The sequence below is a fragment of the Triticum aestivum genome, chromosome 2A (genome assembly GCF_018294505.1).
Source record: "Triticum aestivum cultivar Chinese Spring chromosome 2A, IWGSC CS RefSeq v2.1, whole genome shotgun sequence".
NCBI classification, from domain to species: Eukaryota; Viridiplantae; Streptophyta; class Magnoliopsida; order Poales; family Poaceae; genus Triticum; species Triticum aestivum.
Window position 1 is genome coordinate 723,310,119 of NC_057797.1, and position 71,201 is coordinate 723,381,319.

The 71,201-nt window shown below is 45.9% G+C and overlaps 4 protein-coding genes and 1 long non-coding RNA gene across 5 annotated transcripts; 4 read left to right on the forward strand and 1 right to left on the reverse strand.

The window, feature by feature from the left end:
• Positions 1 to 15,438: 15,438 nt before the first annotated feature.
• Positions 15,439 to 22,049, reverse strand: LOC123191928 (uncharacterized). Its single transcript, XM_044604466.1, has 9 exons — positions 21,954 to 22,049; positions 21,641 to 21,829; positions 20,919 to 21,524; positions 20,676 to 20,813; positions 17,072 to 19,665; positions 16,403 to 16,571; positions 16,199 to 16,297; positions 15,695 to 15,957; positions 15,439 to 15,607 (listed from the first exon to the last, which is right to left on the reverse strand). The coding sequence occupies exons 1-9, from the start codon at positions 22,047 to 22,049 to the stop codon at positions 15,439 to 15,441; spliced, it is 4,323 nt and encodes a 1,440-aa protein (XP_044460401.1).
• Positions 22,050 to 23,940: 1,891 nt separating this feature from the next.
• Positions 23,941 to 27,297, forward strand: LOC123190585 (organic cation/carnitine transporter 4). The gene is made up of 3 exons (XM_044603254.1): positions 23,941 to 24,522; positions 25,831 to 26,656; positions 26,742 to 27,297. The coding sequence occupies exons 1-3, from the start codon at positions 24,153 to 24,155 to the stop codon at positions 27,091 to 27,093; spliced, it is 1,548 nt and encodes a 515-aa protein (XP_044459189.1). The 5' UTR covers positions 23,941 to 24,152; the 3' UTR covers positions 27,094 to 27,297.
• Positions 27,298 to 29,914: 2,617 nt separating this feature from the next.
• Positions 29,915 to 35,952, forward strand: LOC123186215 (organic cation/carnitine transporter 4). Its single transcript, XM_044598001.1, has 3 exons — positions 29,915 to 30,475; positions 34,445 to 35,267; positions 35,358 to 35,952. Exons 1-3 carry the CDS (start codon positions 30,100 to 30,102, stop codon positions 35,707 to 35,709), a joined length of 1,551 nt encoding a protein of 516 aa, XP_044453936.1. The 5' UTR covers positions 29,915 to 30,099; the 3' UTR covers positions 35,710 to 35,952.
• Positions 35,953 to 37,099: 1,147 nt separating this feature from the next.
• LOC123186216 (uncharacterized) lies at positions 37,100 to 38,177 on the forward strand. Its single transcript, XR_006493567.1, has 2 exons — positions 37,100 to 37,397; positions 37,750 to 38,177. It is a non-coding gene; the product is annotated as an uncharacterized lncRNA (long non-coding RNA).
• A 16,135-nt stretch (positions 38,178 to 54,312) lies between these two features.
• LOC123191929 (uncharacterized) lies at positions 54,313 to 57,118 on the forward strand. Its single transcript, XM_044604467.1, has 3 exons — positions 54,313 to 55,145; positions 55,238 to 56,392; positions 56,488 to 57,118. Exons 2-3 carry the CDS (start codon positions 55,761 to 55,763, stop codon positions 57,116 to 57,118), a joined length of 1,263 nt encoding a protein of 420 aa, XP_044460402.1. The 5' UTR covers positions 54,313 to 55,145; positions 55,238 to 55,760.
• The last annotated feature ends 14,083 nt before the right edge of the window (positions 57,119 to 71,201 follow it).

Sequence of the window (71,201 nt, forward strand, 5' to 3'; positions counted from 1 at the left end):
GTCATGCTAGTTGAGTAGTTGTGAATTTAAGAAATGCTTGTTCTAAAGTTTGTGATTCCTGTAGCATGCACGTATGGTGAACCGTTATGTGATGAAGTCGGAGCATGATTTATTTATTGATTGTCTTCCTTATGAGTGGTGGTCGGGGACGAGCGATGGTTTTTTCCTACCAATCTATTATAACTCCCCGAGAATCGTGCTACAGTAATCTCATGCCTAATGATTTCATGTCATCATTATTAAGTTGCTAAACCTCACTTTGTTTCAACCAAGCTCAATTTCAAATTTAAAATAAAGTCAAATAAATTATTTCCTCAAAAAGTAAAAAAAATGTTGGTGGTGTTGAAAATACTCGCTCAGGAATTATCATATAGAAACCAACATCATTTGACTCACAGATAAAATCTTAGTAAAATAATAAATTGTCCATCATCAATTATTTTGGCCTTCTCAAAATAAACAAATAGATAAGCCTTTCAAAATAATTTGAGAACTTGTGGGTGGTCCCTAAACTTTGTGCTTGAATTATGTGCTAAATTCCGTTCATAACAAAATTCATTTGGTACTAAACTAAAATACAAAACAATGGCAGAAAATACAAAATAGGAAAGAATTAAAGAAAATGGGAAATGGAAATGACACTAAGCACTTAAGCCCACAGCCTTAAAGAGGAGGCCCAGCCCACCCCCTCTCTCCTTCAACCTCCTGCTACAGGAGCAGAGGGAGGTCGTGGAGGCCATCCGCACGCCATGGTCGTGCATTGGGTGCCATGCCGGCCATCCATCCCCTCCTCGACGCCCTACAAGTCGCTGCAAACCCCCTCGTCCGAACCCTAGCATTCTTTCCCTCTCCACCTCGCGCCGCTTTCATCTTCCACATGCATGGCCGAACCACAGCCGCCAAGCTGATCGTCGTTGTCGTGGCCACCGGCCTCCCCTCTCCGTGTTAGTAAGACCAGAAGAACTACCACATCGCGCTGGTTGTCTCCACCCCTTGGGTTCATCGCCTCGCTGCCCCAACTCGTCGCCATCATCCCGTCTTCGTCGTCGGTGCCCGGAGCTACTCGTCGGCGATTCGCTGCGACCAAGCCGTCCCCAGCCTCGCCGTCCCCTATCCGCCATCGTAGTGAGCCCTTGCACCTTTCCCCTTTATACTCGCCGTCTCTTTCGTCCTCTAGGGCGTAGCTCCGCCATGACCGCAAGGTCCCTGTCTCCGTCCATGTCGTCGTCGTGGGGAGTGCATGACCTGGGCCAAATCGAGCACACAAGGGTGCTCATTGTGGTCCGTAGACGTCACCTAGCTGCTCCGCTTGCTCGGATTCGACTGCAGCACCACGCCCGCGTACATCCGAGCCTGCTCCCTCCTTGCGGCATCGGGCTCCCTTGCCGCACTCTGCGGCCGCCCTGGGTTCGCGCGCCCCCTGCCTGGCCCGCTCACCACCACTACGCACCGCCGCTGCTTGCTGCCGTCGCCCGCGCTGCGCTTGCCCGGGCTCGCCGGCCGCGCCCGGGGCGTGCCCCGCGTCCCCTGCCGACTCGCCGGACGCGCCCTCACCCCCGCCCGCTGGCTCCCTTCTTCGGTCGCTCGGGCGTGCCTCCAGCCGTGGCCGCCGGCGACCATATGCGCCCGCCCGCATATGGCCTCGTTTGCCGCTGTCGCACCACGCCTCCGCCTCAGGCCCCCGCGCTCCCGCCCGCTCGTCGGCCGTCACTCACGCTGGCCGCGCCCGTCGCCGCTCCGACGTGCCTCCATGCGTGCTCGCCGCCTCGGCCATGGCCTTTGCTGGCCGTGTGCGGCTGGCCAGCCGGCCCCTGTTCATTAGTGGGGGGGCTAATCCCCCACTTCTACACTAACCCTACCCCACTGACCCACTTACCCGCGGGCCCCGCACAATTAGTTAAAATAAATGGCCATGTCAGTTTAGTCACTGTGCATGACAAGTAGGACCCCTTGTTAATCCCTTTTAATTAAAACCTACTCCCTCCGTCCCATAATATAAAAACATTTTTAACTTAAAAACGTTCTTACATTATAGGACGGAGGGAGTATTAAGTAATAGTCAAAGACTCATGGCCCCCTGGTCGACGGAGGGAGTATTAAGTAATAGTCAAAGACTCATGGCCCCCTGGTCAGTTTGACCAGTCAACTGGTCCACAGTTGACTACTGACTAAGCAGTCAACTAGGCCCATTGTCAGCCACATATGCACCTCTCTGGGTACACTCTCTATATACCCATAGCATTTTATTCTTTTATTTCGAAATAATATTTATTCCAGAAATTTGAGAAAATTATTTAAAACTTCAATGAATCATATAAAATAAACCATAACTCCGATGAAAAGGTTTTATATATGAAAGTTGCTCAGAACGACGAGACGAATCCGAATATGCTGCCCGTTCGTCCGCCACGCACCCCTAGCATAGAAAACGCGCAACTTTCTCCCTCCGGTTCATTTGTCCGAAAACGCGAAACATCGGGGATACTTTCTCGGTTGTTTCCCCCCTTCACCGGTATCACCTCCTACTGCGTTAGGGAACACATGGCACCGTTACTTGTCATGTCATGCATCAATATGCATATGTTTGCATCGTATTCATTGTTTCTTCCCCCTCTTCTCTCTGGTAGACTACGAGACTGACGCTGCTGCTGGTGCCCCGGTCGACTACGTTGTTGACGACCCCTACTTGCCAGAGCAACCAGGCAAGCCCCCCCCTGATCACCAGATATCGCCTATTTTTCTCTCTACTGCTTGCATTAGAGTAGCGTAGCATGTTACTGCTTTCCGTTAATCCTATCTTGATGCATAGTCTGTCCTTGCTACTACTGTTGATACCTTTACGTGCAATCCTACATGCTTAGTATAGGATGCTAGTATTCCATTTGTGGCCCTACATTCTTGTCCGTCTGCCATGCTAGACTATCGGGCCGTGATCACTCGGGAGGTGATTACGGGTATATACTTATACATAATATATGATACTTGTGGTGACTAAAATCGGGTCGACTCATAGAGTACCCATGAGTGATTCACGGATTAGGTCCGAAAGGATGTTCGTCATGAAGGCCCTCTGAGTGAACCTTTGTGGAGGAGCGACAGGGTAGGTTGAGACCACCTAGGAGAGAGGTGGGCCTGGCCCTGATCTTGGTATTTGATCCGAGTCTGGACACTGGCCTATATGCACTAACCAACTACGCGGGAACAGTTATGGGCACTCGACGTCGTGGTATCAGCCAAAGCCTTCGTGACGTCAGCGACTGAGCGGCGCGCGCCGGATTGGACCGTAAGCCTGCTCTTGTATTAAGGGGGCTAGGTCTGCTTCCGGCCGCCCACGCAACGTGCAAGTGTACAATGGGCGATGGGCCCAGACCCCTGCGCCATAGGATTTAGACTGGCGTGTTGACCTCTCTGTTGTGCCTAGGTAGGGCTGCGACATGTTGATCTTCCGAGGCCGGGCATGACCTAGGAAAGTGTGTCCGGCCAAAGGGGATCGAGCGTGTTGGGAAATATGATGCACCCGTGCAGGGAAGTTTATCTATTCAAATAGCCGTGTCCCTCGGTAAAAGGACGACCCGGAGTTGTACCTTGACATTATGACAACTAGAACCGGATACTTAAGAAAATACACCCTTCCAAGTGCCAGATACAACCCGGTGATCGCTCTCTCATAGGGCGACGGGGGGAGGATTGCCGGGTAGGAATATGCTATGTGATGATACTTGGTGAACTTACCATCTACTCTCTTCTACATGCTGCAAGATGGAGGTTGCCAGAAGCATAGTCTTCGATATGACTAGCTATCCCCCTCTTATTCTGGCATTCTGTAGTTCAGTCCACATATGCTACCCTTTTCCATTTGATACCAATGCAAACATATGTAATGTAGCTCCTTGCTTGCGAGTACTTCGGATGAGTACTCATGGTTGCTTTGCTCCCCCTTTTTCCCCTTTCTATACCCGATTGTTGCGACCAGACGATGGAGTCCAGGAGCCAGACGCCACCGTCGATGACGACTCCTACTACACTGGAGGTGCCTACTACTACGTGCAGGCCGCTGACGACGACCAGGAGTAGATTAGGAGGATCCCAGGCAGGAGACCTGCATCTCTTTCGATCTGTATCCCAGTTTGTGCTAGCGATCTTATGGCAACTTGTTTAAACTTATGTCTGTACTCAGATATTGTTGCTTCCGCTGACTCGTCTATGATCAAGCTCTTGTATTCGAGCCCTCGAGGCCCCTGGCTTGTAATATGATGCTTGTATGACTTATTTTATTTGTAGAGTTGTGTTGTGATATCTTCCCATGAGTCCCTAATCTTGATCATACATGTTTGCGTGTATGATTAGTGTACGGTCAAATCGGGGACGTCACATCTATCCCCCTAGGAGCATGCGCGTAGTACTTTGTTTCGATAACTAATAGATTTTTGCAATAAGTATGTGAGTTTTTTATGACTAATGTTGAGTCCATGGATTATACGCACTCTCACTCTTCCACCATTGCTAGCCTCTCTAATACCGCGCAACTTTCGCCGGTATCATACACCCACCATATACATTCCTCAAAACAGCCACCATACCTACTATTATGGCATTTCTATAGCCATTCCGAGATATATTGCCATGCAACTTACTACCGTTCCGTTTTTTATGACACGCTCCATCATTGCCATATTGCTTTGCATGATCATGTACTTGACATCGTATTTGTGGCAAAGCCACCATTCATAATTCTTTCATACATGTCACTCATGAGCCATTGCACATTCCGGTACACTGCCGGAGGCATTCACATAGAGTCATATTTTGTTCTAGTATCGAGTTGTAATTTTTGAGTTGTAAGTAAATAAAAGTGTGATGATCATCATTATTAGAGCATTGTCCCAAGTGAGGAAAGGATGATGGAGACTATGATCCCCCCACAAGTCGGGATGAGACTCCGGATGAAAAATAAAAAAAGAAAAAAAGAGGCCATAAAAAGAACAGAAAAGGCCAAAATAAAAAATGAGAGAAACAGAGAAAAGGGACAATGTTACTATCCTTTTACCACACTTGTGCTTCAAAGTAGCACCATGATCTTCATGATAGAGAGTCTCCTATGTTGTCACTTTCATATACTAGTGGGAATTTTACATTATAGAACTTGACTTGTATATTCCAATGATGGGCTTCCACAAAATGCCCTAGGTCTTCATGAGCAAGCGAGTTGGATGCACACCCACTTAGTTTCTTTTTTGAGCTTTCATACACTTATAGATCTAGTGCATCTGTTGCATGGCAATCCCTACTCATTCACATTGATATCTATTGATGGGCATCTTCATAGCCCGTTGATACGCCTAGTTGATGTGAGACTATCTTCTCTTTTTTGTCTTCTCCACAACCACCATTCTATTCCACCTATAGTGCTATATCCATGGCTCACGCTCATATATTGCGTGAAGATTGAAAAAGTTTGAGAACATCAAAAGTATGAAACAATTGCTTGGCTTGTCATCGGGGTTGTGCATGATTTAAATATTTTCTATGGTGAAGATAGAGCATAACCAGACTATATGATTTTGTAGGGATAACTTTCTTTGGCCATGTTATTTTGAGAAGACATGATTGCTTTGTTAGTATGCTTGAAGTATTATTATTTTTATGTGAATATTAAAATTTTGTCTTGAATCTTTCGGATCTGAACATTCATGCCACGAGAAAGAAAATTACACTGAGAATTATGCTAGGTAGCATTCCACGTCAAAAATTCTGTTTTTATCATTTACCTACTCGAGGACGAGCAGGAATTAAGCTTTGGGATGCTTGATACGTCTCCAACGCATCTATAATTTTTTATTGTTCCATGCTATTATATTATCTGTTTTGGATGTTTAATGGGCTTTGTTATGCACTTTTATATTATTTTTGGGACTAACCTACTAACCAAAAGCCCAGTGCAAATTGATGTTTTTTGCCTATTTCGGTGTTTCGCAGAAAAGGAATATCAAACGGAATCCAAACGGAATAAAACCTTCGGGAGAGTTATTTTTGGAACAAATGTGATCCAGGAGACTTGGAGTGGACGTCAAGAAAGAAGCGAGGAGGCCACGAGGCAGGAGGGTGCGCCCAGGGGGGTAGGCGCGCCCCCACCCTCGTGGGCCCCTCGCAGCTCCACCGACTTACTTCTTCCTCCTATATATACCCATATGCCCTGAAAACATCCAGGAGCACTACAAAACCCTATTTCCACCGCCGCAACCTTCTGTACCCGTGAGATCCCATCTTGGGGCCTTTTCCGGTGCTCCGCCGGAGGGGGAATCGGTCACGGAGCGCTTCTACATCAACACCATAGCCTCTCCGATGATGTGTGAGTAGTTTACCACAGACCTTCGGGTCCATAGTTATTAGCTAGATGGCTTCTTCTCTCTCTTTGGATCTCAATACAAAGTTCTCCTCGATTCTCTTGGAGATCTATTCGATATAATTCTTTTTGCAGTGTGTTTGTTGAGATCCGATGAATTTTGGGTTTATGATCAAGATTATCTATGAAAAATATTTTATTATTCTTTGAATTCTTATATGCATGATTTAATATCTTTGCATGTCTCTTAGAATTATCAGTTTGGTTTGGCCTACTAGATTGATCTTTCTTGCAATGGGAGAAGTGCTTAGCTTTGGGTTCAATCTTGTGGTGTCCTTTCCCAGTGACAGCAGGGGCAGGAAGGCACATATTGTATTGTTGCAATCAAGGATAAAAATATGGTGTTGATATCATATTGCTTGAGTTTATCCCTCTACATCATGTCATCTTGCCTACTGCGTTACTCTGCTCTTATGAACTTAATACTCTAGATGCATGCTGGATAGCAGTCGATGTGTGGAGCAATAGTAGTAGATGCAGAATCATTTCGGTCTACTTGTCGCGGACGTGATGCCTATATACATGATCATGCCTAGATATTCTCATAACTATGCGCTTTTTTATCAATTGCTCGACAGTAATTTGTTCACCCACCGTAGAATTTGCTATCTTGAGAGAAGCCACTAGTGAAACCTATGACCCCCGGGTCTATTTTCCATCATATTATTTTCCTATCCACTCTCTATTTCTATCATTGTTTATTTTCCAATCTATACAACAAAAATATCAAAAATATTGATCTTATTATCTCTATTAGATCGCACTTTTGTAAGTGACCGTAAAGGGATTGACAACCCCTTTATCGCATTGGTTGCGAGGTTCTTGTTTGTTTGTGCAGGTACGAGGGACTTGCGTGTAATCTGATACCTTGGTTCTCAAAAACTGAGGGAAATACTTACGCTACTTTGCTGCATCACCCTTTCCTTTTCAAGGAAAAACTAACGCATGCTCAAGAGGTAGCAATGGGTAAAAAATGCCTTCATTTTCTTTATATTTTGAGTGTGAGGTAATCATGGAAATTTGTTGGCAAATGTGCAATGGTTGTGATTTCACGACGATTTGTGATTTGGGGAAATTAGCCCTAAATGGCGAACCATTTCTTGATAGTATGATGGGTGATTCTAGGACAAATGATGTCGATCTCGAGGATGCATCATTATCACTTTTTGATCATGCGTTCAGCTAGTATATGAAATTTGATCAATTTGAACCCTCTGACTCATGGAGGAAGGTTGCAATTCGGGGAGCAAACTTCAAGCTCAATGAGGATATTGCTCTTGTCATGGCATGGGAAGATATCTCTCTCGATGAGGTCACTAGGAAAGATCAGACGAGTGCAAAGCATTGAAAGTGCATCGACGAGCGTTTCAAACATCATCTTGGGCACAGAACACATCGTACCCTCAAATCTCTCACAACCGATGAGGCGCAATTCAAGAGATGTGCAATCATTGGTCGGGTTGTTTGGAGCAAGCGAAGCACAATCCTCCTATCGGTGTCACCATTGACTAATACATAAGAAATAATGTTGCCTTTTGATTCCCACATTTGTATTACTTTGAGCATTCTCATCAATTTGAGCATACGTTTGCTTTAGGTTAACATAGCCCTAGAGAGGTACCAACAAACAACTAAGTCAACGGGCCAATTTTTTGGCCTCCAACATTGTTGTAATTTGGTTGGAAGGCCAAGAGAAGTGGAAGATGAGGAATGATGACAACAGACCAAAAACTGGAAAGTGCGACAATTCATCTCCAGATATAGACGAAGGAGAATATAATGTTGGTGATACAGATAAAAGGAAAAAAGATGTATAGAAGTCCCACTCCAGCATGTAGCACGGGTTGGCCCATCTGGACGAAGGGAGGAAAGGAAAAGCTCAAGAGAGAAGAAGAGGTGGAGGTGACAAAAAATAAGATCATGAGTTGATGAGGACAAGAAACGAGTACGTCGAGAAGTGCAAGCAAGAAAATCTAGAGATGAAGGAGAAGAAGAACCAAAAGAAAGGGGCAAGATGAGATGCTCTGTAAGAGAGGAGGCGACGTCATGATGAGATGGCGGCATGTAAGCTCAAAATTCCAAATCGTCGGACGACAACTGAGTGCATAACCGAGGAGAATCGGTTCATCATGTTGGATCCGAACCCAATAGATAATGTGGCACGAGCATTTTGGGACAAGCGTGTGTGGTGTCATGCACTCCATGAATCTCGAAGAAGGGGATAATGCACACGCCAGAGAAAGGAACTGTGCACACGCCTGCAACTTGTGATATGTAAACGTTGTCGGTTAAATGGTTTTGTTCATGCAACTTGTAAAAAACTATGTGCATCTTTACTTGATGTGCTAAACATTTTAAATTCGAAGGGAATCAAAGTGTTTGAATGAACAAACAAATTATGTTACAAAGGCTGGGATACGACAACATTGAGTTTGTGTGCCGCTTGCCGATCTCCAAATGTATATCGAGGGCTCCATATGCGTCGTGACAACTGATGATATGGCAACTCTGGTAGAGTTGCTCTTATGATTGAGTATCCAATGGCTTATCTTGTGATTGAGTTGATCTTATTATTTACATATATTAAGGTAAAAACACAACCATAATTTGGATCCCTGTGCAATCCCCTCCATCAAGAATCCATTCCTGGGAAACGGTTATGTCGCTCCTGCATCCCCTTCATCCTTCATCTTTCAGCTTGGCGATTTTGCTGATGCATCTTGGATCGAGCAGACATGCTTACTTAATATACTACGCACAGTTGTCCTGACGACTGCCATGGCAGCGACCGGCAGCAGGCTGGAGTGCGGGCCGCGTTGCAGCAGATGGCAAATCTGAATCAGAGAGAAGTTAACTGATTCTTCGATCTAGATTAGGTATGGCTTTATTCAGGAATAATGGCTGAACAGAGAAAGCACTAGATGGTGGCATAAATAAAATGGACGCGTCTAGGGAGCAGCCGTGTGCTCCCTAGCGTTTCCTGGCGGCCTGCCCTGATAGGCCCCAAAAAGGTAAGTTTCTGTCCCCCCTCGATCAGAAAGGGGACGTTCCCCCGCGATCACAACCTGCTCCACCACCCCGACTCACGTGATTCTTTTCCATCCTACTTTTCTCCATCCCCACCTCTCCTCCCCTCCTATTCCCTTCCAGCCGTCCCAAAAGAGAGACATCTTCTTCTCCCCCAAGAAAGAGGCAAGGTTCATCCTGCTCAGATCTCAAAAGCTTCAAGCCTGCAATACGGACGGCGTCCATGAAACTGTTGATCTAAACACATCTAGAAGCAGCAGAAGCAGGCAAGTTCAGAGGTAAAAAGCTGTAGATCTGCTCACCTTCCCCAAGCCCCAGCCCTCTCCAGCATCTTCTGTAGAAAAAAATGGAGCTGCTTCCTGATTTTCTCCATCTGTGTTTCGTCCTGTTTTCATATGAACGATTTTTAACCCTGTGTTGATTATTAAATCATCTGCCTGCTTCTGCTGATTGTAAGCATGTGTCAAGTAGAAAAAAAAGGATGAACATCATGGCTGATGGTTGATGGGTTGTAGAAAGTAACTTGCATCGTAACTTGTATGAAGTTAGGCAAAAAAATATTGTCTGCAGCAACTTGCATTGTAAACCTAGGCAAAAAAATCATTGCTTGCATTATCAGCTTGTAAAAAAATGAACAGTAGGCAAGTAATACTGTGAAAAACATGCAACTCATGGCTGATGGAAAAGCAACTTGGAATAAAGAGGTAGGCAAGAAAGCTATTGTGAAGAAGCAAGTGATGTATAAAAGCTAAAATCTACTACAAATGGTTTATCGTTGGTACTTTTATTCACCAGTGACAAAAAAAGTGAGGTTTAATTTACCTTTCCAATAAGGTGTAGGTTGCATGATCCTACAACAGTTGTTGTTGTTGTGATCTTGCAATTGGCGGGGAACAATGCGGGTGGATGCAACATATATTGCTATTTTGATCCTGCAAAAAAGAAATGGCAAAAGAAATTTCCTATAGAACTACTATAAAATGGATGTATCAGTTGCAGCACGAAGAAACAATTCACGACCTCGACAAACAGATTGCTTGGAAAAGCGACTACACAAAGACAGTGATAACCAAAGTTGCTCCCAGTACAAACTTTAAGAGAAAAACAAAGTACTGAACATAAAAAGGGACAAACATATGTTGCCCATGACTGCTGCTATTCTTAAGTTTTTTCTGACACAAAACATGCTGCTGCTCTCTCTGTTTTTTGGTGTGAAATCCATGCTGAAAACACTCCAAAAAAATGTCTATTCTCTGGCATCTAGCTTGCTTCCCCCTTGAGATCCTTGAAAACCATGCATATGTATGAGTTGCCTGCATTTTAAAATGATAAAAGGTTAGTAAAAATTATGATACAATCAAAAAACAGATGCTCAAAAGAAGATGCTGTCTTATCATTCAGTTTGTGATTTTCAGCAACAACAAAAAATGTTCTGTGTTGAAGTCATTCTTACAACAACAAAAAATGCTATCTTATCATTCAGTTGTGATTGCCTGGGTTTAGTTTCTTACTTGCTTGACATCAAACTAACTAGCTTTGGTTTTTCTGGTTTAAATGTTGCACAGGCTGTAAAAAAGATGATTGACCTAAATGAGGAACCAGATGATATGGATATTGGTGATCCAGTGAACTCTACACAACAGGCTGCTCAAAATCCTGAGTTAACCGGTGATTCTCCTACTCCTCATATAGTGCAAAATGCCACAGCTCCTGTGGCAAAAACAGTGGAGACAGATGAGCAAGCACCTGCAGCGCAAGAATCTGAGACTGATGGCCATACCCTTGATGGCACGGATGCCGCGGGTGATACAAGTGTGACTGTTGGTAATGGTTTGACAGGCTTTGGTGCTGAAAATGATGAAGAGGCTTGGTCACAACCGAAGGAGCCTCATGTGGGCATGAGGTTTGACACTTTGGAAGGCGCAAAAGAGCACTACAATGCATATGCCTTGCAGATTGGTTTTTCAATCAAAATGAATACTTCAAGGAAGGCTGTGAAAACTGGAGTGTTGATAAAACAACAGTTTGTTTGCAACAAGTTTCGAAAGCCTGAAGCTGATGACGGAGGGGCAGAAAAAATTCCTGTGCTGGATGATATCGTTGAGCAAACAAAAGATGATGATGAAGACGAGGATATTGTCTTTCTTGATGATGATAATAAAACCAAAAAGAGGAGCAAGAAGCGGAAGAGAGATAAAATAGTGCAAACTGGTTGCAAAGCTAAGATGGTTGTCAAACTGATAGATGGCAGATGGGAAGTGATATATTTTGTTGGCGAGCACAACCATCCACTAGTTGACAAACCAAGTTTGACTAAGTACTTGAGATCGCACCAAGGTATCCCACCAGAAGAAAAGGCATTCCTTACCCACCTACATAACTGCAACTTGACAACAGGTCTATAACCATATTACCCTTCTCTCCGACAATTTTAACTGCCCAGACTTGCCCAAGTATTGTATCCATCTTGCTTGCAGCATGTGTGTGATTTGCCAGACTAAGCACACAAACATGCTTGTTTTTTATGAAAAAAGGTCTGCTACCCATTAAAACTTGCCTTGTTTTTAAGTATTATTTGCCTGCTCTTGATCAGAAAACAAACGCGATGGGTCGTGCCTCTGTTGTCTTGTCTTTGTTGTGAAATGTGGTAGATGGACTTGCCTATAAATTGTCTGTTAGTTGCTCAATGTATATTTACTACCTGCCTACCTGCCTTTTGTGCAAATGCATGTTAGTACAAACCACAGCCCAAAAATAAGTTTGTCTGACTGGTTTTATGAAGCTTGTTCTTCTATTTCTTCTACCTGCCTACCTGCATGTTTGTTGTGTTAGTTGCTTGTACATTAGGATGAAAATGCCTAAAATATCCACCTGAGTTGACTGTTCTTAGTTGTGTTAGTTGGTGAAAGAAATCAAAATTGTTTTTTTGTACTGTTCTTAGGTAACAAGGGTTTGACCACCATTTTGACTTCATTTTGACTCCATTGAATGCAGGGCGCATGATGCACATCATGTCAGACTTCTATGGGACAGAGCTAATTGTGCCTTATGGAACTAAGCACATTACAAACCTGAAGACGGTCTTGAACAAGGATGCTACAAGAGAAGGCGACATGATAGAGACAGTAGCATATTTCAAAGATCAGCAAAGAGAAGATCCAGACTTTTTTTACAAGATAAAGTATGATGAAGAAGACAGAGTGGAGAATATTTTCTGGGTCGATGGTGCAGCAAGGAAGGCATACGTGGAAGCTTATCATGATTGCATCTCCTTTGACACAACATACATGACTAACATGTACAACATGCCCTTTGCGCCGTTTATTGGAATTAATAGACATGGGCAATCATTTATGTTGGGCTGTGGTTTCGTTAGGCAAGAGTTGGCTTCTAGTTTTGATTGGCTATTCGAAACCTTCCTTGAAGCAATGCATGGAGTAGCGCCAACCAACATCATAACCGACCAGGACATTGCAATGGCGCAGTCAATTAAGAAAATCTTCCCTACAAGTGTGCACCGCTGTTGTCGCTGGCATATTATGAAGAAAGCACAAGAGAAGCTTGGGCCATTGTTGGGACGAAACCCTGGCTTGTCTAAAGATTTCAACAATTGTGTTGACTTTAGCTTTACACCACAGGAGTTTGAGGCAGGTTGGTGTGAGCTGATGATGAAGTATGAGGCTATGACTGACTCCCACTTTGAGAATCTATACAAGTACCGAGAAACATGGGTGCCCTGTTACTTCAAGCATCAATTCTTCCCTTTCTTGCAGTCAACACAACGCAGTGAGGGGTTCAACGCTGTCCTTAAGCGTTATGTGAACCCACACAAGTCCATCTTGAACTTCGTGAAGCAATATCAGAAAATCCAAACACACATACTAGTTCGAGAGGGTGCGAAGGATTACAGGACAGGACATTTGCAAAGTGAAATGTGGTCATCTTACCCAATTGAAAAGCAAGCCTACAATTCATACACTAGAGACTTGTACGAGAAATTCCGCGATGAATTTCAGTTGACTACAAGGTACAACGTGCGACCCCACGGTGAACACTTGTATGAGCTTTACCCCAATCAAGAATGGGTTGCTAAGTATGGTTCTAGGAGCTATTTTGTGACTGTTGAAACTAGTGCTGGAGACTACAGATGTGAGTGTTGCAAGTTTCATAGGGATGGGATGCTTTGCTGCCATATATTGAAGGTTTTCAACCATCTTGGGGTTGATGAAATCCCAACGCAGTACATCAAAAGAAGATGGACACCTCTAGCAATCACGGATGCACCGCCTGCTGTTGAGGATAAGCCTGATGAGTTGCCGGAACAATCGAAGAAAGAACTCCGTCATGCAAACTTGATGATGGACTTTGGTGGACTTGCTAAGGTTGCTAGTGCATCGGATGCTGCGACAAATATTGTAAAGAAGCATATGCGTGGAGCGCGTCACGAAATAAAGAATCTCAGCCTGTCAAGGAAAAAGAAAACAGCAGCCCCTCCCAGTGGACCGACTGGTGGGCCACCGCCATCAGCTGGTGGTCCTGTGCCACCAATGACAAATGCTTCAGCGAGTAGTGGCAACGCACCACCACAAGCTGCGCAAGCCCCTGCTAGTGCTAGGCAGCGTCAAACTATTTCTGCCCAACAGCCAAAAAATGCAACATCACTACCTACAAACAGTATGGGGCAGGGTGTGCATCCACACACAGCAGTTGGGGGTGCGCCAGTGCACAAGGGGTCTGCGGTGCCAAGCTCGTTCGCTGCAGGGCAACAGTTAGGATTTGTACCTCAGAGTATGGGATCTGCGCCACAAACCAGGGGGCCTGCACCACAACTGTTGGCGACTCCGACCCTAAACAGTGGGCCTGGCCAAAAACTGAGGGGGGCTCCGCGACAACTGTTCAGACCTGGAACACTAACCATAGAGCCTGAACCAACAACGATGAGGGCTCCCCAAACAACCTACTGGCCTGCACTACCACTTAGGGGGGATGCACCACCATCCATGGTTACTACACGAGCAGACATGAGTCGTCTTACAAATGCTGGCCTTGTAGCATTCCCTACAGATTCTGCAACAATTGCTTGTGCTTCTGGGCTGTATATAACTTCTACTAATGTGCAACAAGCACATGTTGCCCCAGTCTCATCTTCTTTGGCGCAACCTCCTGGTGGACATGCACGCCAACCACTCAACATGGAATCCCTACGTGCAGCTGTTGCAGCAGCGCAAGGTGGTTCTACTACACCTGACACCCGAGTTCCTAGAGACCCCCCAAAATCGACTACAAAAGGGAGAACGAAGTCGAAAAGGTTGCAATCAGCACTCGAGCTACATCCGAAGAGGAAGAACAAGTGCAGTTACTGTGGGTCTTACAACCACAACAGTGCACTGTGCCCCACAAGATTGGCGTGATGAACACCACAGGAATGCGGGAACACAGATGGAGTTTCGATTATGAAAGACAAAAAAATGAGCAATTACTAGATGCCCGATGATATGTTTACCCTCATTTGAATTACTGTCTTTCATGCAAAAAAGACAACTTGCTTTTTAAGCCTGTAAGGTTCAAAAGTGCTCTGGATAACTATATTAGTACAATGGATTGCGTGATTATTATGTTTAGATTGCCTGGTACTACAGTTAAACAGATTGGTGTTAAATATGGGTGTTCCATGACTACATTTCACCATGGAAAAAAGTAGGCAAATTCTGTTTTGGTGTTATTGCAAGTTACAGAATGGTTTCAGGCAACTCCTTGATTGTTCAAAAAATATGGGTGTTCCATGACTACATTTCACCATTGAAAGGTAGGCAAATTCTGTTTGGTGTTGTTGCAAGTTACAGAATGGTTTCAGGCAACTCCTTGAATGTTCAAAAAATTACATATGACTTCTGGAAAAAGGGCGATGATGAAAATATTATTCATGTAAAAATAATGCTGGCAAACTTCAGTTTGTACGCGAGCAAAAAGAAAAAGTCAGTAAAAAACATGAATGGAAAATAACTGACCTAAGCTAACTTCAATACAGCTTCCCATGGAGCCTTGTTGCGTTCGGTGTTAACCCACGTGTTTGTCAACTGCTTCCTGATATTTTGAACATCCTCTGCTGTAAATCTTGGAACGTTCCTTCCTTCCCACCCATTTGCAATTGAGAGAGCAAAAATGCCGCAGTCATATCTATAGAGAATGTTTCAGGTCAGCTATGAAACAAGTATGAATTTGTTAGGAATTTGTTTTGCAGTTTGTCTGGGAATTGATGCTTACTTGTTAGTTTGTTTTGGCACATCAATGTTTCTTAGTGTGAAGTCATCTAATGAGATGTGAGACTTCGGATAGTGCTCTTCCCACAGAGCCCGAAAACTAGCAACCATAGTCCTTGCGCAGACATCTAGAGTCTTGTCCTGAAGTGTCCTCCATGAATCAAGCACCTCGAACCTTCGATCCCTTATATTCACGTTGAAGACCCAATAATGGTTGCCTGAAACCTTCTTTGACTTGTCGATATTCTCTAACACAATAAACATTATCTGTGGGAAAAAGTGCAGAAAACAAAAGCTGAGGGTAAGAACATAGTCTGTAGGCAACTTGAAGAGATATGGAAAGCATGTAAAAGTTTTCTCATGCTATGAGGAAAAGCTAATTGTGATTCTGCACTCTGGCAACTTTCATGCATGTCCTGAAAACTAGTACTCTGCTATTCACATGCGGGTGGAAAAAAAGGAATGGGAGAAGAGTACTATAGTGGAAATTCGAGAAACATGGACTTACCATGTCTTTCCGGTCCAGGTGATTTGATTTCTTGAATCGGGAAATAATCTCTTGGCTGTTGATATCATTGGAGAGGAAAGTCATCTGCAGCATCCTTGTCTATAACACAAAAAGGGACAAGGTGGTTAGAAATGACCAAGTAGGAACCAAGTACAAAAAAATGCAGAACCTGAAGTAATAATGACTCCTAGTCCTTTTTCTTACCGAGAACCTCAGGGGCATGACAACCTTCTTGGAGTCTGCAGGCAAATTCATCATTATGGACAGTATGCCAATTTCCATTACATGTGTCAAGACATATCCTTCTTTTTTCATAGAGTTTGCAAGCTCCCTCACCGACACATCATATCCATTGTAGTCAATTACCTTCGGGCTGCAATAAAAAACGAGAAACCGAAAAAGGACAACCATGAGAAAAAAGTAACCAAGTTGCCTGCTGCTGTACTTTTGATTGCCTAGAAATAGATCCTGTTTTGCCTAAGGAACATAAACTTGGGGTTGTAACAATTTGCAATGAATTCTTTCTACCTAAAAGTGCATGTCTAGTTAGCACCCAAGTTGCCTGCTGCTGTACTTTTGATTGCCTATAAATAGATCCTGTTTTGCCTAAGGAACATAAACTTGGGGTTGTGACAATTTGCAATGAATTCTTTCTACCTAAAAAGTGCATGTCTAGTTAGCATATATAAGGCATGGGAAAAATGTGTTAATGCCTGAAAGTGCATTCTGGTTAGCATGTATTCTTCATGGGGTGATTTTTTGCCTGCTTGTTTTACTTCTGTTTGCCTATGAATTCAGCCTGAATTGCCTGAATGGTGCATTTTAATTGCCTAGAAAAAACATGTAAAAAATGCCTCATAAAAAATTTCATACCTAGTATCTACATCTGGTGATTCTTCTTCATTCAATCTCCCGTGCAGAATAACCGATGCATACAGCCTGCTTACTTCAGGTTTGCATATGTACACTTTCCTCTCATTATAGTCCAAGAATGGTGACCTCTTGCAAGGAGGTGGCTTGATAATCCTTCTCTCAAATTGTTGTGGGACCATCTTTCCTGAGCTGCTGCTGCTATAAATATTACTGCCTGATCCCACTACTACTTGGTTGTGGGTAACTTTTTCAGGTGTCTGGTAAATGTTCCCAACTATGCCTTCAAGATCCACAACATGATCGTCATCAATTATTTCAATGAGTGGCTCCTTGGGTACTTGATACTGCAGGGACTCATGCTCACACTTCATAGCCTGTTCTTCTGCATGTGCATACCCTTCATCTATGCCTTCGAGATTACCAACTTTTTCATCTTCAATAATTTCAATGACTGGCTCCTTGGTTACTTGGCACTGCGATGACTCATGGTCAGCCAATGCATTTTCTCTGGCATCTCGATCTGCTCCATCATCTACATGTGCTGTAGGAAAATCGTATTTGAAAATATCAAAACTTGGAGCTGGGCAGTATTCACTAACAAAGACATTTGAGCTTTCACTTCTGCTATGCTGAAACTGTTGTCCATCCATCTCTGCTGGAATATGAATTGCTGACTTGCTTTGCAGATCGTTGGTAGATGGGGGAACGCACCTTGCCAAGAGCTCACTGACATCTAGCACATTTATTTCCAGTGGACTGACCGCCTTGTTAGCATAACTAAATTTGATATCCTTCAGCTGCGGATGGGGAGGTGATTGGGCAACTGTAGGAATAAAAGCAGGCAACTTGCCCTGAACTTTTAGCAACTTTGCTTCCGAACTTGGTTTAATGTTGCCGCCGATGACATCTTCCATCCCTCCAACCCCTGTGATTGACACTGGAGGTATGTTCTCCTGACCTGCATATAATGGTACAGCCTGTTGTGATGCTTTGTAATGAAACAATTTGCCCCTCTGGATGTCATTGGCTGATTGCATCCCATTCCCTAGAACAAGATTTTGTGCTTGACCATTTAGACTGCTTAGTGGTTGCCTCCCACTACGGTTTGTACTAGGGACTGCTCTGCTTACTTGCAATGATGCATCCTGTTTCATTTGAGTTGCTCCTCCTGCTGTGGGTTGAATTGATGCATGTGCAATACTTGCCTGAAAATCAGATGAACTTGCTTCCTCCCTAGGATGACTTGCTAGAATTTGTGAGGCACTTGGTTCTTGTTTTGAAACAGTCCCTGGTGAAACTGCAACATTTGTATCTTTGCCACTGGTGAGATCTGCATGTCGTGCTGTTGAGCTTGATGCTGTATTGGTTTCAAGCTGGTTCTTGTGAGTGCTAGAACTTGCCTCTTTTGCATGATGTAATGCCTGATGTTGCAACTGAAAAGGCCCAGATTTCTTCATGGCTGACTTTGTTTCCTTTCCACCTTGCAGTTCTTGAACATTTTGGGCACGCATAGCTCGCAGTTCCTCCACTGTCTCTGTCAACACCGTTGGCTCTGATACGAAACTCACACTCTTTTTCTTCTTTGGTGTTGGAAGTGGTGGTACACCAACTTCCTTGGGTTCATGTGGAGCCCCTATCTCCCTCATGATTTTCTTGCGAATCCACTTGGGGCAGACATCCTCAAGATTGAATGCCATCCCCAGTTCCATTTCTTCTTTTCTCAATAGCTCTTGGAACATTTTGCTCGCTAGCACTGCAATAGGCTGCTCGTCGAGATCCAACATTTCTTTCACTTCAAACATGCGGATGCGTGGCATTTTGCAGTAACTTTCCTCGTCCATCATAACAACATCTCTCACAGAGATGCTAACTGCCTCGTCAAGCCCCTTTGGCTTCATATCCTTTTTCTCTTCGAGTAAATATTGAAGTGTGGATTGCTCGTCATCAGTCTCTGTTTCCTCACCTGCAGAATCCTCGTTCCCTCCATTGTTTCCGCCATTGCCACTGTTGCCACCAGAATTGTTGTCATCCTGGTCTTCCTCATCACCCTGCATATCATCGTCCCCCGTGTCTTTGTCATTGTCGTTGTCATTGTCTTCGCTTTCTTCATCATCATCGTCTTCCTTTTCTTCATCCTCATCTTTTTTTTCTTCCTCCTCCTCTTCGTCCTCCTTATCCTCCTTGCTTTCATCCATTACTGCTCCCCTCTCCTGAAAAGTTGCTTCTCCCTCCTCGTTGTCGTTGCATCCAGCTTTTTGAACTACAAAGTCGTCACCATCATCATTGCTTGAGTGGCCGTCGTTGTCACTTTCATCACCCCCTCTGTCCCAGTCACTTTCGTCACTGCCACTTGCATCTTCCTCACTGTCAGTTTTGAACGAGTCTTCTTCACTCGATAAGCTTTCTCTCACAGCTGGAGCTTGTTTGGATCTCCTAGTAGGTTCTTGCCTCCTCTTTTCCACATGAACAGCCTCTGATCTGCTTGTCCCCTCTTGCGCATCATCTATCCCCCCAATACCAGAAACAAGCTTCCCAACTGCATGTGAAATAGTTGAACACATTTCGTGCACCATACGTGTCAGCTTCTTTTGTTTCTGCAAACAACAGGAAAGTAGAAAAAATGGATGAACATGATAAGTCTTGACAATATGTTGGTTTGAGATTAAAAATGGAAAAACTAGTGAGCATAACAGGCACTTGATAACTTACATTTTGTCATATGACTCAGGTAATCTTGCTGCTACAAATTTTGTGACGTGGTCCATGCTACCAAACAAGCTATCATCCGCACACCGTGAGAACTCAGTCTTCAGCTGCTCGTTGGGTTGGCAAAAAAAACAATAAAGGATGGGATAAAAGGAATTAGTGAATTCTGGCACTGGCTTGACAACAGAAAAAAAAGAAACCGTAAAATGCTCGTGAGAGTGCTTTGATTTAACTGCCATTTTTAGTTAGAAAACTAGCCTATCATGTTGCCAAGTTTACAGAAAAACAAATGCATGCTTTAACCCAAGTCAAGCACTGTGGCATCATTTTTGCCTAAATTTCCTTATCATGTGTGGATGGGGTTTCTAGCATGTAGAATCGCTTAGTTTTTCAGTATATAACTTAGCAGGACTATATCAATTATAGGAAACCATCAAGTTGCCATAAAAAACTATGAGCTTGCTAATGTTTAGTGTGCAACTTGCTATGGTGAAATTATTGGATTTGCCTATTTTTTCTTAAAAAATTTAGACATCAGCTGCTATAACTGCCCCAGCAAAAATCCTACCTGTTGCAGGCAGTTGCAAACAAGGGTAAACAAAATGAGTAGAAAACTACAAAGTTGGTTCATGAAGTACTTTTGAACTTGCTACTGTCCAATATACAAATTGCTACGGGCAATGTGTTGGACTTGCCTACTTGTTGACAAAATCTTATACATCAGCTACAAAATAGTGACAAGATAACAAAAAAATGACCACAAAAAACTTTGTACTTGTTTGGACCTTATAATTCAATTGCCTCCTCTATGAGAAGCTAGATTTGCCTAACCTTATGCCTTTTAAAGCAAATAAAATTCAATTACTGAATACAGATGTGATGACAAAAAATAGCTTACCCGCAGTTTCCCATATTCCCCGGGAGCTTTCCTGTCCTTCTTGATAACTCTTGCCATCAAATCTGAATTCCAAACTGAAACCCTTGGTACCAAGCTGGGAATTGGTTCATCAACATCCAAAGAGTCTAGATACAGCAACTGAGTTCCGGATAAGAAAAACATAAAGTTTGAGTTATGATATGATTTTTAAGAAAACATAGAGCACATAGGAAACATACAGATTCAAAAGGTAGGTGGACTTACTACGAGGTGGAAAACACAGCAACAAACGGCCTTCTTGGCACGACCTGATTTGAATGCTAGCTTTAGTTGATCAACCACAAACTGGCATATGTTGGTTTCAGTTATTCCATTTACATCCATGACCGCAGGGAAGCTTTTTGGTGAAATGCTTAAACTTGTAGATGGTGCAAGGAAGCAAGAGAAGACAAGAGACAACCATGCGCGTAGGAAGTCGTCATCGTGAGCTCCTGCCATATCTTTGATCATCTTGCACCATGCTGTGAGAGATGGTGAATTCTTTGAAGTGATATTGTAAATCCTGAACATTGCCTTTGTGATCTCAGGGCGGTTTTCGTAACAGACTTTTCTCCCCCTATTTGGCAAACCCCATATCCTCCGAACACTCGCAGCATCTACTGGAATCTTCCCCCTCTCTGGAATAACTATCTGTGACATCTCTGGATCATAATGCTTCATTATCCATTGACTAAGATCGCCAGGCATGCTGTTCGCTGCAAGGTCCAGCAGGCCTCCAAACTCTTTTCCAATAATAACACCTTTTTGATTAGAAACCAACTCTTTATTCAATTTGAACAGCCTTGCAGGCGATGCCCTATTCCTACGACCCTATGGGAAAATAGTTTGAAAAACAGAAGAAACAAAAATCAACAAAAATGGAATATGCAAAGCAATTTAGACACCACTACTAGGCAATTGTTTCAATAAGGTGAAGCAGAAAATACCTCGTTTCCTCCGGTTTTCTGCCGCTTTGGATTTGGTGGCTTATCCACACCACCGCTTTTGTCACTCACATTTTCAGCATCTCCGGGAAGACTCTCATTGCTCACAATATCATCAGGGCGCTTCCCTCGGCAGATAATTGCCTTACTCCTCTGGTGCTTGTACCCAACTAACGGTTCACTGCTTTGAGCCTGAGAAATGAAGATAAACACATAAATAACAATCCATAACATGAAGTTATGAAAAAATAAACCAAGAATGAAGATAAGGAAAAAGGTAGAATGTTTCGAAAATGATTTAATGAATTCTGCACACCTCCATCCTACGGGCTTCAGTTGCATGAGATGCGCCATCAACAGAATCCAATGCAGGGGGGGCATCCTGTATGCCTTTTTTGCTTGCCCCCGACATGTTTTCGTGCTGCACGTAAAAAAGAACATCATCACACATGAAAAAAAGGAGTAAAAAACTGCAAATTTCCTAGTGTTCAGCCTAGTCATGTAAACACAGAATGACACACATAAATGCATGATCACATTAAAAAACAAAACTAAAAAACTGATGCAAAAGTGTCAGGCAAACTCATACAGAAAGAAAACATGACATGCTGGCAAAACGGGTAGTCATATAAGGCAACTAGAACTAAAACTAAAGCTGAATTTATTTCTGTTTTGCTATATAAAGTTGGACTAAAGTGTAAAGAAAAACTGAAGCACATCAGACACACTGTTTTTTCAGATCAAGCAACTTGCACCAATGTCGTTTAAAAATTGACACCAATAAACTAGTTCCCTCTATTCTACATCTACCCATGGCCTTATCGCGGGTTGCTTGATCTGAAAGTATTGTTCACACATATAAGAGATAGGAACATATGGACAGACAACATACTACAATGACCCTAATTCAGGTTTTGATACCAACATACAGGTTTTTTCCTGATGCCCAAATACTTCATTGAGCAACTTCTGGCAACATATTGAGCAAGTCATTCACCGCAGTGAAGCAAAAAACGAACAAAAAACTACAGAACTTCTGTATGGGCAACTTCAGGAAACATATTGAGCAAGTCGCTCGCAAAACTAGAGCAACTTGACAAAAAAAAGGGGACAAACTACAGAGTTTCAGTGTGGGCAACTTTTGCACCATACTGAGCAATTCGCTCTCAACACTATGGCAACAGTACAGCAACACTACAGAAAATGTGAACAAAAACTAAACTACCTCTGTGATAAGCATCCCAAACAACACTTCACCTTCAACCCAGCATCCCAAAAAACATCCGACAAACTGGCTTCAAACCACCTACATCCAACCAGTAGTGGAATCACCTTGCCAAACAATCCCAAACGTCCACTATCTACTCGTCAACTATCTACTCGTCAATTTCGAGACAAGGGCAACAAGCGCAAACGAAAAACGAGGCCAGATCTCCTTACCAAACGATTGCGAAGCAGGGAGATGGTCGTCCTATACGCGACCCTGACCTCTGCGCGAACGGCACGGCGCTCGCAGCGGCCGTTCCTCCCCTGTCGACGACTTGTACTCCGACGACCGTGAGCGGCGCCGCAGCACAGCCTACTTCTCCTCTTCCGGGAACAGGGAACGCAACAGAAGCACCTGGTGCCCGTGCGCCGCTGGCTACCTCCCCCTTGCCGGTAAACTCAGCCCGCACCTGGAGGCCGCACGCGCCGCTGGCTATCGTCCCCCTCGCCAGGAACCGCCGCCCGCACCTGGTCGCCGCGCGCCGCTGGCTACCTCTCCTTCGCCGTGAATGGCCGCCCGCAACTGGCCGTCACGCGGCGCTGGCTACCTCCCCTTCACCGTGAATAGCTCCACCCCGGCGGGACGAACGGTGGCGGATTTGGGGCAGGGGCAGGAGAGATTGCGGGATTTGGGGCGGAGTGGGTGAACAGTTTCGAAAATGAGGGGAGACGGACGCGAGAGGAGAGGAAGTGGTGGGACCCGGAACCGACGCTCCCACCCAACGGGCGACGGGCCGACCAAGTGAAACGCGCGAGCGAGGAAAAACAGACAGCGGCGCACCTGGTGGGCGTGATCGCGATCGGACGGCGCAGAGACGTGTGCGCTCGAGTGCGCTAACGAGCACAGCTGCACTTTTTAGGATTTAGGAAACAAAATTGGTTAGATTTCCCCATATACTTCGGGTCTCGTGCCAAAACGCCACTGCTGTCGTGATGCCTACACCTTGTTTATTTAGACTCTACTTACAGCGAGTCAAATCTGTGCAGTTAGCATAACGAACTCAGTAACTCAGTCGCCGATACGGAGTAGATCACCTGGAATATTTCGCTTTTTATTTGGTCCGCGAGATACACGCGATGACCCAGACCGCGCCACAGTTGAATCCTGTGTAGGGCAGTTGCCTCGCTCCGCCTACGCGGCTACAAGTAGCACGCGCCCTAGCTGCTAGCTGACGACGAGCGCAAAGGGAAGTAAACCAGAGTGAGTACTGCCAACACCACGCTCGCTCCGCGACGTACGCGGGCGGCCATGTCGACCACGGAGGCGCTCCTCCCCGCCTCCGGCAGCGGCGGCGGCGAGCGCCTGAGCATCGACGACGCGCTGGCGCTGCACGCGGGGGAGTTCGGGCGGTGGCAGCTATGGCACTTCCTGCTGGTGACGGCGGCGTGGGCGCTGGAGGCGATGCACACCATGGTGATGATCTTCGCCGACCGCGAGCCGGCCATGTGGTGCCCCGCGGGGGACGGGCGGTGCGGCGACCGCTGCGCCGGCGCCGCGGCCGGGTGGGAGTGGGAGCACGGGAGCGGCTCGTCGACGGTGGCCGAGTGGGGCCTCGTCTGCGGCGAGCGCTACAAGGTCGGCCTCGTCCAGGCCGTCTTCTTCGCCGGCTGCATGATCGGTGAGTACGTCACTCCTCTGCCTGCTCCCATCGGTTAAGCTTTGAATGGTTCCGCCGCTTCGATGGTTCGTCAATGCTATCTTAGCCGTCCTGATGGCGATCCGTGATTGTTCTCTAGCCGCTTACTAGTGCATCACAAGCGTTGTACACCTCTTGTGGTTGTGGACGCTAAGCCATATGCATCTGACTTGATATCTTGTTGGACTCTCTCGGCATATTTTTCTGCTGAACTGCAGCGGAATCTGTCAGCCCGTAACGTAGTATAAGCAGGTAATGTTGAATTTACTGTCACCAGCAGTGTTGCTTTTTTTTAGATTAACAAGTTGGTGTTCACAATTGCTGCAGAATTAACTACTCATAGTCTGCTCAGTGGCTTATACATGAACACCCATTATTAGAGGAAAACCCAGGAAAGTTCCGTAGGTAGCTGACGGTGACTGCGATCAGGTGTACGCCTCAAAAAGACAAAAACTGCTGACGATCGACATCTGCTTCATTAGAGCAACTCTAGCAGATAACCTCTGAATTTACGGTAACAGATAGCAATTCTAGCAAAACAAACACCGAATATATCCCGTAAAATTAATTTACAGTAGCAGATAGCAATTCTAGCAAAACACACACCGGATATATCCCGTAAAATAGCAGGTCCCACAAAAAAATTGCAGGTCACCGCATATTATCACCCACATATCCTATACCTGCAGTTTTCGAGCCAATTTTAAGGTGAGCCGTAAAATAGTCCACGCCGGAGCAGGCGGCAAGAACGTCGCCAAAGCGAGCGGAGGAGCTCGGCAGCGGCGCCAGACCGTCCCTGGAGCGTTGCTGGAGCAGCGGCCACTGGAGCCTCGCCGGAGGGTCACCGGAGCAAGCGGAGGAGCGTCGCCGGAGCAAGCAGAGGGATCTTTTTTGGCAGTACAGTTTGCCGGTATCTGTTCTGGCAGATTCAATTTCATACGGCAAAGACAAGTTTATGGTGACCCGTAAGCTGATTTTACAGTATCGCGTACAGACGATCTTCCAGAGTTGCTCTTAAGTTAGGCGACATAGGAGTGGCTGACATTTGGGTCTATATGTTAGTTCGCCCACATGTTAGCACTGCTTAGTCACCTAAGTTAAGTTAGAGGATCCCAGTCCCTCTATCTACATGGGCCCTGACTCTTCTTCACTAGGATTTCACCTAATTAGGATATTGCTAGACTAAGTTATCAACTGGATTACAACACAAAACCTGGTTCAATCCAACAGTTTTTTTTTATGTTGGCGTTGTTTCATGTAGTTGTTCATTATACTATTTGCTTGTTGCAGGCGCCGGCGTTTTTGGTCATCTGTCAGACTCTTTTATGGGTCGGAAGGGGACCCTACACGTGGTGTGCTTCCTCAATGCCATCTTCGGCCTCCTCACCGCTCTCTCCCCGAATTATTGGGTCTACATGGCATTGCGCCTTCTCACAGGATTTAGCGCTGGAAGCGTTTGCCTTTGTGCCTTCGTCCTCGCCACGGAGCCGATAGGCCCATCCTATCGTGGGGTCACCGGCATGTCGACTTGCTACTTCTTCTCCGGAGGCATCGCAGCCCTTGCCGGCATAGCCGCAATGTGCCAGTCATCCTGGCGCTTGCTCTACGTCGTCACTTCCATGCCATCACTTGTCTTCGCGCTCGCCGTCATGCCGTTCGTATCTGAGTCCCCGCGTTGGTACCTCGTGCGGCGGCGCACCGACGACGCGATGCGGATTCTACGAAACATTGCATCTAGTAATGGCAGAAGCATCCCGGATGGTGTCACGCTCAAGCTCGATGATGAAGATGACCTAAACAAGAAGGTCGAGGAGTCGTCGTCGACGATCTTGGATGTGTTCCGATCGCGGGCAACGCGGGGCAGGCTCGTGCTCTCGGTGATCATCAGCTTCCTTTGCTCCGCAGTGTACTTTGGGCTGAGCCTCAACGTGGTCAACCTAAAGCTTAACCTTTACATCAGCGTGGTTGCTAACTGTCTCGCTGAGATGCCCGGGTTCCTGCTTACTACAGTGCTCCTCCAACGTTTTGGCCGCAAACCACTCGCTATTGGCTCGATGATTCTCAGCGGCATTTTCTGCACATCTGCCAGTCTTATTGCCGGTGTCGGTGCCTTGAGGTAATTGAACCCTTCTTGATTTTGCATGTGCATGACAGACAGGGTGAGGTTTGCTTTAACCGCACACAATTGCGTGTCGTTGTAGGGTGGTGAGGATGGCATGCGGGATGGTAGGAATCTTTGGAATGGCAGCGACATACAGCCTGTTGGTCCTATACACTGGAGAGTTGTTCCCAACAGCAGTACGTACCGCGGCGATGGGATGTACAGCACAGGCGTCGCAGATGGGCGCCATACTGGCGCCCTTGGTGGTGGTGCTTGGGGAGCAAGTGCCATTCGCGGTGTTCGGCGTGTTTGGCATCATTGGTGGGCTGCTTGTGATCTGCCTCCCAGAGACTATGAACAAGCCCTTGTACGACACCATGTTCGGGCTGGAGAAAGGGGAGAGGGCACCTACAAGTGAAGAAGAAGTTATATCGGGGAACTCCAAAATTTGACTAGTGTTTGTAATTATCGTGACTGAAAGATGTTACCACGGAAATGTTGCACACAAGAGCGATTGGCACATGCTTGAACGAACTGTTATTTGGCGTTGTGCTAATGCACAGCTTACTTTTTAGGAATTCAGTTGATTGTTTCTACATGTAGTATGTTTCTAGTTTTGTGTGTCTGTGTATGCTATTCTTTTGGGTCTTCTTTTATAGTGCTAACAACCTCCTGTACTAGTTAATTTGTTTGTTGGAAAAAAAACACTCCCTCCGTCAATTAAAACAACCTCATGTAGTCATGTGTAACGTACCCTCTCGTTTAGGGTTTCTCTCCTCTAGCAGCGACTCCATCACTGTTGTGAGTTTACCGGCCGCCGAACCTAGCCACCGGTGCAGTCTCTCGTGATTGCTGCTGGCCGGGCTATGGAGAGGCAGATCTGATCTGTAACCAAGATGGCGGCGCTGGAAGGATTGTCGTATTCGGGGGGCTAGAGCGAGAAGAAACTCGAAGAGATGTTGCAGCACTTGGACCTGCAGTGTGACGAAATGGACGATGTCATCGTGGGGGAGAGGAGGAAATGAAGAAATTCGAGGCAGATGCAAGATGGCCTGTGATTGGCAGGTTGAACACGAGTCGTCCCTTTAGTTCATCAGCGATGTTCGAGACATTCAAATCGATCTGGGGGTTGGCTCATGTTCCAAAGTATAGGCAGGCAGGAGACAATCTGTTTGTCTTGCAGATGTTTTGTCTCGGTGTCTGGAAGAAGGTCCTCCATGGCGGCCCCAGGTTGTTCCGAGGTATGGGATTATTTGTGGAGGACTATGATGGAAAAACGGACCCTAATTCGGTGGTGTTCGATGGCCTGTACGTTTGGGCTCAGATTCATGGGATCCCGGATATGTAACGTGATGCGGGTAATAGTGGATCAGCTTGCTCGTCGCATCGGCCGTATCAAAGAGGTTCAGTTGCCGCCAAGGTTATTCTATGAAGGCGACTATGTAAGGGTTCGGGCACGCGTTCGTGTGGCTAAAGCTCTTACCAGACTCACACCGCTGAATGTCACAGGTGAAGGACGTCGTGTGCTCCCAGTGAAGTATGAAAAAATTCCCTGCTTCTAACAGGTATGCGGACTCATGGGCCACAATCAACATATGGAGGACTTTTCATGATTTATCCTTTGTCCTGAAGCCAAACAATAACTATCTAGTAGGTTTGATACTTCAACTTCCCCATCATTACTTGACTTAAAAAGCAACAGGCTGTCATCAGAAAAAAGAAGATGGTTCACAGCCGAAGTTGTAGGAGCCACCTTAATACCATCCAGTGATGACGAAGAACTGGATTTCAGGAGGCACGAAAGGCTCTCTGCTGCAATTAAGAAAATATATGGAGATATTAGATCTCCCTGTCGAATACCTCTGCTTGGCACGAACTGATCAAGTCCCTCTCCATTAAAAAGAACTGAGAAGGAAACTGATTGGACCATACCCATGACAATGTGCACCCATGATGGAGCAAAGCCCAACTTAAACATCATAGCTTCAAGGTAATTCCATTCGAGCTTATCAAATGCCCTTCATCATATCAAGTTTTAGCGCACAATAGTTGTTCGCCTTTGCCTTGCTGCGTTCCATAAAGTGAAGACACTCATATGCACTAACGATATTATCCGTGATGAGCCTATCAGGAACGAACGCCGATTGCTCCTCCGATATGATGTCCGACAAAATTTGTTTCAACCTATTTGCCACAACTTTGGATGCTATCTTGTATAGTATGTTGCATAAACTGGTAGGTCTAAATTGTGTTAGTAGAGATGAGTTCGTTACCTTTGGGATCAAGACCAACACTGTATCGTTGATGCATTCTGGACTTTCTTCTCCTCTCACAATACTCAGCACTGCCTTTGTCACATCGGCCCCATATATGTCCCGATGCCTTTGGTAAAAATGTGTTGGGAAGCCGTCTAGACCCGGGGATTCGGTCGGGAACATTTGGAAAAGAGCGGTCTTGACTTCTTCACATGTGTATGAAGCACACAACAGATTGTTCATCTCAGGCGTAACCTTGCTGGGTACGCTGTTAAGCACCGCATTCATATTGCTTACCCCCTCGGACGTATAGAGGTTTTTATAAAATTCATGCACCATATAGGCTCGGCTGGCAAGCCTCCCTAGTATCCAGTGCGGGGTCGATTCCCACCACTGCAATTTTGTTTGTAGCCTGCGAATTGGTACAGCCCGTTTGCACTTGCCTTTAGCGAAAGCTTGAGCCAAGGCCCAAGCGGGCTAGCCAAGCGAGAATATATATCGGGAGAATCGCACACACTCACGCCCGAGGATCGGTAGTCGGGACAGACGAAGAAAACTAGTCCCACGGCGGACGAAAACATGCCTGGGTCCCACCGCAAAAAAAAAAGAAACAATCCTCCTTTTAAAATTAGATATAGAAGAAGATTAACAAAATACAGTGTTCGATACTATATTTAAAATCAAAGATTAATGTAATAGTACTTCAAAACAAGACAAAACTTTTCATTCCGATGGAAAAAAGAAAAAAAATCATACCCTAAAAATATAGCATGAATCTTAAATCACCAGTGTCATGGATCCATGCAAGGGATATACTCCCTCTGTTCTCAAATATAAGTAGATTCCACTAAGAACTACATATGAAGCAAAATGAATGAATCTACACTTTAAAATGTGACGGTATATATTCATATGTAGTCCGCATTGAAATCTTAAAAAAGATTTAGGCCTCCTTAGTTAGATTTAGGACCGGAGGGAGTAGAATGTCGTCATTCCTGAGGGGTGCTACTTTGTTTTGGTTTGCTGCGGGTCTTGGCCGGGTCCAGCGACTCTGTTTGATAAACAGAGGTGCCTCGCTACAAGCCTACAAGCAGCACACGATCAAGCTCATTGCCCCAACTAGTACACGCACGCACACACCACGAGCGCCAAAGGCAACTGCATAGCTACCACTCTCGCTCAGCGCGCAACGTACGGGCGGCCATGTCCACCACCGAGGCGCTCCTCGCCGCCTCTGGCAGCGGCGGCGGCGGCAGCAACCGCGTGAGCATCGACGACGCGCTGGCGCTGCACGCGGGGGAGTTCGGGCGGTGGCAGCTGCGGCACTTCGTGCTGGTGACGGCGGCGTGGATGCTGGAGGCGATGCACACCATGGTGATGATCTTCGCGGACCGCGAGCCGGCCATGTGGTGCCCTGCGGGGGACGGGCGGTGCGGCGACCGGTGCGCCGGCGCCGCGGCCGGGTGGGAGTGGGAGCAGGGGAGCGGCTCGTCGACGGTGGCCGAGTGGGGCCTCGTCTGCGGCGACCGGTACAAGGTCGGCCTCGTCCAGGCCGTCTACTTCGCCGGCTGCATGATGGGTACGTCCAATCATTCCGGCATAGCTTAGACTGTCTCTAGTGGTGGCGCATTCCGGCATAAAAAAAGGAACCGATGCGATTTGCTAATTCTCTTTTCGCTGGTCCCTGTCCTACACAAGACTTTTCCGCTTCAGACAAAGAACTACTACTCATCTAAACGATCATATATTTCTTTAAGGAGGGAGTAAATTTTTTCAGTCCATTCTAGAGCATGTACAATTGTATCTTATGCTATACTTCCTTCATTTTAAAATATAAGGTGTATTTTTTTAGTTAGAGATTTTTTTAAAGTTTGATCAAGTTTATACATTTATATCTACATATATAATATTAAACAAATAAATATGGAGTGATGGTACTATTTGGTGTTGTAGCTATTGAAATTTTGCTCTACAAATGGGTCAAACGTAGAGAAGTTTTCCTTTTAACAGAAATTAATGCACCTTATACTTTGAAGGTTGTTGCGTTTCCAAGTTCGGAGACGGGTACCTATGAAAATGAAAAGCATGATTATCGCAAAAAAAAAGTGAAGGACATGAGCTCTTATATTTTTCGACAAAGGGTGAATTTATTGGCTCAAAGTGAAGTATTAAGAGAATACAAACACAATGAGCACATCCGGCCTCTGCATAGTTAGGATACACACAACCAACACCAACACACGGACACAAGAATATGCCAACAAATAGCAAAGTCATATAAGACCAAAGCTACATGTAGGGCGAGGAAATAAAACTAAAGCGATCAAATCCATAATCGGCGAACTACATCAATGACCATATCCGCACCAACCATCTTATTACACCAAACGAACGACAAGGTTCTTCAACAGCAACACCTTCAAAAAGGGAGCGACACTCGTCAGCCGCCGTCACCGGATACAACCACTCAAGGTCAGAATCTAAATTTTCACCCTGAAGAACCAGTCCGAGCATATCTGAGCAATGCCTTCAATAAAGTAACGACATAAAAACATCGTTATTGCTAAGTATAACCAACTCGGGTCACCTAGAATTTCACCTCAAAGCTCGAGACCGGGTGCGGAGTAGCACCACCATCAAGTCACTCAAGTGTTGTCCCCACCACTTTTCCACGAGCCCAGCAGCTACATGCAATGTGTGACCGCTGCCGCTACACCATCATCCCTCTGCACCAAGCCGATATTCATAGTTTGCATCTCATCATAATGTCAACCACCAGATCTTAAGGGAAAACCCTCATGAAAACCTTTTGGTGGCCACCGTGATCCACATCGAGGCCGCTGCCAGGCAAGATGGCCCAATCGTAAGCGGAGCCCAACAGGTAGCAGCGCATCAGATCTGGGCGTAACACCCACACCAGCGACGGCCGCTGCATCAAGCACGGAGTTGTACGAGCTGGAAGGATAAAGGCCACGGACGGCTGTCATAGGATCCTGTCGGGATGACCCTATTGCCGGCCTGCCAGCCACCAGCAGCCATGGAAGCACCGCTGAAAGCCGTCTTCGTCGCCGTCGATGAGAACTCAGCGTGTACGTGCTAGGCTCAACCAAGCACATAGGCACCTTGACTAGCGACGCATGAACGTCTGGCCGACTGAAAATCTGGCTTTCACTAGTGACCATGGGATGGATTTAATCTCTTTGGGTCCTCGTGACCTAGGGAAGAATAGCCACAAGAAAGGACCGGCCGTCGCCGTCAGCCGCACTAGCTTTGCCGGCGGCGTCCTCCAGGGACGGCCAGAGGGGAAGGCAGGAGGAGAGGTAGGTTAGGCGGGCTAGACCTTTTAGAGAAGACTAAAATACATACTACACGATGAAGTATCTTCAGGTTTGTGGGATGAATAATTTTAAACTAAAAATACTCCCTCCCTCCATAAACTAATATAAGAGCATTTAGAACACTAAAATAGTGATCTAAACGCTCTTATATTAGTTTACAGTGGAAATACTATCTAGCAGTGGTATAATTGTTTTGTTTTTTTTCCTAAGATATGATCTCTTAGCTACAAGAAGGCAATCTTTTTTCACTTTTCTCTCACTCTTCCAATTTACTTTCTCCGTCTTATAATATAAGAACGTTTTTGACACTACATTAGTGTCGAAAATGTTTCTATATTATAGAATAGAGGAAGTAACACTTATTTTAGGTGACAGTGTTCAGATAGCATCATTGTGTATGTCTTAAGCCTTCTTCCAACAGCTTTTGACTCACATTAGAGATGATGTTAGCCAGAGAGCGGTGTCATACTCTGAAATATCGAAATTTGCCATCAAGTGGCTTATAGGATTTTTAGTAATACAACACTCTCAATTACTCCCTCCGTCTCATAATATAAAAACGTTTTTTACATTAGTGTAATGTCAAAATGCTTTTATATTATGAGCGGAGGGAGTATCTTTCAGCCGTTGTTTGGTTTAATTAACGAGAGAAACGTGTCTTCGTCAATCATGTCTTGATCGTAATTGGCAGGTCGCATCACTGGATCGCCTGGACGGATGCATTAATAATTCAACAGGGTAGTTGTAGTTGTATTTTACTGTAGCCCTTATTTCACTCTCACTGCACTCTTCTCTATTACTCCCTCTGTAAACTAATATAAGAGCGTTTAGATCACTATTTTAGTATTCTAAACGCTCTTATATTAGTTTATGAAGGTAGTACTAAACTGCAGCTAGAGAAGTATGTGTGCAGCAGAAACTATCTTACGGGTACAAATTACTAGTTACTATGTTGGAATAGCTTTTTAATGTCATCCAGTAGTGTTGTTGGGGCATCTTCAATGACAATCCGCAAATTTTCTTCCGCATTTGTCCGCGAATAGGGGTTTAGTCCGCATGCATCTCAACTATCATCTTTAAATAGCGGATTTCGATGAGTCCATGCGTCTGGGTGCGTCAATGCGTGACGCCAGAGTGGGTTCCTTGGCCGGCGAGCCTGCTTAATGACAGCATACGGACGGACAAAGCATTGAACAGACGGTAGATATCTGTGTTGCCCGCCTAGTAACTCGTCTTCGGTATTGAACGCTTGCAAATGGCGAAGCAAGTGAGAGGTCGCGTTCGCTCTGGGCCGGCTTCAGTGTGGAGCGCCCGCTCTACAGCGGCATGAATGCGGGCAGGTGACGTCAGGCGGAAATGCATAGGCGAGGGAGGAGAGGATTTGGATGAGTTAGGATAGTCAGAAGCGGGCTTGGGTGCTGTCCGAACACCCACAAAACACCCTCACATTTGTCTCCGGTTTGTGAAACAAAGTGCGTCCGGACTATCCTACGGGTCGATACGAGACCGCCTTGGATTGCACAACATGTTCAAACCGTGCATCCGGACGATTGCGGGCGGGCGTTGAAAATGCCCTTGCTTGCTAGTTGGGGTTACAACCACGGTTGTTATCTACTCATAATCTGCTCAGTGGCGTATAATAAGCACATGATTGAAAGTTTCCGAAGAGGGACTAGGATCCGGTGTATCTTATCTCTCCTACCTTAAAACAGACATAAAGTTCTATTCTCGACTGCTCATCCTTCGTCCAACATTCTTTACCTATGTCTCATTTTTTGCTCCTCATCTTTTTTTGATTGCTTTTCTTTTGCATCTATGTTTTTCACACAATCAAATTAAATTTAAAATTACAGGTAAATCACTGGCTAACCTACAAAAATATGTATACCTCCCTTGCAATGCACGGGTAATTATAAGTGATCATATCTGCAGGGTTTCCACCATGCGGCTCTGACTTTTCTTCACTTGGATTTGGGATAACTAGGGAATCTCTTCACTAAGTGATACTCCCTCCGTTCGGAATTACTTGTCTCGGAAATGGATGTATCTAGAACTAAAATACATCTGAATACATTTATTTTTGTGACAAGTAATTCCGAACGGAGGGAGTACATTATAATACAACCCAAAACACGGTTTATTAGCTTATTTGTTTGTTTTTACAATGTTGCTTCGTGTGACTGATCATATCGTTGGTTTGTTTGTTGCAGGCTCCGGTGTCTTTGGACACCTGTCGGATTCTTTTTTAGGTCGGAAAGGGTCCCTTCAGTTAGTATGCTTCCTTAGTGGAGGTTTCGGCCTTCTCACCTCGCTCTCCCCCAACTATTGGGTCTATGTAGCCTTCCGCCTACTCACGGGCTTTAGTGCAGGAAGCATTTGCTTTTGCTCCTTCGTCCTTGCCACAGAACCTATTGGGCCATCCTATCGAGGCGTCGTTGGCACATCCACTTGCTATTTCTTCTCCGGCGGTATTGCAGCCCTTGCCGGCATCGCAGCATTGTTCCAATCCTCTTGGCGCATCATTTACATTGTCTCCTCGCTGCCCTCCCTCGCATTCATCCTCGTCGTCGTGCCATTTGTCTCTGAGTCCCCGCGTTGGTACCTCGTGCGGTGCCGAACGGATGATGCTATGCGTGTCCTACGAGAGATAGCGTCCACCAATGGCAAGAGCATCCCAGATTGCATGGGGCTGAGGCTCGACGATGAGGACGACATCACCAAGAAGGTTGTGGAGACTTCATCAGTCTTAGATGTGTTTCGGTCACAGACAATGCGGGCTAGGCTCATGCTCTTAGTTATCATCACCTTTCTTTGCTCGGTGGTGTACTTTGGGTTGACCCTCAACGTGGTCAACCTAAAGATCAACCTTTACATCAGTGTGGTTGTTAACTCTCTTGCCGAGATGCCTGCATACCTGGTCACGGCGGTACTCCTTCAACACTTTGGCCGGAAGCCACTCACCATTGGCTCGATGCTTCTCAGCGGCGTCTTCTGCACAACTGCTAGTCTTATCCCCGACGTCGGTGCCATGAGGTAATTAAACCCCTCGTATTTTATGTATTTGAGTCACAAGCTGAGTTACAAGGGTTTGCTTTAACCACATGCAATTGCATGCCATTGTAGGGTGGCGAGGATGGCATGTGGGGTGGTCGGGATCTTTGGAATGGCGGGAACATACAACCTATTGCTCGTATATGCGTCAGAGTTGTTCCCTACGGTGGTGCGTACCGTCGCACTGGGGTGCAAGGCACAGGGGTCACAAATGGGGGCCATACTAGCGCCCATAGTGGTGTTACTCGGCGAGCGGGTGCCATTCGTGGTGTTTGGCGTGTTGGCCATCATCGGTGGGCTACTGGTGCTCTGCCTCCCGGAGACTATGAATAAGCCTTTGTATGACACCATGGCTGGTATGGAGAAAGGGGAGAGATCATCAAAAAGGGGAGATGAAGTTGCAACCAGTAATTTCCTAATCTAATCACTTAGGCTAAAGCATTGGCGCACTCAAAATATCATTGTTGCCCATAAAACAATGTTGCACAAAAGAGCGAATCGCACAAATTGGATTGTCTACTTGCTTTAGCTTGGGATATGTCTATACATTGTTTCATTTGTTGATAAATCATATATTTTGTAAGTCTAAATTATTTTAGAATCGGTGACCCACACATGTCCATGCATTGATTTTTTCAGTGTTGCAAATATAAGATGAATTGTGGTATATTGTGTTGCAACTAACTGTCGATCCTGCAGCCCAAAACCCATGGGGGTTGCGAAATAATTGTCGCACGAGGTCAGATGATGACATATTTGGCCCATGGTAATGGTGATGTCACACTAACTAGGACGATTTATATTCATATATGTTTATGTATGTGTTTTTTAAAGTGTATGTGCATTCGACACACAAGGAATCAGACCCCTGGTTTGATGCTTTGGTGTCTCATCGATGCGAACTATTCTTTTAGTTGGAAGCGATGTTCTAGTCAATAGTGAGGCATCAATGGTGATTTCATCAATCTTGAAGCTCCACAGTTTCGACTCGGCTTCAGTACACGATGCGTGAGCATGTGCGTCTACGTTGTAATTGGTATTCCTAAAAAAATTACTTATTTGTTTGTTATCACTTGGAATTTTTGCTTCATAGAGCATTGTATATTATACAACTTCATGGGTTTTTCTTTCAAATAGTACACATACTATTTTGAATTTCGTTGTCAAGTCTAGGAGGGTTCACGGGGGCATGTCCTCATGGGAGGATGGGAGCTAGTGTTTTTTGGTTTGGCTTTACGGTAATGGTATTGTTTTTCTAAGAACAAAATCTTCCATGAAGGATTTTTTAAGACTACGAAATATTTGGATGGGTTATTTTGGCAAGATTTACAAAAGAGGAAAAGTTGTATGTCTCATTTGCAAATATATATATATATATATATATATATATATATATATAGGGAAAAGCAAACCTATGCAACAATTTTGTGGAGGTAGCAATCATAGCCACATGTTGAGCTTGGGATCTGGTCCAAACATTTGCCATCTTTGAATTTCTCACATTTGGAATGAATACATTTTATTTCCTGTTATAGGTGTTTGTGGACCATGCGTGCACGTGCCTATGCACTAGGCCCATCCCATAGCCTGATACCCCTGTGGCACGCCAGTCATGGGCCCGTGGAGATACGGTTCCAAGCCCAGGAAAGGTCCACAACTGCGCACGGTGCCCAGCCGATAAAAGGTTCGTGCAACTTTTTTTAGCCTTGTTTTTTTTTGCCTTATTCGTTCAACAGCCATCCCCATACCCGTGCGAGCAGGAGAGCACCACGCGGGCTGTGCTCCTCCTCTCGTACTCCAGCAGATCTGTCCGCCAAGCAGGCCATCCTCCTCCTCCCCTGTGGCAGCTCCCCTCTCCGGCCATCCTCCTCCTCCTCCCCTACTGTCACTTCTCTGCCCGTGGCCGCCATGGCCTTACCCGAGCCGTCCGCCGCCATTCCTGCTCCTCTTCCCGGCGTCCCTCCGTGCTCTCACGTCCCACCTCCACTGCCTGCGGGAAGCAATTCCTTAGGTCTTTATCGGTCCTTGTTATTTTTTTGCAAACTTTCCTAACCCTTGTTATATGTTGTTGCAGATCTTGCTGAAAATTGGATCCCTGTAGGCCGATGTAAGGTAAGAGCATGGTAATTAGTGACATGGTATGAGCATGTAGAATTGATGTTTTCTGTTGGCTATGTGTATTGAATATTGATGCATGCATTGCTTAGTTGCTTAAGTGACATAATGGATTTATTGTGTTTTTGGTTGTGTCGTTCTCGGCAAAGAAACTATGGAATCTTTCAAATGGGCATTCAAACCATGGTTGTGGCCTTCTTTTTTCCTGTGTTGTGCGTTCGCATGTCGTGTATGGTTGGCCGTGTGTATGTGGGTGTTGTGGGTGTCTGCTCCGGCCGGTGTGCTTGCTGACTGTGTGGTGTGTGTGCTGAAATTGTGATGCCAGTTCTTCATTTGATTTCTGATGCAGGAGCTTCAACGCAACAAGACATGCTTGAGGCAACACCTTATTTCCCAGATTTAGGAGTCACGCCGGCCCTACATCCCTTCTTCTCTAACCATGGCCATGGCCCATAGAGTTTGGGATCTCGGCAGCCTACCCACTCCTCAAGGATCCATGGCGTGCATGTGGTGCTACAGTTAGACCTTAAGGCACCAAAGGGCAGTCCGCAATCACCACAGGCTCACTGTCAGCGTATTTTTTTTTATAACCACGAGTAGTTTTTGTTATGCATCTCACACTTTTTTGTGAAGTCTGTACATGATCTAGTATTTCTTGTTCCTGAATGAAGTACTACTTGTTCCGGAATTATCAAAGGGCCTTGTTTTGGGTGAGAAATTTGTAAAAATAGATAGAACCTTTGGGTATTTATAGAATTGCTGAGCTATGTTCATCGATCTGCACTTTCGGGTATAAGATGAAGAATTTTTTGAGAGATAAAATGATGTGCGAGTATTTAGAGCTCAGCAGGTTCTGACTAATCAATCTGCAAACTTTTTGTGGGGCGACTCCCAGATAGTCTATACAATGTATAGTAGTATATGTGAATTTCTAGTTTGTATCCATTTTGCTAGCTAATGTATAGAGCGCCCACCGGTTTATCTAGTGTCACCGCTACGACGCTACCTAGTCGCCTCTTTGCATTAATGTGGGACAGCACAGCTACCAGATCCATCCTTAGAGCATATCCAATAGACGGTCTAAATGTAAAAATACCTAACTTTTGAACCGTCTGGGACAAAAAACGCTGCTCCAATAAACGGTCCATACATAAAAAGAATTGGACCGCTGCCTCTCGATGATGTAAAATACAACACCTTGTGGTGCAAATTTGCATCGCGAGATACAACTGCTTCAAATTCAGCGGCCACCCGCCAACGCCCAACCGCCCTTCATTTCATTTCATAGTCGCTCCCGTCCGTCTGCTCGAACACCAGTTGGCGGGAAATCGTCGCCGCCACCGCCCACATCCCCGCCGCCACCGCCCCGAATCCCCGCCGCCGCCCTCGCCCCCGTCGCCTCCCTCGCCGGAAACCGTCTTGCAGCCGCCCGGGCGCCGCCGAATCGGGAGGCAGCCGTGGTGGGGATTCGGCGCCTCCGGCGGTCCGGCTGGCCCTATAGGCCTCCGCCGGCCTTCTCCCCGTCGGCCGCGGGCCTCTCCACGGCCCTGTAGCCGGCTGCACGACTGCCGCACCTAGCCCCCACGACCTCCTCCCCGTCGGTCGCCGAACTCCTCTTCGCCGCCCGCCGAGCTAGCTCTCATCACCGCTGCCGTCTAAAGCCGACCGCAGTCATCCGCGGCAGCCAATCCAACCGGCGGCCATCTTCTTCTACCGCACGTACAAGGTGTTCGCGCGGCTGCTAGCCGGTTTTTTACATCTTGTTTTGGACCATCTGTTGGAGAAGCTCTTTTACATCTCCGATTTGGACCATCTGTTGGAGTTGAGCATTTTTCGAAGCTCCAAAACGCAACATTTGACGGTCCATATTTTACAACTCTGGTTTTGGACCGCCAAAATTTGGACCATCTATTGGAGATGCTCTTAGTGACACGATCCCAAGGACTTAAAGCATCTTCAGCCTTCGCCACCCAGGGACTTGAAATAGCACTGCCTGGGGGCCAACCGACGATAAAATCACCATGGGGCGGTCGGGTTCCTAACCGCCGCCCCAAGCTGGCCCCAGACGCCGCTATTTGAAAACCAAAGTCGGCCAAAATCCGGCAAAACTTTGTACAAAACCACACAAATTTGGAGGAAATTCAGGCGTTTTCATTGATATTTGACCAAACTGAAAACATAATTTAAAAATAAACTAAAACAACAAGACGGCGCCTTGAGCCTTCTAGATGCCGAGGAACCTATCGCCGCCGTCGCCCTGCACGCTGCCGCCGTCCTTGCTGCACCCCTGCCCTGGGCCGCCGTGGCTGACGGGGTTGGACGGCCCGGGCGCCTCCTCGTCGCTGTCGTTGAGGATGACGATGCTGCCCTTCTCGCGGCCGCGACGTCGGGCGGCGATCTTCTCGAAGGCGTGACACTGGTGCTCCATCTCCTGTCGGACGTAGTCGTCCCGCGCCCATTTTATGTCGGTCTTCTCGTCGGCGGCCATGGCCTCATGCTCCTTTTTCACGGGGAGGAGGAATGAGAAGGAACGTCGATTGCTCAGCTCCGGCTTCCTCCGCCTCTATCTCCGCATCGAGCTCGGCGAAGAGCGCGTCGGTCTCCACCTGCTCCCGCTGGAGGAACGCCAGGTTGGCCTCCACATGGTCCTCATCCTGGATGAACTCCAGGATGGCCTGCTGCTCGGCCATCTCGTCGGACTAGGCAACGGTGAACGCCGTCGTTGCCTGCTCCATGTTGAAGGTCAGCACCGTTTTTGTGTGTTCCTAGGTGTTAACACTTGACATGGTAAGCTCACTTAAGAGGAAACAACAATAAAGAATGAAAAATTGAAATTGAAACATGCAGTTCACACGCCTCACGGTGGTCTTGTATCGTCGTATCATTATAATGATACAGGAACCTTCATTTTGCACTACACACGAACATTGCACAATCGTATGTGTGCACTCTTTTTTATGGGACCAAACACCTTCTACCATGAACATTATACCCATCGGGATACCACCATGGTCGAGCCGCTCCTTTTCAAGGTCCGCCATCACTCCTGACAATCCATATACTCTCATCCTCAATCTCTCTCTCTCTCATGTGATTGTTTGTGTGTATTTGTGTCTTCTTCTCCTAGGGATACATGGATTATAATGTAATCTAGGCACCAACAATTGAGGTGGTAAAAATCATCAATGGTCCCAACCTCTGGGCATCATCTTTATTAGGTAGCTCCATTTGATGGTCTATTATCAGTCCCGGCAATCATGTAGTCCTAACCTTGTTCTGTCCCATCTCTCCCTCCCTCCTCTCTCTCTCTCTCTCTCTCTCTCTCTCCCCTTTGCGTATGTGTGTGTTGCTCTAGAGATAGGCGGGTTAGTTTTCCCAAAGAGTGCATGTGAACCTTTATTTTTAATTTTCCAAACCTTCCGCAATCGTATGTGTGCACTCTTTTTATTTGACTGAGCACCTTTTATCCCATCCCTATCTATCTATTTATCTATCTATCTCTTCCTTTTAGTATATTGACATGGGAACCTTTATTTTTCATTGGCCAAACCTTGCACAATCGTGTGCGTGCACTCTTTTTATTTGACTGTGCACCTTTATCCCATCCCATCCCTCTCTATCTATCTCTTCCTCTTAGTATATAGACACGGGAAGAACCTTTATTTTTCATTGTCCAAACCTTGCACAATCATGTGTGTGCATTCTTTTTATTTGACCGGGCACCTTTTACCCATCCATCTCTCTATCTATCTATTTATCTATCTATCTATCTCTTCCTCTTAGTATATTGACACGGGAACCTTTATTTTTCATTGCCCAAACCTAGCATGGTCATGTGTGTGCACTCCTTTTATTTGACCGGGCACCTTTTATCTCATCCCTCTCTAACTATCTATCTCTTTCTTCCGCTTAGTATATTAACACGGGAACCTTTATTTTTCATTGCCCAAACCTTGCACAATCGTGTGTGTGCACTCTTTTTATCTGACCACAAGATGCTATCCTCCACGTCCTTAGAGAGGTGCACCTCTCAAAGGGCAACCCATGACACAAACAATTGACAAAGATGGTCAGTAGTGAAGGCCGTCGTCAAATCAATCTTGCTAATACAAGTGCCCTCCTGTAAGGCCCCCTTGACCTTCCAAATTTTCCTCTTGGAGGCCTCGAAAATGAGCGGGGCAATGTCTTTCGGCTTTCGACCATGGACCCACAGGGACTCCCAGAAAGAAGCGCGAGCCTATTGCAAATGGTGAGGCATAGAAGAAATCCTTGGCTGCCTCATCGCACGGGTTTCCCAAGCCCAGCTGCAAAAGCGAAGGCGCCCCCCACTCAAACCACAACCACCATGAACATAGGGCTTGGCTTAATTTTGCAAGGTTTAGCACTCCAAGCACCCCCAAGATCTTGAATATCAGTGCTTGAACGAGGATATCCTCCACTGGCACAGATGTCTCACCTCCTCCCACAACACATTTAGTGCAAGATCTCCTCACCTCGGAAGAAATCCGCTACCCGGCCAAAGGAGCAACCTTCCCTCAACAAACATTTAGAGCGGGATCACCACATCCAGGTAGGATTTGCAGGTCAGCTGTAGTAGCAAGGTGCGAATGATGCATCGTGCTCATAAAGACCGCACAGCTCGTGTTGTGGCGTGGAGTTACCCGGGTGTGGCCGCCTTTGAATAGCGGATTCTGGTGAGGTCAGGCTTCCGGGTGCGTCAATGCGCGACGCCAGAGTAGGTTTCTCGGCCGGCGAGCCTGCTTAATGCCAACATACGGACGGGGCATTCAATAGGCGTGGTAGATATCCGTCCGAACCCGTCTAGTAACGCGTCTCCAGCATTGAACATGCGCAGACAACGGAGATGCCTCGCGGGTGGCGCCCTTAGCTGGTGCGCTGCTTCAATAGCGGAGGCAGCGAGAGGTCACGTCTGCCCTGAGCGGTCTTCAATGTGGAGCGGCGCGTTCTATAGCGGCATTAATGCGGGCAGCTGGCGCTGTGCGGGAACACGCCCAGGCAAGCGAGGAGGAGGTTTGTGTGGGACAGGGCGGTCAAAAGCAGGCATGGCAGTGGTCTGGATTCCCGCAAAGCCCCTCGGTTGGTCTTCGGTTTGCGGGAGAAAACACGTTTGGATCGTCTTGCGAACCAATATAGGCATGCGTTGGATGACTTTCGTTGTCCGGACGCATGCGAGTGGTTTGGGGGTCGACGTTGGATATGTCCTTATTCCCCAAAACAGTAGCTGATTGATTTGTTGGACTTCTCTTTTTTCTTCTTTATGATGTACATAATTTGGATTCATTTATATAACTGAAAATACTGTAGAATGATTTGTTTTACTACTTTCATTGTTAAATATAAGTCTTTTTAAAAACTTCAATGTAGACTACATACGGATGTATATAGATATATTTTAAAGTATAAATTTACTCATTTTGCTTTGTATGTAGTTCATATTGAAATCTTTAAAAATACTTATATTTAGAAACGGGGGAAGTATTGTTCTTGGTTAAAAAAACTTAAACCAGGAGTCGAACCTTCAGCGAGATGAATATCTAATATCTGTAAGTAGACAGATAATTATAAGAGAACCTAAAAAAATAAAAAATATATGTTGTATAATCTCAGAGATCAAAAGGAAAACTGTGTCATGTTAAAGTGGAATCATATCCAGTCCATCATTACTTGAAGATAGTTAGGCCATGAGCTTCTTCAATGGCATTTGTGGGCACCAGAGATGGATTTCTAAAACAGGTAAACTGTTCTGGACACTCACCAGAAAAACTGATGCGCAGGAGACATCGTTGCTACCGGACAACAAAATCTGACGACACCCTTGAAAAATCACCGCACGCGTGCCCAAATTTGAGGTGGAATCTTATGACGGGCTGGCCGGGGTTTGCATAGTCAAAGCCTTTGCAGTGACCTGCAGCCCGTGAATGGCTTGAACCAGTTAAGAAAGTAAAAAAGCCATGTGAACCAGTTAATTTAATAAGAAAATAGAAAGAGCTTCACACGAGCAAGCTAGCAAACAAAAGGCTTCAAGTGGGCCGTCGACTACCATCCAAATTCATCCCATGCGCTCGCCTTAGGCAACGGTGATCTGCCGACACAAATAAAAGCTCAGAGACACACGGGCAATGGCAGAGCAGGCTTCATTGGCAGTTGGTTCCGGTGACGGGCGTCTTCTTGGGCATCGGCAGCAAGTTCTGTCTCGCCCACACGTGCGGGCTGCCAGGACATTGCCGTAGTGCGCCACACCGATCGTCTCTGCTCCTTCTGCGGCGAGGTCAATCACATCTGCGAATGTCCCTAGGTGGCCAGGCGGTGGCCGTCAAGCTCGATGTCACTGCTGGTGGGTCGGCCGTGTTGATGCCTTGATCGACAACGCCGGACTCTAAGTACTAATTTTGCATGTTGTTATTCAATACAACTTTATAATCTTGTTTTCTTGAACAGCAGCTGGAAATAATTGGTCGTCATTCTTGCATGCGTGAGCTAGCACATATGCTTCTGGAGTTCTGGTTAAAGAAACACCTCTATACTCCCCTAGTTCCATTTGTAACATGCATACTTGGTAGAATGTGTTGAACAAGAACCAGCTCATGCTGATCCAATCATGCATATTTTGCTTCGCCGCTGCACATGGGTGACTAAATGGCTTGAACCTTGCATGCTTATATAATGGCCTGAAACCATTTGTTTATGAGATTGCTCATGTGCCCGAAGAATTTGTTTACGAGCCATGCATCGCATTGCGATGCCAGTACCGGCCGCAGCCGGCTGTGCTGCGGTCGTTGGGACCTAAGTGTACACACAATTTTCATCAGAGACCACGAAGTAGTAAGAGCCCATGGAGTAGTAGCTTACTAGCGACAGCGAGTCAACTGAACTCCGTGGAAAGAGAAACCAGCTTCATGCTGATTACAGATGATTCTACCATGCCAAGTGTCCTGAACTCCCGATAGTCACGGCAATAAAAGTGACTTGGCGAATGGGCTGCTCAAAAAATTCAGTTGTCAGCAAAACACGCAATTTGATCTCAATTCCAAGTTAATGAAATGGCGTACCTTCATAAGTCTGAGGGCAAACTTCGGCGAGTTTTATTCTGATTCAAATTCAGAACCTACCCTGAAGAACATAGGGCGAGGTTCTTGTAATCTGTTTGAGCTGTGTCAAGTTTACTACTTGGCTCTATGTTTGGCACAATTATTTATTGCAAATGACTTGGTACTGCTAGCTTCAAGGGTTGGCTCGGTGCTTGAATTGCAGCCCCTTACATGTTCAGAGATCAGAGAGAAGTTATTGCAACGTTCAGAGAGTACTTAGCTCTAGGTATGACATACGATTCTTTTCATCTTCATCATTCAAAAGTTCCGAACCTTTACTCTGCAGACGGATGATGGCCTGTCACTTTGCTAAAAAAAGATGGAACCCTTTGAGCATAGCAAGCAAACAAAGCCTTTACAATAGCTTTGCCCAAAATGTTCCATGCGGCAGCCCCTATGACGAAAAATAGCTGCAAACAACCCTTTAATAAATCTGACCTTGCAGAGCCTAGGCTTCCATTTTCGTCCAAGCCCTTGTAAAGTAGAGCACATGGCTTTCCCTTTGGTCGATGAGCACACCAATAATTCATAAAATCAGAACCTTATCCTCCCGAAGGTGCTAATCTTGATGCAAACGAAAGGTGCGGATAGCATTGACCGCAGCTAGTGTTGATACGGAATCCATTCCCTATATATATATATATATATATATATATATATATATATATATATATATATATATATATATATAGGAAAATGGTTGTGTACTCCTGGGAGTAAAATGGTTGTGTACTCCTGGGAGTACGTACTCCCGCTCCTCATATACCACATAGATGAATCTTTTATATCTTTTTATTACTTTTAATATACTTCATTAGTAATTATTAGATACCTCAAAATGAGTTTCATGAAAAAATTCATGTGAGTCTATGTATTTTTAAATATTTGCGTATATACTGATGTGTTTGTACGTGAAAAGGTATATTACAAAAAGTATGTCGCAGATGATATTTTTTCAACTAAACTCATATTGGGGTATCTTAGAATATTTAATGAAATATATTGAGAATAATAAAGAGGTATAATTAATGCGTATATGAGGTATATTGAGGATGGGAGTACATACTCCCAAGAGTACAGAAAAGGAGTCATATATATATATATATATATGCTCTTATTTAAAGGATCATTATATTAGTGGGATACTTTGCAGCTCACCACTCAAAACAATGCAATCATGTAGGTTATGCTCGAAGGTGGCAAAGGACATCGAAAGCTTAGTGAGGGTTATGGGTCAGGGAGAGAGGATCCTAAAATTGAAATTGCCCCCCCCCCCCCCCCCCCTCCCCTCATTTTTTTCTATTTACCAAATTATAACACATAACTGGTTTGACCTATTGCCTATTGCAATAATGCAATTAAGCTTCAAAAGAAAAGGTTAACTCTAGTATAAAAACATGTGTTATGGCCTTGACCATCGGATTTCTATAATGTATTCCTACGAGTGGTGCGCCCCTATTGAAGGCCTTGTCTTGGTGTCCCTACTGCTACATGGCTTATTACATGTTTGTCAGTAATTGTTTGATTGTAAGTGTTTCATCTCGCTTTAGACAATGGCTAATATTATAGCCAACTAATTGATATATGGAGTTGTCATATCATGTAGACACATCATTCATAGTTACTCACATACTCTCTCCATTCCAATGAATAAGGCGTGCACACATCTCAAATTCAACTTTGACCATAAATTGGACCAACCAAATGTGGGTTATATGTAATACAAAATATACAGTTGAATTCGTATTGAAAAGAAGTTTTCGATGGTACAATTTTTAAGTCACAAAAATCCATGTTATTGATGTAATTAATTGTAAAAGTTGGATTTTAAAAAGTGTGTTTGTGTGTGTGTGTGTGTGTCTTATTCCTTATTCATTGGAATGGAGGGAGTAGTACGGTTGGCTCTTATATTAGTACTTTTTACAACCTTCTCTCTATCTCTTTCCTTATATGTATTACATTTGCATAGGATCACGTGTAAAGGTTGGATCTTACATGAGAGCCACTCCCCTCATTTTTCATCTCTATCTCCTCCACATAAGTAAAAGTGTTATGTAAGAGGGTTATAGGCTCCTTACTATACTTGTTCTATTGATGGTTAGATTCACGATGGTAGCTAACATGTGGCATACTCTTGCCTCGATGTCTTTGACAGCATTTTAATAAAATATTGGTTGTGTACATCTTGCAGATACAAAAGGTCGGGAGGCTAATCCTTCGATAATATACTTCTATATAAAACACGTGCTCTGGTAAATTTAAATATTTAACGGTATGACACATGTGTCAGGTGGCTCTAAGGGGCCATTTGGTTTGTCCCAATGCTTGCTTTGCTAATCATGGCCTCGCTAAATATTTGATGAAATATTTGGCCACCCATGCCTTGCCAAAAAAGATGGCTGAGAATTGAGTTGAGGCTGTTGTAGAGGCGCAGGCGCACCAATTATTTGGTATCCATACAAATGAACATCCAAGGCTATTCAACATCCAATTTTCTAACATCTCATTAGAGGGCAATGATCCAAACAGCCCGAAGAATCCACAAGAATTTGCTAGGCTCCATAATAGAAGCAATTTTACAAGGTCTTGGGCATCATAATCTAAATCCCTATCTCATTTAAAAATTGGACTCAATCAAAGTTCTAAGTCCATTCTTGTATCTACATGATGGTGCCATTATATCTATATAAAAAAGTAAGGGCTTCTTTGATTAAGGAATTTCTTCCTTACACTACTACAGAGTGGAATAGCACTAACTGGCCAAATCTTATCATCACTGACGCGGTTTTGGCCCATCTGTGGCTGGGGTTAATGATGACTTCCCCAAGGTAGGTGGGCCACTTGGCCGATCAGTGATGACCTCTAAACACATATCGCTGACAAGTTAGTGATAACATCTCCAATAATTTACATGCAAATGCTCATCACTGACATGTGGTCACTGGCCAGCCAATAATGAGGGGCAGTGCTAGTCGGATATTTAGTAATGCTAGAAATATCTACATATCAAGACGCTTTGGATCATAGGATTGGTGCTACCAAACTACTATAAGATCCTCATACATGACCTACATCATTTCATAGGAATCTAAACATGAGCTTCAACTTCCTTTTTCTTTGGAAAGTCTAATTCACTTACAATGCATCTCCTCAATCATGTGTTTATTCTTTTTATGCATCGTCCAAAGGGACTTCTTGCAAACAAACATGTGTGGCCAATTGGCTGGCATGGACCCGCATGGGCTTCATGCATCTCTTGCGGTGAGGGTGTCGTTGGTGGTTGTTTGAGGTGAATCGCAGACGTTAGCTCGTGGTGGAGTGACGACAGCGATGCTTGCACACAAGATTGGTGATGGTCTTCCTCTCAACCGTGTGTGTGGTTGTGTGTTGGTCCATAACATTGGATATGTGGGCGAGTCGCAGCAGTTTTCGACTATTTTTTCTACAAATTGCTAATTCTCTTGTGCTTTCTGTGTGCTTTAAGCTCCTACAATTCAAACAGGTCAGATCATAGTACAAATAGAGATCTGGGCCTATTTAGCCATTTTTATTCCTATCTAGGCCTTATGGGAGGGCCAGGGGGGTGGGGGGGCAATGTACCTATATTACTATCTGGTATGGGCTCAAAACTACCTTCTGAACCATTGCCCACCACTACCACTCAAAAAACAAAAACATTTCCCAGCGTGATAGCGGCCCATGTTCATCGGTCACTGTCAAAGAGAAAGTGTGGTTTCCCTCCTGAAAAGAAATAGATAAGGGCTTCCACCGTGTGAGCTATTTCTCGCCTTCAGCGAAATCTAGGAGATGTCTCGCTGAAGGGGTCGACAGTAATGGGCAGGCCCCAAACGCGCACAGTAAATAGAGTAAAAGGAGGAGAAAAGGACGCGCGGCCAAGATTCAAACCGTGGCATCCTCGCTGCGGGAACACGCGACTAGCCACTCGGCTTGGCTCGGGTATGTGATGTACTAGTAGGGCGGCCTTACTTAAGTCGAAACAATTCGGTTTTTCCACTGTTTCTTCTCCGTTTTTTTCTTTTTTTTCACTGGTTTTTCTCTATTTCTATTTTATTTCTTTTTTCTTTCTGTTTTTGTTATTTTTCTTTATTTCTTTGTTCCTTATTTCGTTTTCTTCTCCGATTTTTTTTCATTCTTTTCTTTTTTTCTTCTCCTTTTTGTTTCAATTGTTTGTCTTTCCTTTGTTTCTTTTTTTTTCATTCTTATATACATGATCAACATTTTTTCAAATACTTGTTCAATATTTCTTAAATACTTGATCAACATTTTCCAAAAACTTGTTCAACATTTCTTAAAATACTTGTTCAACATTTTTCAAATACTTTTTCATTTTTTCACACACTTGTTCAACATTTTTTATATACATTATCAATATTTTTTGAAATACTTGTTCAACAGTTTTCAAATACTTGTTCAACATCTTTAAAATACTTGCTCAACATTTCTTAAAATACTTGTTCAACATTTTTCAACTACTTTTTCATTTCTTCAAACACTTGTTCAATATTTTTTTATATACATTATCAATATTTTTTTGAAATACTTGTTCAACATTTTTCAAATACTTTTTCATTTCTTCAAACACTTGTTCAACATTTTAAAGTATAAAAATGTAAAGATAAAGCAAAAACAGAAAACAGAAAATACAAAAAAAAACAAAAAACAAACTATGGCTTCCTGGCCGCATGGGCCGGCCCACCTTACTCACACCCTTCAGTGAGTTAGACTCGCTGAAGGCGAGGAATAGGGACGCCCGCGCTGTGGAGGATAAAAAGGCTTCACTAGCGATGCGACTCAGACCAATGGGCATCAGCCAAGCCGTTCTCCCTCTTGCTGCGGGGATGATCGCCACTCTACAAATTCACTTGGCGTGCAGATTGACGACCCGGCCACTTTGAAAGACGTGGTGAATGAGTTTTATCAGCAACTTTACACATCTGAGGGAGTCACCGGCCTTGATGATGTGCTACAACATGTACCCACCAAAGTCACGGCTGGGATGAATGATATCTTATGCTCACCATATTCTAGTGATGAGGTAAAAACTGCTCTTTTTCAAATGTTCCCAACTAAAGCGCCTGGTCCAGACGGTTTCCCAGCGCACTTTTACCAACAGCATTGGTCTATCTGCGGAGAAGAGATCACGAAGGCAGTACTGAGAATTGTTAGGGGAGAAGAGAGTGCAGAAAGTATAAATGATACAGTTTTGGTTTTAATACCAAAGGTAATGAATCCAACCTTTCTGTCGCAATTTAGACCGATTAGTCTCTGCAACGTGTTATACAAGCTTGCCTCAAAAGTTGTTGCAAATAGACTGAAGTTGATTCTGCCAGATATCATCTCTGAGGAGCAGTCTGCGTTTGTGCCAGGCAGACTTATAACTGATAACATTATTTGTGCCTATGAATGTCTGCATTTTATGAAGCGGTCCAAGGCAAAGTCAAACAGCTCTTGTGCTCTAAAGCTCGATATGATGAAAGCTTACGATCGTTTGGAGTGGGAGTACCTAAGGGCCATTATGGAGAAGCTAGGCTTTGCTAATGCCTGGATAGAAATAGTGATGAACATGGTGACGTCGGTATCTTTCTCTATTCTATTCAATGGAGAAAAACTTGACCAGTTCAGGCCTACTAGAGGAATTCGACAGGGAGATCCAATTTCCCCTTACTTGTTTTTTATTGCAGCGGAGGGCCTCTCGTGCCTTTTAAAATCTTGTTCTCAGTCATCAGTACTTGGCGGTATCAAGGTGGCTCCTACAGCTCCAGCTGTGAACCATCTTTTGTTTGCAGATGATAGCCTGCTGCTTTTCAAGGCGAGTGTTGAGGGTGCAAATGCGGTATCAAACCTGCTGAATATTTATTGCAGTGCTTCCGGACAGCGAGTAAATAATGAGAAGTCTTCTATTTTCTTTAGCAAGGGTTGTCCCCAGCAGGTGCGCAATAATGTTAAAGATGCTCTAAATGTTCATAATGAATCTCTGAGTAACAGGTATTTGGGTATGCCAACTGATGTAGGACACTCCAAAAACGGTACTTTTAGATATCTCAGAGATCGTGTCTGGGAAAAGGTGAAAGGATGGATGGAGAAGTTGTTGTCTGCTACAGGTAAAGAAGTGTTAATTAAGTCAGTCGCCCAAGCAATTCCTGTCTATTCCATGGCATGTTTCAGACTCCCTAGAGGCTTGTGTGAGAATGTCACGTCAATTATTCGGCAGTTCTGGTGGGGTAGCAAGCAAGGAAAGAGGAAACCGGCCTGGGTGTCATGGGATATCATGACAAGGCCAAAATCTATGGGCGGCCTTGGTTTCCGTGATCTTGAAATATTCAATTTGGCCCTTTTGGCCTGGCAAGCATGGAGACTTCTAAATAGCCCAGATTCGTTGAGCGGGAGGATTTTGAAAGCAGCTTATTATCCGGAGTGTGGGATTTTGCAAGCTGAGTTGGGTACTCACCCATCACAAATTTGGCGAGCAATCATTGTTGGCAGGGACATAATGCAGCAGGGAGTCATCAGGAGGATAGGTACCGGAGAAAGCACACTCATATGGGAACATAACTGGATTCCGAGGGGAGACATACTTAGGCCTATCACATCCCTTGTGGTGGATCCACCGATATATGTATCTGATCTAATAGAGCCGACCACATCTTCATGGAGGGAGAGTTTAATTCGATCTATTTTTATACCTATTGATGCGAAGGCGATACTCAAAATACCTCTTTGCCTGAGGAGGGTGGGTGATTTTTGGGCTTGGGACAAGGAAATACGAGGCAATTTCACTGTTCGGTCGGCTTACAAAATGATACAAAACACCAAATTAAATAGAGAAGGGTGGATGTTTGAGAGTGCTGGCACGTCAAGTAATGAGCATCACAACAATGGGTGGGCATCCTTATGGCGAACACAGGTACCAAATAAAATCCGAGTTTTTCTCTGGCGTCTTGCCCGGGAGTCTGTACCGACATGTGAGCTTCTTCATCATCGCAACATGGCGGAGTCTCCAGTGTGCCCCTTTTGCGGCGCTGCGGACTCGTGGCGCCACGCTTTACTTGAGTGCGCGATGTCTCGCAGTGTGTGGGCACTGTCTTCGGAGATGCTAGTGGAGAAAATGTGTCTGGACATGAACCCAAAGGCCAAGGACTGGTTATTTAACATGCAGGATATGTTATCGCATGCAGAGTTCACCTGGATAGCTGTTACTTTATGGGCAATTTGGAGTTCAAGGAGGAAGGCTTTGCATGAGGAGATATTTCAAACTCCGTTCCATACTGATGGTTTTATTAAAAAATTCATATCCGAGCTCCAAGTGCTTCAAAAGCCAACAGCGTCCACATGCGTTAATACTAATGCAAGGCCGAACCATTGGATTGCCCCGGCCCAAGGCACAGTTAAAATAAATGTTGATGCTGCTCTACGGAGGAATACGTCATTAGCAGCCGTGGCTGCGGTGTGTAGGGACCAAGCAGGGAATTATATTGGATCTTCAGCAATTACCCTTGTGGGAATATCAGACCCTACAACACTAGAAGCCTTTGCAGTCCGAGAAGCACTGGCCCTTGCAGATGACCTCTACGAGCAAAGAATTTATGTGCTTCAGATTGCAAGATTGTTATCGATGATATCAAGCAGAAGAGTGCGGCAGTGTACGGCGCAATTATCCAAGAAATTTTAGATCATTCTAGCTTTTTTACTAGTTGCTCTTTTAGTCATGAATTTAGGAGCTCGAATACCGAGACTCACAATTTAGCGAAACATGCTCTCTCACTAGGGGTTGGCCGTCATGTCTGGCTAGGTAACCCCGGTGATCTTACTTTCATCCCTATAAACATTGTGACGAGTTAAATAAAGGTTTCGCGAGATTGTCTCAAAAAAAAGGCATTGTACAATGCTACTCCATCCGTTCGAAATTACTTGTCGCAGAAATGGACATATGTAGATTTATTTTAGTTCTAGATACAATAATTTTCAAAATAAGTAATTCCGAACAAAGGGAGTAGATGCTTTGGGATGTACTTAGAAAAATAAATCAGGTTTTTTGAAGCATCGGTGTTTATTTCTATAGAAAAAACGTCTAATTAAGTGTCTATAATGTATAAATAAGCACCGGTGCTTGAGAAAAATCGGTTTTTCTTTAAGCACGTTGCATTGTATAAGGGTCAAAAAGATACCGGATTGTATAATTGCATTTCGTGTGTGTCGATTCAGCCACCGCTCAAAAGAAAAATGTGTGTCGATTCAGCCGTAAACTCGAGCTGCCCCTTCCAATCCGCCGGTGGTTGTACCGATCACCGGGTACACGGCACGTAACGTCCGAGCTCCAGCCAAATCCAGCGTTGCATGGTACGTACTCGGTGTGAACCTCCGAGACTCTCAAACCGCAACGGAATCCATGCACAGACGTGGAAAATATTAGGTGCTACTGTGGCTCACGTGCTACCGTGATACGGACTTCTGGGCCGTCGGATTTTCAAATTAGACGGCTCCTAATAACTTCGTAACATTTACAGAGAAGACTTTTAGGAGTCCAAAAATTACGCATAAGTGTAGCAGATCCAAAAACTCTCATGCACCGTCCGATCTAGAAATCCGACGGCTCAGAAGCCCGTATCACGGTAGCACCTGAGCGGCGGTAGCACCAGATACTGGGTACACGGCACGTAACGCATAGACGTTGGAGCAACTACGCACAGGCAATCATACCGTGGCAGACCGGCACGTCACTAGGAGTAGGAGGCCAATGCGGACGGCGTGAGCCCACAGCCATTGATGCAGACAGACGAGCCACGTTTCAGAAATGGGGTTCCTCCATCCATCGTCCTCCTCACAACCTCTCTCATGCCATTGGCGTGCGACGACTGAGGGAGTTTATTGCGCTGCTGGCCGGAGCGATGCGATGGCGATGTGACGTGACATGGCCACGCCAGCGTAATAATTTTGCACGCGCGCCCGGCCGGGGGTCATTCATTCATGGCCTTGCTCACTCCACTGCACCGCACATCCGTCGGGCCATCATTTCAGTACACATCATCATGCATCATACACCATGGCATGTCCGAAACTGCCAATGCCCGAAAGAAACCCCAAACCTGCCACGCGGGCCACTCGTCGTCTGTCACATGTTAAATGGTCTGCACTGCCCAGAGTAGCTCATAGTGACGGGGTAGAGTTGAGTGTATGGGCGAGTATACGAGCGTTTGCGTCTGCGATATCTTAAAAAACAATGTCTGTACCAGAGGCGGAGGCAGTGGGGGGGCGAGCGGGGCCAGACCCCCCCCCCATGGTTCGGCCCCCCCAACGAACTCCAGCGGGGACTAGTACTAATAGTTTAGGCATAATTATCCGGCCATCAGGCCATTAGTGCATGGACTAAACTCATGTCAAGCCCAAAACGCAAGAAGGGCCAAGGGCCGAGGCTGCAGCCTGCATACTACGCATGTATACGCTGGTAGCATCCACATCTCAATCGATCAACGATGAACGACACACACGCGACTAGCTTCCTGGAGACCTGGACTCTTTCGTCCGCGACGCGCCGCTAGCCGCTGGCGCTAGGGCTTCATTGACGCCGGCCGCCGGGCGTCGCGCCGCCGTGTTTCGCCCGTCGTCGATTGCTGATTCGCGAAGCTGCCGCCGACCGCGCATCAATCCAGTACAGGCAGCCGCATGAATCACCACAAGCCCACACCGAATTCCTAACTGATCCTGTCCCGTGATCAGAGAAGGAGGTATTATTGTCAGGTTCATACTACTCGTTAGTTTGATTCAATAAATCAATTGATCAACTGTTAGTACTTACTACTTAGTGGTTAGTGACTTAGTATATTTTGGCACTTGTCACATCAATTCCAGATTACATATCTGCTTTGTACTTATATAAGAACTGCATAGGTCATGAGGAAGAAGAAGACACCACCGATAAGTAATTTTTTCAAGCCAATTGCTTCAAACTCTACAGTTGAAAATGCAAATGCAACCGTGGAGGTCGATGTCACAGAGCAACCCACTGATAACAGTGTCCCCAATCTCAGTTCAGTTGATATGCCACCCCCCAAGCAAAATATTGAGGCATCTGTAGAAGTAGAAGTTCTAGAACAACAAAGAATCGGAAGCACACCATTCGAGCGAGACCCTGGAAAGCGCAAACAGATTTGGGAACTCCCTCTTGATAAGCAAAATGAAGCACGCCAATTCTATATTTCTGAAGGCCGATACATGCCATACATGAGAGAGTATCCATATAATGATGATCCACCAAAACATCGTCGGCGTTTTCAGTACAGTTGGTTCAAGGATTTTGAATGGCTTGAGTTTTCACCTTACACAAAGCGTGCATATTGCTTCCATTGTTTCCTCTTCTCAAGAAAGCCTATTGGAAGTGCGGCTCAGAAACATTTACTGTTTTGGGCTTTGATAGGTGGAAGAAGGTGAATAATGGGAAAGAGTGTGCTTTTTTAACTCATATGGGTAAAGATGCTGGTTCAGCCCATAACTTCTCAGTTCGTTGTTATGATAATTTCAAAAACAGCATGACTCATATTGATAAGGTGTACGGGAAAGCAACCGCAAAAACGATTTTAGATGCAAGGCTAAGGCTCAAAGTTACAATTGATTCCATCCGGTAAGCAATATTTTTCTTCCATCTTATGTTACAATAATTAAAATATTATATCTTGTAGTATCCTAACAAAACAATTATATGACATGATGCAGGTGGTTAACATTCCAGGCTTGTGCTTTTAGAGGGCATGATGAATCTCCGGGATCCATTAACCGGGGTAATTTCCTAGAACTGATAAAACTTTTGGCTTCTTATAACAAGGAGGTGAAAGATGTTGCTTGGAAAATGCTCCTGGAAACGCAAAGTACACATCTCATCAGGTTCAAGAGGAAATTCTTGCTATACTTTCTCGAAAGGTGCAAAGAACAATTAGAGAAGAAATTGGTGATAGCAAATTTTGTATAATGGTTGACGAAGCTCGCGATGAATCCAAGAAAGAGCAAATGGCGTTGGTCCTCCGGTTTCCTGACACTGAAGGGTTCATACAGGAGCGTTTTGTTGATGTCATTCATGTGAATGACACTCTTGCATTGACTCTCAAGGAGACAATTTGCACTGTTCTAGCAGATAACAATTTAAATATGGAAGATATCAGAGGTCAGGCCTATGACGGGGCCAGTAATGTGCGAGGGGAGTGGAACGGATTGAAGGCTTTAATTCTGAAGGCGTGCCCTTATGCATATTACATTCATTGTATGGCGCATCAGCTTCAATTGGCCCTTGTTGCAGCATCACGAGAGGTACATGAAGTGCATAATTTTTTTTCAATATGCCAATTTTGTCATAAATGTTGTTAGTGCTTCACCTAAACGCAATGATGAGTTACTAGCAAATCAAGCCACCGAAATTGCACGTGAAATTGAACTGGGGGATCTTGATACGGGAAAAGGGGCAAACCAGATAGGTTCTTTACAGAGACCAGCAGACACTAGATGGAGTTCGCACTTCAAGTCAATTCGGAGCTTGAGGAAGATGTTTGGTGCCACAATTACAGTCCTACGAAGTATAGCGAATGATCGTCCGGTGACACAATATTCCCGTGGAGATGCTGGAGGCGCCCTAAGGATAATTGTTTCTTTTGATTTTGTGTTCATTTTGCACCTCATGGAGAGGATTATGAAAATCACAGATGTCTTGTGCCAAACACTCCAGAAGAAATCTATGGACATTTTGAATGCATTAGATACACTCTCTAACACTAAGGTGCTCCTCGCTGATCTAAGAGAGGAAGGATGGGAACCTCTCATAGAGGAGGTTAAGACCTTTTGTGTGAAGCATGAAGTTGAGATCCCCGATATGAGTCGCAAGTATGTCCCTTATTCCCTTTCCTCTACTGTATAATAGAATAATATTGATCACATATGCTTTACTCTAACACATATACTGTATTTGTAATTTACAGGTATGTTGATGTGACTAAGTCTCGGAATAAACATAATAACATCACGGTGCTTCACCACTACAAAGCAGATGTGTTCAATGTGGCGATAGATCAACAACTGGTTGAGCTAAATGACCGTTTTAGCGTTCAGACAACAGAGCTAATGACACTCTGTGCATCCTTGGATCCAAGGCATGACTCGTTTGACATATCAAAGATTTGCATGCTTGTGGACAAATTCTATCCAGCGGATTTTTCTAGTCAAGAGCAGGCTCGTCTGGAGTCACAACTTCCACACTATCAGTTAGATGTTTGCAACCATCCAAAGCTGAATTCTTCGTCATCACTGGCTGATTTGACCGTTGCATTGCATAAAACAGGTAAAGCCTCTGTGTATCCAATGGTTGATAGATTATTGCGCTTGGTCATCACTCTCCCGGTGTCAACTGCAACTGCGGAGAAAGCTTTTTCAGCAATGAAGATTATCAAGACACGTCTCCGAAGTAAAATGGGTGACGATTTTCTTCGACCTTACATGGTTGTATACATTGGAAAGGAAATAGCTGCAAAGTTCAATGTTAATGAGATTATTGATTTGTTTGATCGACCGGCTCGGGGGCGTAGATCTGCATTCAAACTAGTAGAAATGTAGTCTTTTTATTGTAAAGCTTATACTATTACATGTTTGATATCGATACAATATTCAAGACTTGAAATATTTTTGTGTTATGTCTCATGTGTGCTTCAATGTGTTCCTCGCCCCCCCATGGTGAAATCCTGGCTCCGCCCCTGATCTGTACTGCACGAAGTAGCATCGCTATATGGTGTTAGGTGTGGTTAGGTATCATTCGACCGAGAGTTAATCAAGTCTCAGTCAAATAATATATTGTAGTTATATCTAAAAGAAGAAAAAACTGAAAATAATATTTTTATATGAATCTTCATGTAAAATCAAAGAAAGATACTATCGACTGAGACGTTTCAATCGATCGAGACATAGCAAAAACTGATGTTCTTAATCAACCTTACACAGTGAACCAATCACATCACGTATACTTACTGGAGGATCGGCCCAAGTTACCGGGCCACCGGGGCATTTTACTGCAGGGGCACACACGACACGAGATCGATCCACACACTAGTAGGACTACGACGGGAATTATCTGCTCACGGAAAGAGAGAGAGAGAGAGGACGAAGCGCCCACAAACCAACGCTGCAGCGCCCACAAGTCGCTGTCGATCGGCCGAGCGCGCGCACAGTGGAGACGAATCCGTGACGAGCGCAAACGGACGCGAGCCACTGCCGCCTGCTCCTGGCTAGGGCCCGGCGCGAGAGGTAGAAACGGAGAATTTTACCCATGATTCGAGGGATGGGCGTCGTGAGGCAAAATCTGGCAAAGGGTTACGTCGATTGGACGGCCATCCATGGGGACGTTCCTCATACGCGGCCATGCTCTGACAGCCACAGGCTCCCAGATGTCTCCTTTTTTTACTGGCCACCCAAGAGTACTTTCGACGGTAAGAGATCTGCGGACAGCGTCCAGCTGGACAATTACCGCACGGCACGGGACAGCTGTCGTGTGTACACTGCACCGTAGCACTGGACTGGAGACCGTTACAGTGTTGCCCCAGTGTTCGCATTAGGGACTAGGGAGTATGTACGTGTAAGCGTAGGTACACTCATGTGTCGCACTTGTGGCTGGCCGCTAGTACTGCGAGCCTACAGCTACTGGACAAGCAGAAGCAGGGCAGGAGCGCTACGCTACTTGTTGCTGTTGGTTCACAGGCAGAGTAGGTGCGTACGTACTCAGCCAACTCCACCACGCGGGCCTATTCTGTCCAGCCCCGTTCGTTTGGGGTAAAAGAAATAAATAAGACGGCCCAGCGCGCGACGGCTCGGACACATCTGGTTCGTTTTGTGTCCGGGCCAACCCATTCCGAACGCAAACTTGCGCCGGGTTTGGGTCGCGGCAGACACCAGACGGACGCGCGCCTCGTCCGCATCGAGGCCGCGTGGCAGGCGGCCACCTACCTCCCACCCGCCCACATGAATGCGCACGCGCGGGCGGTCCCGCCTGTCATCCGCCTAGGCGAGGGGTCGCGGTCCTTCTTAAATGAGAACCGTGGACTGGTCGTCGTCCACACTGTCCCGCGGCCTCCTCGAAACCCGACAGCCCCAGACCCCCAAACCCTAGCCTCGAGCTCGCCGGCCGGCCGCCCGCAGCCATGGGGCTATGGAACTACGGCCACAAAGGCAAGCACGACCGCGAGTTGGCTCGTCGTCGGGACGCCGCCGCGGCTCGGTGAAGAAGGAGCAGCCCGCGTGTCCATCGCCACCACGTCGGGCCCCCGCGCCGCCCGCGTTCTCCATCGCGCCCACGGCCGTCAGCGCGCGCGATCGACACTACATCGAGGCGGCCATCTGTCGTCGTTACTGGGAGACGAGGACGCCGCTGCCCTGGAGCGACGTCCACCTCCCCAATAACTGGCACCTATCGGCCGACTGTGTGTCGATCCCGCCCGTCCCGCAGAGCGGCCGTGCTCGCCGCCAGGAGATCCAGCATCGCCGCCGCCTCCTCTCGGACGACCTCTACTACGACGAGAGGTACTCCCGCGACTCGCCAATGTGGGACACTTGGCTCCGCGATGAGCACGACGTGCGGCGGGCGTCGTTCTTCGCCGGCACGTCGACGGGGCCGCGACGGCCACGTGAGCCCCGAGCGGCTCCCCGGGCGTGCGGGCGTACGCGGGTGCGCGGCCTGACGCCCACGCCATCGCCGTCGCCATATCCATCGCCACCCCCACCTCCTCGCATGACGGAGGAGGAGGAAGCCCGGCTCATGGCGCGTGTGCTGGAGGACTCCATGCACACGCACGACGAGCGCCAATGGGAGGGCCTCGAGGAGATGACGGCCCTCTCTGCGGCCGGCGACGTCGCCATCCCCGAGCCGGAGATGGTGCCGAAGGAGGAGGTGGTGGAGGAGCCGCCGGTGGCCGCGTTCCACCCTGACCTGGTGGGCCAGGGGTGGAGCTGGGCGTGCTTCGCTGAGCAGATGGCGGCCGCCCTGGGGGGGCGTGAACTGGTGCCCCATGCAGCCGCGGTCGCCGGAGCAGGATGACTCGCCTCGGGAGGAGGTGGTGCAGGCCCCGCCTACTTTCCAGTCCGCCGCCCCCGTGCACCACGGGCCGCCGACCCACCTGTGGACGCCGCCGGACAATGTCGACCTCGTCGGCAACGACGACGACACTGACGGCCAGTGAAGATGGCGACGGCCAAGCCATCGACGGGCGTGGCAGGAGCGCGCGGGACGCGTTTTTTTATTTTGGTTTTAAGTTAATTATGAAACTGGGCTGTTTAAGTGGACTGAGAAACTGGGCCGTTTTGTGGCCGTAATCCCTATATATGTTTTATGTTTTTTAACTGCGTTTATTTACTTTTTTAGTCATTTCATTTAAGTTTTTAGAGCAACTCCAACGGGCCGACCCAAACGGACGGCGATTTCTTTCGCTTTTTGTCCGTTTGGGTCTGCCGCCCGCCCGGCGTCTGCTCTGTTTCTCATATGGGTCGGCAACGCGCCCAACGTGCCGACCCATATGTGCAGGCGTGGCCGGTTGACCACCCAATTTTGCATTGCATTCAACATATTGTGAAATGAAAATTTAACAAGCAAAATAGTCCACCAAATAAATAGTATAGTTTTACAGGCCAAATAAAGAAAATGTTTCACATAGTTTTGCAAACGAATAAAAGAAGATACATCTATTGGTTGCCAACATGAGTCCACATATGCTCAACCAAATCATTTTGCAGTTGCACGTGAGTCTCCCAATCACGCATGTCTTCATTAAACTGAGTGAACTGCTCAAATGTTGCCGCTACTCTATGCTCAGGAACAACATTCTCACTCTGAAACTGAAAGCCTTGATCGTACAGACATTCCGGTCTCGTCTTCTACGATCATATTGTGTCGGGGGTTGGGTGCGACATATGCCAAAGGATGGCTTATCATGGTGGGGGCAAGACTGATGCCGGAATATCCGGGGACGGGTATGCGAGTAGCACACTCTAGTTTACCCAGGTTCGGGGCTCTCCAGAGAGATAATACCCCTACTCCTGCATGCCTGAGTATATGTGGAGCAGTACAGAGCGCTCCTGGAGCTGTATTGGACTGAGAGTAATAGCAATGAGTTAGCTAGCTAGTGGTGTGGTGGCCGTGGCCTCTAGCTAAATGGGTGTATGCTCATGCGTGTGTGTGGATGGCTTGCTAGCTAGCTTGCTTGTGTGTGTGTCTGAGTCCATCCTCCTGGATGGATGGATAAGGCCTCCTTTTATAGTGTGAGCTAGCTTAGAGAGTAAGCCAAGTAGTGGCATGGGCAAGGCATGGTGGGTGTCATCCTTGTCCCCTGGGTCACTTCATAAATAGTGCCAGGGGACAAGTGACACTATACATGATGGCTGGGGTGACATATAAACAATGCTCAGGTACAGTCATCTCGTCGGTGTCTTGTCGGTGTCGGGTCGGGCTGCAGTCGGCTGTCGGCTGGTTGGCGCAGCCGGCAGCCGGCTGGGCAGAGCAGTCGGATGGGGAGCCGGCAGGAGCGGCCAGACAATTGGACTGAGCGGCTTTGCTAGCCCCGATGTCTTGAAATATCGTCTTGCCATCTTCGGAGTATCCGTGGCCAATAACTTTGACAGTTGCCCCCGAGCCTCCGGGCAACTTGGCAAAGTTGGGCGGAGGTTCCTTGGCAGGTGTTAATGTAGTCTCTGAGCCTGCGAGCCAGGAGGGGGTTTCCCACAGAAATGATCATGCAAAAAAGACGAAGTTAGTCCACGCAGATATATCAAATGTTTGCTTTTAGCATTGCAAGTTTTATGCGGAGGGTGCCGACTCGGTTTCGTCCGAGCCCCATTAATCTTTTTCGTGTCCCCTCCGCTTTTTGGCTTGTGCTCTTGCTTGCCGGACAGCCGCTCTGCGGTCTGTGGCTGAGAGTGGGCCGCGAAGTGGAGAGTACAGTACTCAGAGTCTGGGAGCAGATTCAACCGAGTAGATACTTGTAAAGTAAACGGCCGGGTCGCCCGATCCGTTTTTCTTCCCGGACGTTTTTCACATGGGTGGCCTCCAGCGTTCACTCTAGCTAGCCGGACAGCCGCTCTGTGGTCTGTGACTGAGAGTGGGCATTTGGTACTGCACACGCTACTAAGCCGTCTACAAGAAAAAAACATCTCAGGCCAAGCGGCCAGCCCCCGGGCCAACCCTGGCTGGCACCAGGGCGAACAGTGGTGCAACTGTAATAAAAATGCGGAGATAACCCCCGAGCATCGTTCGGGGTTATCTGTACTTGCGTGATGCAAAAAATATGTGGGTGAGGAGCTCACATTGATTTTCATGTAGTCGCAGTCGTCGAAGACTGCCGGCACGACTCAGCGCTCGCGAAGCGCGTCGGCGCACCCACTAGGTGTAGCCTTCGAGCCTCCGGGTACTCGAAGGGGGGTCCCAGCCGGTTAGGCTCGACCGGCCAGGCGGCGAGGCGTCTTGCAACACCCTTTTTCTTCTGCCGGCTGCTGGCAGCCGGACAAAACTCTTCTCTTGTCTCTTGTTTTTGTTTCTTACAATGTTTCGTGGGGGCGCGCCAACACATCCACTAGGTGTAGCCCCCGAGATTCGGGCCGACTGCTGAGCAGTCGGGCCGGATCTCCCGGCAACTACTTTGTCTTCTTCCTCGCGGGGGCGCATCAGCGCACCCGCTGGGTGTAGCCCCCGACATTCGGGTCGACTGCTGAGCAGTCGGGCCGGATCTCCCGGCGACTACTTTGTTTTCTTCCTCGCGGGGGCGCGTCAGCGCACCCGTTGGGTGTAGCCCCCGAGATTCAGGCCGACAGCTGAGCAGTCGGGCCGGATCTCCCGACGACTACTTTGTCTTCTTCCTCGCAGGGGCGCGTCAGCGCACCCGCTGGGTGTAGCCCCCGAGATTCGGGCTGACTGTTGAGCAGTCAGGCCGCATCTCCCGGCGACTATTTTGTCTTCTTCTTCGCGGGGACGTGTCAGCGCACCTGCTGGGTTTAGCCCCCGTGATTTGGGCCGGCTGCTGAGCAGTCGGGCCGGATCTCCTGGCGACTACTTTGTCTTCTTTCTTCATCTCTTTGTCCGGTTGTTGACAGCCGGATGCGGGACGTATAGGCTGCTCTCTCTCTCTCTTTTTCACAGCCGGCCTCTCTCTCTATTTGGACAGCCGGCAGCTCTTTTTCATCCGCCCCCATTTCTTCTCTATTTTGTTTTCAGCAAGCCGACGACAGGTAGTCGGCCGTTGACTTGGACAGCCGGCCTCTTATTTTTCCTTACTTTCTCATCAGCCGACCTCACGTTTCTTTTTCTCTTGGGCAGCCGGCCCCCTCCAGCACGAGCAGCCGTCCGCAGCAGCCGAGCGGCGGAAGGCAGCGCGGGAGCACATAGTCGCCAGGCAGCCGGACCAGCCGGGTGGCCGGGGAGTCGGCCAACGTGGGAGCCGGCCGTGCCGCGAGTGAAGGAAATATGCCCTAGAGGCAATAATAAAGTTATTTATTTCCTTATATATCATGATAAAAGTTTATTATTCATGCTAGAATTGTATTAAACCGGAAACATGATACATGTGTGAATACATAGACAAACAGAGTGTCACTAGTATGCCTCTACTAGACTAGCTTGTTAATCAAAGATGGTTATGTTTCCTAACCATGGACAAAGAGTTGTCATTTGATTAACATGATCACATCATTAGTTGAATGATCTGATTGACATGACCCATTCCATTAGCTTAGCACCCGATCGTTTAGTATGTTGCTATTGCTTTCTTCATGACTTATACATGTTCCTATGACTATGAGATTATGCAACTCCCGTTTGCCAGAGGAACACTTTGTGTGCTACCAAACGTCACAACGTAACTGGGTGATTATAAAGGGGCTCTACAGGTGTCTCCAAAGGTACATGTTGGGTTGGCGTATTTCGAGATTAGGATTTGTCACTCCGATTGTCGGAGAGGTATCTCTGGGCCCTCTCGGTAATGCACATCACTTAAGCCTTGCAAGCATTGCAACTAATGAGTTAGTTGCGGGATGATGTATTACAGAACGAGTAAAGAGACTTGCCGGTAACGAGATTGAACTAGGTATGGGATACCGACGATCGAATCTCGGGCAAGTAACATATCGATGACAAAGGGAACAACGTATGTTGTTATGCGGTCTGACCGATAAAAGATCTTCGTAGAATATGTAGGAGCCAATATGAGCATCCAGGTTCCGCTATTGGTTATTGACCGGAGACGTGTCTCGGTCATGTCTACATTGTTCTCGAACCCGTAGGGTCCGCACGCTTAAGGTTACGATGACAGTTATATTATGAGTTTATGCATTTTGATGTACCGAAGGTTGTTCGGAGTCCCGGATGTGATCACGGACATGACGAGGAGTCTCGAAATGGTCGATACATAAAGATTGATATATTGGAAGCCTATGTTTGGATATCGGAAGTGTTCCGGGTGAAATCGGGATTTTACCGGAGTACCGGGAGGTTACCGGAACCCCCCGGGAGGTATATGGGCCTTAGTGGGCCTTAGTGGAAGAAGAGAAGAGGCAGCCAGGGCTGGGCCGCGCGCCCCTCCACCCCTAGTCCGAATAGGACAAGGAGAGAGGGGGGCGGCGCCCCCTCCTTCTCTCTCTCTCTTTTCCCACCTCACGAATCCTATTCCAACTAGGAAAGGGGGGGAGTCCTGCTCTACTCCCAGAGGGAGTAGGACTCCTCCTGGCGCGCCTCTCCTGGCCGGCCGGCCCCCCTCCCTTGAACCTTTATATACGGAGGCAGGGGCACCCTTAGAGACACAAGTTGATCCACGTGATCATATTCTTAGCCGTGTGCGGTGCCCCCTTCCACCATAGTCCTCGATAATATTGTAGCGGTGCTTAGGCGAAGCCCTGCGACAGTAGTACATCAAGATCGTCACCATGCCGTCGTGCTGACGGAACTCTTCCCCGACACTTTGCTGGATCGGAGTCCGGGGATCGTCATCGAGCTGAACGTGTGCTAGAACTCGGAGGTGCCATAGTTTCGGTGCTTGATCGGTCGGGCCGTGGAGACGTACGACTACATCAACCAAACGCTTCCGTTGTCGATCTACAAGGGTACGTAGATCACACTCTCCCCCTCTCGTTGCTATGCATCACCATGATCTTGCGTGTGCGTAGGAAATTTTTTGAAATTACAAGGAAACCCAACAGTGGCATCCGAGCCTAGGTTTTATATGTTGATGTTATATGCACGAGTAGAACACAAGTGAGTTGTGGGCGATATAAGTCATACTGCTTACCAGCATGTCATACTTTGGTTCGGCGGTATTGTTGGACGAAGCGGCCCGGACCGTTATTACGCGTACGCTTACGCGAGACCAGTTCTCCCGACGTGCTTTGCACATAGGTGGCTTGCGGGTGACAGTTTCTCCAACTTTAGTTGAACCGAGTGTGGCTACGTTCGGTCCTTGCGAAGGTTAAAACAGCACCAACTTGACAAACTATCGTTGTGGTTTTGATGCGTAGGTAAGATTGGTTCTTGCTTAAGCCCGTAGCAGCCACGTAAAACATGCAACAACAAAGTAGAGGACGTCTAACTTGTTTTTGCAGGGCATGTTGTGATGTGATATGGTCAAGACATGATGCTAAATTTTATTGTATGAGATGATCATGTTTTGTAACTGAGTTATCGACAACTGGCAGGAGCCATATGGTTGTCGCTTTATTGTATGCAATGCAATCGCGCTGTAATGCTTTACTTTATCACTAAGCGGTAGCCATAGTCGTGGAAGCATAAGATTGGCGAGACGACAACGATGCTACAATGGAGATCAAGGTGTCGCGCCGGTGACGATGGTGATCATGACGGTGCTTCGGAGATGGAGATCACAAGCACAAGATGATGATGGCCATATCATATCACTTATATTGATTGCATGTGATGTTTATCTTTTATGCATCTTATCTTGCTTTGATTGATGGTAGCATTATAAGATGATCTCTCACTAAATTATCAAGAAGTGTTCTCCCTGAGTATGCGCCGTTGTGAAAGTTCTTTGTGCTAAGACATCACGTGATGATCGGGTGCGATAGGCTCTACGTTCAAATACAATGGGTGCAAAACAGTTGCACACGCGGAATACTCAGGTTATACTTGACGAGCCAAGCATATACAGATATGGCCTCGGAACATGGAGACCGAAAGGTCGAGCGTGAATCATATAGTAGATATGATCAACATAGTGATGTTCACCAATGAAACTACTCCATCTCACGTGATGATCGGACATGATTTAGTTGATTTGGATCACGTAATCACTTAGAGGATTAGAGGGATGTCTATCTAAGTGGGAGTTCTTTAAGTAATATGATTAATTGAACTTAAAATTATCATGAACTTAGTACCTGATAGTATCTTGCTTGTTTATGTATGATTGTAGATAAATGGCCCGTGTTGTTGTTCCGTTGAATTTTAATGCGTTCCTTGAGAAAGCAAAGTTGAAAGATGATGGTAGCAATTACACGGACTGGGTCCGTAACTTGAGGATTATCCTCATTGCTGCACAGAAGAATTACGTCCTGGAAGCACCGCTGGGTGTCAGGCCTGCTGCTGGAGCAACACCAGATGTTGTGAACGTCTGGCAGAGCAAAGCTGATGACTACTCGATAGTTCAGTGTGCCATGCTTTACGGCTTAGAACCGGGACTTCAACGACGTTTTGAACGTCATGGAGCATATGAGATGTTCCAGGAGTTGAAGTTAATATTTCAAGCAAATGCCCGGATTGAGAGATATGAAGTCTCCAATAAGTTCTATAGCTGCAAGATGGAGGAGAACAGTTCTGTCAGTGAGCATATACTCAAAATGTCTGGGTATAATAATCACTTGATTCAAATGGGAGTTAATCTTCCAGATGATTGCGTCATTGACAGAATTCTCCAATCACTGCCACCAAGCTACAAGAGCTTCGTGATGAACTACAATATGAAAGGGATGAATAAGACTATTCCCGAGCTCTTCGCAATGGTGGAAGCTGCGGAGGTAGAAATCAAAAAGGAGCATCAAGTGTTGATGGTCAACAAGACCACTAGTTTCAAGAAAAGGGGCAAAGGGAAGAAGAAGGGGAACTTCAAGAAGAACAGCAAGCAAGTTGCTGCCCAAGAGAAGAAACCCAAGTCTGGACCTAAGCCTGAAACTAAGTGCTTCTACTGCAAGCAGACTGGTCACTAGAAGCGGAACTGCCCCAAGTATTTGGCGGATAAGAAGGATGGCAAGGTGAACAAAGGTATATGTGATATACATGTTATTGATGTGTACCCTACTAATGCTCGCAGTAGCACCTGGGTATTTGATATGGTTCTGTTGCTAATATTTGCAACTCGAAACAGGGACGAAGGATTAAGCGAAGATTGGCTAAGGACGAGGTGACGATGCGCGTGGGAAACGGTTCCAAAGTCGATGTGATCGCAGTCGGCACGCTACCTCTACATCTACCTTCGGGATTAATATTAGACCTAAATAATTGTTATTTGGTGCCAGCGTTAAGCATGAACATTATATCTGGATCTTGTTTGATGCGAGACGGTTATTCATTTAAATCAGAGAATAATGGTTGTTCTATTTATATGAGTAATATCTTTTATGGTCATGCACCCTTGAAGAGTGGTCTATTCTTATTGAATCTCGATAGTAGTAACACACATATTCATAATATTGAAGCCAAAAGATGCAGAGTTGATAATGATAGTGAAACTTATTTGTGGCACTGCCGTTTGGGTCATATCGGTGTAAAGCGCATGAAGAAACTCCATACTGATGGACTTTTGGAACCACTTGATTATGAATCACTTGGTACTTGCGAACCGTGCCTCATGGGCAAGATGACTAAAACGTCGTTCTCCGGTACTATGGAGAGAGCAACAGATTTGTTGGAAATCATACATACAGATGTATGTGGTCCGATGAATATTGAGGCTCATGGCGGATATCGTTATTTTCTCACCTTCACAGATGACTTAAGCAGATATGGGTATATCTACTTAATGAAACATAAGTCTGAGACATTTGAAAAGTTCAAAGAATTTCAGAGTGAAGTTGAAAATCATCGTAACAAGAAAATAAAGTTTGGTGTACATTTGAAACAATGCGGAATAGTTTCGCAACTCACGCCACCCGGAACACCACAGCGTAATGGTGTGTCCGAACGTCGTAATCGTACTTTACTAGATATGGTGCGATCTATGATGTCTCTTACTGATTTACCGCTATCGTTTTGGGGTTATGCTTTGGAGACGGACGCATTCACGTTAGATAGGCACCATCAAAATCCGTTGAGACGACGCCTTATGAACTATGGTTTGGCAAGAAACCAAAGTTGTCGTTTCTGAAAGTTTGGGGCTGCGATGCTTATGTGAAAAAGCTTCAACCTGATAAGCTCGAACCCAAATCGGAGAAATGTGTCTTCATAGGATATCCAAAGGAGACTATTGGATACACCTTCTATCACAGATCCGAAGGCAAGAGTTTTGTTGCTAAGTTCGGAAAACTTTCTAGAGAAGGAGTTTCTCTCAAAAGAAGTGAGTGGGAGGAAAGTAGAACTTGACGAGGTAACTGTACCTGCTCCCTTATTGGAAAGTAGTGCATCACAGAAAACTGTTTCTGTGACACCTACACCAATTAGTGAGGAAGCTAATGATAATGATCATGAAATTTCAGAACAAGATACTACTGAACCTCGTAGATCAACCAGAGTAAGATCCGCACTAGAGTGGTACGGTAATCCTATTCTGGAAATCATGCTACTAGATCATGATGAACCTACGAACTATGAAGAAGCGATGGTGAGCCCAGATTCCGCAAAATGGCTTGAAGCCATGAAATCTAAGATGGGATCCATGTATGAGAACAAAGTGTGGACTTTGGTTGACTTGCCCAATGATCGGCAAGCAATTGAGAATAAATGGATCTTCAAGAAGAAGACTGACGCCGACGGTAACATTACTGTCTACAAAGTTTGACTTGTCGCAAAAGGGTTTCGGCAAGTTCAAGGGATTGACTACGATGAGACCTTCTCACCCGTAGCGATGCTTAAGTTTGTCCGAATCATGTTAGCAATTGCCGCATTTTATGATTATGAAATTTGGCAGATGGATGTCAAAACTGCATTCCTGAATGGATTTCTGGAAGAAGAGTTGTATATGATGCAACCGGAAGGTTTTGTCGATCCAAAGGGAGCTAACAAAGTGTGCAAGCTCCAGCGATCCATTTATGGACTGGTGCAAGCCTCTCGGAGTTGGAATAAACGCTTTGATAGTGTGATCAAAGCATTTGGTTTTATACAGACTTTTGGAGAAGCCTATATTTACAAGAAAGTGAGTGGGAGCTCTGTAGTATTTCTGATATTATATGTGGATGACATATTACTGATCGGAAATGATATAGAATTTCTGGATAGCATAAAGGGATACTTGAATAAGAGTTTTTCAATGAAAGACCTCGGTGAAGCTGCTTACATATTAGGCATAAAGATCTATAGAGATAGATCAAGACGTTTAATTGGACTTTCACAAAGCACATACCTTGACAAGATTTTGAAGAAGTTCAAAATGGATCAAGCAAAGAAAGGGAACTTGCCTGTGTTACAAGGTGTGAAGTTGAGTCAGACTCAATGCCCGACCACTACAGAAGATAGAGAGAAAATGAAAGATGTTCCCTATGCTTCAGCCATAGGCTCTATCATGTATGCAATGCTGTGTACCAGGCCTGATGTGTGCCTTGCTATAAGTCTAGCAGGGAGGTACCAAAGTAATCCAGGAGTGGATCACTGGACAGCGGTCAAGAACATCCTGAAGTACCTGAAAAGGACTAAGGATATGTTTCTCATATATGGAAGTGACAAAGAGCTCATCGTAAACGATTACATTGATGCAAGCTTTGACACTGATCCAGACGATTCTAAATCGCAAACCGGATACGTGTTTACATTAAACGGTGGAGCTGTCAGTTGGTGCGGTTCTAAACAAAGCGTCGTGGCGGGATCTACATGTGAAGCAGAATACATAGCTGCTTCGGAAGCAGCAAATGAAGGAGTCTAGATGAAGGAGTTCATATCCGATCTAGGTGTCGTACCTAGTGCATCGGGTCCAATGAAAATCTTTTGTGACAATCCCGGTGCAATTGCCTTGGCGAAGGAATCCAGATTTCACAAGAGAACCAAGCACATCAAGAGACGCTTCAATTCCATCCGGGATCTAGTCCAGGTGGGAGACATAGAGATTTGCTAGATACATACGGATCTGAATGTTGCAGACCCGTTGACTAAGCCTCTTCCACGAGCAAAACATGATCAGCACCAAGGCTCCATGGATGTTAGAATCATTACTGTGTAATCTAGATTATTGACTCTAGTGCAAGTGGGGGACTGAAGGAAATATGCCCTAGAGGCAATAATAAAGTTATTTATTTCCTTATATATCATGATAAAAGTTTATTATTCATGCTAGAATTGTATTAAACCGGAAACATGATACATGTGTGAATACATAGACAAACAGAGTGTCACTAGTATGCCTCTACTAGACTAGCTTGTTAATCAAAGATGGTTATGTTTCCTAACCATGGACAAAGAGTTGTCATTTGATTAACAGGATCACATCATTAGTTGAATGATTTGATTGACATGACCCATTCCATTAGCTTAGCACCCGATCGTTTAGTATGTTGCTATTGCTTTCTTCATGACTTATACATGTTCCTATGACTATGAGATTTTGCAACTCCCATTTGCCAGAGGAACACTTTGTGTGCTACCAAACGTCACAACGTAACTGGGTGATTATAAAGGAGCTCTACAGGTGTCTCTAAAGGTACATGTTGGGTTGGCGTATTTCGAGATTAGGATTTGTCACTCCGATTGTCGGAGAGGTATCTCTGGGCCCTCTCGGTAATGCACATCACTTAAACCTTGCAAGCATTGCAACTAATGAGTTAGTTGCGGGATGATGTATTACAGAACGAGTAAAGAGACTTGCCGGTAACGAGATTGAACTAGGTATGGGATACCGACGATCGAATCTCGGGCAAGTAACATATCGATGACAAAGGGAACAACGTATGTTGTTATGCGGTCTGACCGATAAAAGATCTTCGTAGAATATGTAGGAGCCAATATGAGCATCCAGGTTCCGCTATTGGTTATTGACCGGAGACGTGTCTCGGTCATGTCTACATTGTTCTCGAACCTGTAGGGTCCGCACGCTTAAGGTTACGATGACAGTTATATTATGAGTTTATGCATTTTGATGTACCGAAGGTTGTTCGGAGTCCCGGATGTGATCACGGACATGACGAGGAGTCTCGAAATGGTCGAGACATAAAGATTGATATATTGGAAGCCTATGTTTGGATATCGGAAGTGTTCCGGGTGAAATCGGGATTTTACCGGAGTACCGGGAGGTTACCAGAACCCCCCGGGAGGTATATGGACCTTAGTGGGCCTTAGTGGAAGAAGAGAAGAGGCAGCCAGGGCTGGGCCGCGCGCCCCTCCACCCCTAGTCTGAATAGGACAAGGAGAGAGGGGTCGGCGCCCCCCTCCTTCTCTCTCTCTCTCTTTTCCCACCTCACAAATCCTATTCCAACTAGGAAAGGGGGGGAGTCCTACTCTACTCCCAGAGGGAGTAGGACTCCTCCT

What these genes read in the sequence shown, in the direction of transcription:
- LOC123191928 (XM_044604466.1), bottom strand. Translation starts at nt 22,049, where the DNA reads ATGTCGGGGGCAAGCAAAAAAGGCATACAGGATGCCCCCCCTGCATTG. An exon ending in AGAAAACCGGAGGAAACGAG is followed by an intron (nt 21,525 to 21,640) that starts GTATTTTCTGCT and finishes ATTTTCCCATAG; the next exon opens with GGTCGTAGGAATAGGGCATC. An exon ending in GTGCCAAAACAAACTAACAA is followed by an intron (nt 15,608 to 15,694) that starts GTAAGCATCAAT and finishes CATTCTCTATAG; the next exon opens with ATATGACTGCGGCATTTTTG.
- LOC123186215 (XM_044598001.1), top strand. Translation starts at nt 30,100, where the DNA reads ATGTCCACCACCGAGGCGCTCCTCGCCGCCTCTGGCAGCGGCGGCGGC. An exon ending in CTTCGCCGGCTGCATGATGG is followed by an intron (nt 30,476 to 34,444) that starts GTACGTCCAATC and finishes TGTTTGTTGCAG; the next exon opens with GCTCCGGTGTCTTTGGACAC. An exon ending in CCCGACGTCGGTGCCATGAG is followed by an intron (nt 35,268 to 35,357) that starts GTAATTAAACCC and finishes ATGCCATTGTAG; the next exon opens with GGTGGCGAGGATGGCATGTG.
- LOC123191929 (XM_044604467.1), top strand. Translation starts at nt 55,761, where the DNA reads ATGCATATTACATTCATTGTATGGCGCATCAGCTTCAATTGGCCCTTG. An exon ending in ATCCCCGATATGAGTCGCAA is followed by an intron (nt 56,393 to 56,487) that starts GTATGTCCCTTA and finishes TGTAATTTACAG; the next exon opens with GTATGTTGATGTGACTAAGT.
- LOC123190585 (XM_044603254.1), top strand. Translation starts at nt 24,153, where the DNA reads ATGTCGACCACGGAGGCGCTCCTCCCCGCCTCCGGCAGCGGCGGCGGC. An exon ending in CTTCGCCGGCTGCATGATCG is followed by an intron (nt 24,523 to 25,830) that starts GTGAGTACGTCA and finishes TGCTTGTTGCAG; the next exon opens with GCGCCGGCGTTTTTGGTCAT. An exon ending in GCCGGTGTCGGTGCCTTGAG is followed by an intron (nt 26,657 to 26,741) that starts GTAATTGAACCC and finishes GTGTCGTTGTAG; the next exon opens with GGTGGTGAGGATGGCATGCG.